General features: G+C 43.9%; 1 long non-coding RNA gene across 2 annotated transcripts; it reads left to right on the top strand.

Annotated features, from left to right (window-relative positions):
* The first annotated feature begins 22,938 nt into the window (after positions 1-22,938).
* LOC120621935 (uncharacterized) lies at positions 22,939-28,201 on the top strand. 2 transcript variants are annotated; one of them, XR_005658352.1, is made up of 3 exons: positions 22,939-23,267; positions 27,119-27,249; positions 27,566-28,201. It is a non-coding gene; the product is annotated as an uncharacterized LOC120621935 (long non-coding RNA). The 2 variants fall into 2 exon arrangements; XR_005658351.1 differs by lacking the exon at positions 22,939-23,267 and adding an exon at positions 26,946-26,994 and having other exon boundaries at positions 27,074-27,249.
* Positions 28,202-72,089: the final 43,888 nt, after the last annotated feature.

Genomic DNA, 72,089 nt, shown 5'->3' with positions numbered 1-72,089 from the left:
AAAAAAGAAAGATACAGATAGAATTTAGAGGAACTATGTCAAACAGAAGGAAAATTAAAGTGACGAAAGTGGGTGGAAACTCAGATCTTCAAGAAGAAATGACCGCCATCGGCAATGATAAATATCTTGGTATATATTAAAGAAAATTGTTTTCCTGTTAATCATTTTAGGATACACGAGACTGGTTAAGGCAAAATTATACCATTGTCATGTGGCATTTATAATATACTCAGATGTAATACATATAAAATATATCAAAATTAGTCTAATTAGACTGTAAAAAGTTAATGGTGTATATTTTAAACTCTAAAGCCATTAATAGACCACTAATAAATACTATGAACAGGTATAGCTAACGACCAGATACTTAAAATATAACTTACCAATATGGTATAAGGTGAAATAAAATCTGGGTATCATTTTATAAAGAAATTGTTTTTTATCAAAAATTTTCCCCTAATAAATGGGGTGAAGGGTTAAAGAAGTACAAATCAGTAGCTGATAGGAATGGGGAGCATGGCAGAGGGAATGCAGTCGGCATTAATATGATGGCTAAGTGGAGGGCCAGGGGAGGGAGGGAGCAATTGGGGGGATCGTTTTATGAACATTGTAGATGTCTAAACAATGCACTGTATACTTGAAACTAATTTAAATAAATAAATTTATGTTGGGGAAAAAAAAAAGTTTGGCAAGGAATATTGTCCCGAAAAAAAAAATTTTCCCCTAATATCAGACAGACTCTGATGATTTTACTGGTTAATTCTATAAAACATTTAAGGAAGAAATAACACTAATTTTAATTGAACTTAAAAAAAATACAGGGGCCAAACACTTCCCATATCACTTTATAATGCCCACTTAATCCTAATACCAAAACTTACAAAGACATTACAAATAATATAATTATAAATTGATATTCCTCAAAAACATTGATGTAAAATTCTTAACAAAGCACAAGCACATTAACTCCAGCAATTGTAAACAGCAATACCGTGAAATTATTGTTTCCAACCCTGACATCTCTCTCCAGGAGCAGAAGAGAAGAATCAACAATCTATGGGATATCCCAACTCCCATAGGACTTTAAATACTCATGTTAGAACTTGAACTTCCTAAGAGAAAAAGGAATTAACCTAGTCCTTCTGTGAGGACATTGAGGACCAACTTTTTTTTCATCAGTGTTCCTTCTCCCATCAATTCAGTTTTATCCTAAGCCTGGTTCCCTTTGCTATCACAGGATGCCTCCCAAGGGCAACACGTTCTCATTCTTGCAAACAGGACTGAGAGATCATTTCTTTCTGAGATTTTCTTTATGATCAAGGAAAATTTTTCCAAAATCCCTTAAAAAATATCCTCTTAGCGTTCATCGCTTGAGAGTATGACGCCTGCCCATCTATGAAAAACTCCTTGCCAATGGTGAATGCCACATAGTAACCAGCAGAGGCCTGAGTTCTCACATCCTTCTTTGGCAAGAGGAGTCAGAAGGACTGTGGTTGATTTAATGTAATCAAGGGCCCAACCCTGGAGCTGGAAAACCCCCAATAGCGAAGGGCTAGAAAAATTGTAAGAGACCCCAGCACTGTTCGCGGGGTACTGCTGCCTGTGCTCCAGGAAAGCTGCCAAGCTTTAGCGGGGCCTGCTAGATTTTTGATGTGTCCCTTCTGTATTCTATTCTGCAGTCCACTGATCTCTTGCAAGGATTATTTAGTGCCAACAAACTAAAAGCTAAAGCACTAGCCTGTGCCGCCCTTACGGGAAAGACAACGTAGCAGGTTGGGAAGGTGAATAAATGAGACCTTCTGGCTCAGAGTCGGAGGGAGAATTCCCAATCCACGAGACGCCTCGGAATCTGCGAGATTCCCCAAGAGGCTGGAAAAAACCCTGGCGACTTTTGTGCCCCAGGTGCTCTCGGCTAATATCAGGAGGATCCGGGTGTTTGGAAAGTTGGAGAGAGATTTCAGGGCAGTGACTGACTCGGCGAAATGACTTCTAAGGATGCGTGTTCAGCTTTATGCTCTCAGAAGCCAGGCTACATAGCGCTTTAAAAACTCTTACCTCTGTGGCCCGATTAGATGGGAAATACATTTTTTGTTTCAGATATTTATTTAAAAGTTTCATTTTCACTTAATAAATCCATAGCCATGGCATACATGGAAGGTTTCCCCAAGTGGTAATTTATGCTTATTGAAGAATTACTTTTGAAACTGCATGGGCTGCCTGTCACTGAGGGAAATTGTGGCCACTCAGTTTTTAGACTTATTGGCTGTTACAGATCTGGGAGTTGATATATATTTGAAATGTTTATGCCTTCTCTTTCTTGTTAATTATCGATCTAAACCTTTATGGAGTCTGAGACATTTGTGAACAAGGCTTTCATTAATCCCCGAGGCTGCTGAGGGGTCTGGGCAAAGGAATTCCCAACTTCAGATATGCAGGAAACTTGGGAACCAACAGGCTAATTTCCAGGGTCACACGGTGGGTCAGTGATGGCCCGGCTTACAGAGTTTATATATAGGAATACGAGACATCTAGTTTGCTCGCCAAGGATGACCCTTTAGCTGCACGTAGAGTACACAGTCCGGGCTGGCCCTAAAAAAAAGTGGGGTGTAGACACATCCCTTCACACCCCTCCTTCACATCGGGGACACCCTGTGCCCTGTTTAACCCCTGCCTGAGTGTACTCTACCTTCTAGTGGATTTATCCCCTTATTTTGAAGCAGACTTAATAGTACCCTATATTCCTCTTCTTCCCTTCCTTCCTTCCTTCCACCTACCCACCACGCTAAGGCAATGCAGGGTCTTAAAAATAGAAACACTGATAGAATCTCTCAAAAAGTAGTCACCAGAGCATTGAGTACGGGGAGTCCAGGGTGAGGTGGCTTCTCGACTCTCCTCCTTGGTGGGAGCCCTTGGAGGGTTTAAGGAGCAGCCGCAGGCCCCGCCACTAACGGGGCCGACAAGGGGCTGCAGCAGCCCACGTGAGGGTCCTACCTCCTCGGGCCCGTGGAAGGAAGAAAGGAGGAATGTGGTGCTTTGTTCTGTTTTCCCATTTTGTATTCCTAAGGGGCTTAAGAGGAGCCTCCAGCTCCTTGCCTTATCCCAATAATTTCCTAAGAGGATTCCTTGCTAAAGAGAAAAACTGGAACTTTTCTCCGTCTATATGCAAGACTGCCTTCACCTGTCAAGCCTTCCAGAAATAGTCTAGTGACTCTGAATTCAGGCTTTTGCCTCCGTGGCGCTTTCTTTACCTCATTTCCCTGGAGGTCATAACTGTGATGTAAACATGGTACAGTCTGATGGGAATAATGGGAGAGCAGACATCGGACCCTGGAAGCCTTCAATGCCAAGGTGAAGCGTCCGGCGTCCCTGGGGACTGTAGAGAGCTCTTCTCCGAAGTGCCTGCTTCACTCTTTGGAAGCGTAGAGAAGACTCGGCCTCCCTTCGTGATGGGCCAGAGCCACAGCGAGTCCTCCGGCCTACGCCTGTGCGAGAACTAGAGGGTTCTCAGCTCTGGACCAGGAACGCGCTCCCCGCTGGACACAGGACATCAGCGCTGGACAGGCCCCGAAAACTGTCCTCGCCCAAGCCCCTCATGTGTGAGAAGTGAGGATGCCGAGGCCTGCTGAGGAGATGCGAAGGCTTCAGTTCTTCAATCACATGCTCCTTATTACACATTCAAGAATGAGGGGCCCGATGGGGTGCTCGCCTCCAGGAGGCCTGTGGTTTTATGTGTGTGAGCAAACACATTTTGTTTAAATAGACCTTCCTCCTGCCCCCACCCCCAGCCCCGCCTCCGCCACCCCATCTTTATTCATTGCTAACAGATGCTGCAGAGGCTGCAGCCAGACAGAGCGGGAGCACATAGGCTCCCACGCAGGGAGACGCGGGGCACTGATGAGCTGCCACAGAGCGGGCTGCATGGGGGCCTTGGTTTTGAATTTTGATTCCCCCTCTCCTGGTCCCTCTCGCCCCCTACTAACCAGGCCTTCCGACAATTTCTGTTCTGTGTCCTTTGCATCTGAGAATGGCCAGATGAAAAGAGGCCCGTGCGAGCTGCTGCGGTTGGTGCCCCTCCGGACAACTGCACGGGCGCCCAGGGACCGGGCGATGGCTTCCCCCGACGCGTCAGCTAGGTACGGAAACCAGAGGGGCTGAGAGCCCTGGAGGGATCAGTTCCCTGACATCGAAAGTGTGCCCTGTCTCTGCAGCTCGAACCACCCGAAGCCGGAGAGAGAGCAGACCAAGGCCGAGAAGGAGGCTAAGGGGCACCGAGGAGACTCACGGAAGCGCCTCGTGGCCACGGCTCTCCTCCGACCCCTCAGCATCCATCCTGACATCCTGATGATGTTCTGCCCTTGTCCAATGTCACATGAAAGATCCCCTGCAGTAACAAGCCTGCTTAAATGTCCCGCTAGGTGATAAACACTCCCCTAGTCACTGCCTAACTCCTGACCACTCTCAGAGCCTAGAGTGAGGGACACGTCTCCTCTGAAGCCTACCCTGATCCTCAATCTGAAGTGGTCACCCTGCCTCTGAGCTCCATGGATGAGCATGATCCAGCGTGGATCCATTACACACTAAAAACCTTAATAGGCTTGGTGCCAGAGACCCGAGCTGGAATCCTGGCTCTGCTCTGCACACCAACCGTGTGACCCTTCCCATGTCCCACAGTCACATAAAAACGTGGTTTCTTTATCCAAAAACTGAAAATGCTGGTCTCATTCCTGGCATTTATGCCATCACCGTAACGGGATCAAATGAGGAACCAGGTGTCAAAGGACTGTTCTGGGGGTAGCGAGAGTGGCTGGGAGCTACCAGAAAAGCAGCCTTCTGAGGACGTCCATTTCAATTGCTTAATAATCTCCCCCCGAACGAATGAGTTTCATTAACCTCTTCTTGAGGTCCATTTCAGCACAGAGTGGGGTGGGGACAGGAAATGCCTTAGCCGTAAAATTGAAGAGATTGAGTCAATTTCTCCTCATCCACCCACTCCAAATGTACTGTCCCCTGACCTGATCTGGGTGCTCTCAAAACCTCAAGAGTCCCTGAACTCTCACGGTGGGCAGAGACTGCCGTTCTGGGACCTACACATGGTCTGCATGAACGTTCACAAAGTGCATGTGCCACGAAAGGACATAAAGGACATTTAAACGCACACGCCTAAGTAAAAGAAGTTGACAGGACAAGGCTACATACGGCGCGATTCCAACTCCGTGACATTCTAGAAAAGGCAGAAGTATGGAGACAACAGAGAGATCAAGGGTGGTCAGGGGTAGTGGGTGTGGGGACGAACATGCAGAGTGCCGAAGATTTTTATGGCAGTGAAAATACTCTGTATGACACCAAAATGATGGCGACACTTCGCGACACGTGTGTCCAAAGCCACAGACTATGCAACACCGAGCATGAACCGCAACGTGAACTATGGACTTTGGGTGACGATGTGTCAGTGCAGGTTCATCAGCTGTGATAAATGTACCATCTGGCGGGAAATGCGGATAACGGGGCAGGCAGTGCATGGGGTCAGGGGGTAATTGATGAATCTCCGGACCTTCCCCTCAGTTTTGCTGTGAACCTAGAGCTCTTCAAATAAACAGTAGGGTGCCTGTCCCTTCTCTGTGTTCCCACATCACCCATGCTGACCTCTGCCCCTGCACTTATTACATGGTATTGAAATCCTGCGTTTACTTTCCTGGCTTGCTCAACAAGTTATAAGCTGCTAGTTGTCAGGGATCCACTATGTGACCCGCGAGTGTAGTAAAGTGTCTGGCAGTTAGCAGGTGCTCAGCAGATATCTACACGATGAATGAAGGAACGCCGAACTCTTTAAGAAGCCAGGAAGTCACAACAGAGGTGTAGAGGGGCAACCGGACCATCGGAATCCAAGACACTTCAGGCCGAGAAAATAACCAGCAATAACGAAGTAAAAACATAGATAGATGTATCGGTGGAGAGAGAGAGAGAGAAATACATTAGATAATAGTAATAACATTGAGTGGAATATATGAGCCATTAAATATTCATTAAGCATTTTGCAGACATTATCTCATTTAATTCCCCTACCGTATGAAGTCGGCAGTATAACACAGCTGATTTGATGTCGAAAAATGAGAAGGAAATTCTCACGAGAGACACCCTAACAGGTCTCCCACTCCTGCCTGACAGATTTAGGCACCTGCCCTTCTGAAGAAAAGGAAGCAGGACAGAAGATGCCGCTCACTGCATGCCCACCACGTCCCAGGCAATGGGCCGGGTGCACTACACACACGTGCTCACTTAGGCTCACGGGAATCCTGAGGGGATTATATTATCGTCTATAAAAATTTAATAAATGAAGAAACCAAGACTTGGAAAGGAGATGAGATAAGGTTGAAATGAGCCCAGGCTACAGGTAGGTCCACAGAGCCTGGTATATAATTGGCACTCGATGAATATGTATTGAATTAAATGGAATGGAATTAAATTGAATATTCTCTATTCACAGAGTCGAATTCTATTTGAGGGTGCCTCATTCCAACAGCCCTGGCAGATTGCTGCCCTCGATCTCTCTGTAAAAGGCTGCAATGAGCCCCGGGAGCCTTTTGGAGAAGTGAGTGCAAGAAGTGGTACCTCTCACATTAATGCAAGTGTGTGGTGGCCATGGATTTGGGCTGAGGCTGTGGCCTTTGGGCCACGGAATCTCGTCAGCCTTGTAAAGGGAGATGCGTTTACGCAAAAGACTTGCCAGTTGGACTGCTCAGGGCTCTTTTCTCCCAGAACACCTCAGAAAGGCGATTCTGGTGGTAGCGAGAGTGGCTGGGAGCCAACTTGGAGCTGTGTGCCCGCCCCTCCCAGAACATTACTGGAATGGTATTTATTATACTTGACATAGCTGCCTATGGCACTTGAATGTCTAGGTCTCCAGCAGTGATCCAGAGAGGAACAGCGTAATCATTCTAAATAACCGAAAATAATTTGCGTTAAAAAAAAACGTACGTATTGGTTGTCTCCTACCAAGAAATATCTCTCAGTGAAGGCATGATCATTTTGGATTTCTGCAGCGAGCTTGAAAACTGGCACTTATAACATTTGCAGTCGGTGGCACCAAAAGTCCACGTAGTTTAATATTACCAGAATGAATATTTTAATTGGAACATGAGCTTGACATTCCAGGACATGAATCCTCCTGAGAACCCTGACGTCCCCTCATTTACCCAAGAAATCCAGTCATGGAGTTGGTTTATAATCAACAAGAAAGTCAACTGGAGTCCCCACCCTTCGGACTGTTTCTCTCACCTCTTGAATATGTCGAAATGTTGTAAATATCTGTTATTGCCATTCTTACGGCTCAGACTGGCTCAATAACCGGTCACTTCTCAAACCGCATAACAAATGCAGGGGAGGCGGACGCAGGAACAGGAGAGCTTAAGAACTGGAAAGTAACTGCAGTCGAAACAGTCCGCCCCTTTCGTTCCCGCAGGAAGTCCTTCCTTCGCTGCTACTGTTCCTCAGGCGCCAGCGGCGGCTTCTCCCTTAGAAGCAGGCAACAGCTTGCAGCAAGCTTTTGTTGACACAAATTCCATGTCGCCTAGTGCTCTTGTTTGTTTCACACATAATTCGCATTTTTCCATCCTACATGCATTTCTCATCGTCCATCCTAAAGCAATGTCCTGGCTTCCATCTGCGACTCCCCATTTGGGGTCAAAGTCCCTGCAGATAATTGGGCTAAGGGTGTTGATGGAACACTCAGTGGGATGGAGCTGACATATTAGGAACTAAATTCCTGTGATACAGAGATTAAAAATCATCGCGAATCAGACCCTAAACCAAACACGGAGATGAGCAATAGCTCAGGTTGCCAGCCCAGTCTTAAGGACACAACAAAGTGTCAAATTTGCTTCTTTTCCGTTCTTTATTCTAAAGTTTTCACAAAAATTAGTGTGGGGGACAGGAGGAAAGGGTCAGTTTGGGGTGAGTCTTAGACAGGGCCTCAAGCACAAAGAGCAGCAGGAGGGGACACATTGGGTATCACTGGTGAGACCAACGGCATTTGCAATATGAGTGACTTGTCACAACTCCTTAAACCTTCAAGGAAATGTCCTGAAAATGAAGGTCACTTTTCTCTCTCCCGGCTCCAGGATACTTGAAAAGAGTTTCAAAACGTGGCTTTCTTATTTAACAGCAAATGCCATGCATGGTAGGCACTGACTGCACAGAAGTTTAGAATGCCGAGACTGGGAACCTCAGAAGCCACTTATTCACACTTTCTACATAAGGCAGGACTCCGCTCTCCAGCACCCCCAAAAACATAGGCATCCCCTTAACAAGGCACTCACTGTGCCACAGGATGCCTATTTTCTTATTCAACACTCTTCTGTGACCAAATTCTTCCTTCCACTGAAACCAAGCACAAGATCCTCTGTCTTCCATTAACGAGTATAAATTCTGCCTTAGTGTAACAATGAGCAGATCCATTCCTTTAACCCCAGCTGGATTATGTGACAATTATCAGCATGGCTTTTGCACTCATTCTGTCCTGAATACAAGTCGTACCTCTGCCACTTACTCACTTTGGACAAGTTACTTAAGTTCTCCAACCCTCGATTCATTTAAAATATGAGCACAATAGCAGGACCCATCCCATAAGTCAGGTTTGTCTTTAGGAGGCATAACGGTGGCAGGACCACATGGAAGAGAAAGGGTGCTAAACCATGAATCGGGAGACTTGGTGCTTTGTCCTAGTTTTGCCATAGTGGGCCGTGTGACTCATGCAAGTCACTTAACCTTCCTGCAACTCATTCCTCCCTTTTCTAAAACCTCACTCATAACCCTTGCCCTGCCTATTAGCATCTAGGCACTGTTCTAGAGACCAATGCAAATGTGTGACTTGCACATCTGGGTACCTGTGGATCTATGGCACAGCCCCAGTGCAGGCCTAGGTAAACATTTAGAGCTCAATAAAAGCCTATAGACTAAATTGCATCTGTGATTTCTGAGCAAAAGATTAGGAATTGTGGGCTGAGAAGGGAAGAGACTCATTAGATTAGATTTACCATTTGGCAGGCTACCTGGGAGGGTAAAGTCCCTCAAAAGCAGAAGGTGTGTGGGCTGCAGGAGGAAGATCTGAGACATGGGGAAGAATTCAGGTTTCACCTGTCATAAAAGAACCGGAGGAGAGATGAACAAAGCAGATCCCTGGGCTCCAGAAGGTGACTTGTGGTTGGTTGTCTCTGTGGTGCTGATCAAAGGCGCTTCTAGGACAGGTGAGTAAAGCAGGGCCTGATGTGCTGAGGGGTCGTGGGCTCATTCGGGCTGGCCGAGGCGAGGGGCTAGAACCCAGCCAGGGAGGTTTCTCAGCCGAGGGAGTTTTCGAGGGAAACTCAAGCGCTACAGTGTTTAGAGAAAACAAGGCAGGAGAGGGGACAGTCGGAGGACAGAATGCAGGACTCTGCAGTCAGCTTCTGTGATCCTCTCTCATGCTCCCAGTCTTGCTCCCCTTTCAAAACCAATCTCAGATTTTTATCTTTCCCAGAAAGCCTTCCCTTGACTCTGGAACTCCAAGGAATCTACTCCCCCTTTCTAAAATTTCTATAAGAATTTTGGTCTGTATAAATTATCTAGTACTTAAGAGTATAAAAATATGACTTCTGGATAATTTGTCTAGTACTATCTTAAAATAAGGTTATTTGACATTTTACACGTAAAATATGCCATGTTCCCCCATTCGGCCACTTAACATCCCCCCAGAACGTACACCAAACATTGTACAAATGGATTTCCAGTTCGGCCCGTTCTTGTCCTTGAACTTCTGATCTTGCTCCTCCTCCACTCTCGGTCTTCCTCACGCGTCTGAAATAACAGCCATTCTTCCTTCTTATGGCCATGACCTTGCCCTTCTCTCTTGTTCCTCCTCAGTTTCCTCCTTGATAGTCTCCTCGCCCTCACACTGCTGCACGGAAAGCTTCTTCCAAGATGTCTCGGAAAGGGACCACGCATCTGCAATGAGATGACATACTCCCGAGGAAGGAATCGAGATCCAGCTCTGAGCTGCTTCTTCTTCACCTCCCATCCTGCCTATAGCAGAGCCGTCCACAAGCTAGTCACTTAATAAAGTAAGTTTAACTAGTTTCTAAAGAAATTGGCAAAACGGTCAGCGGAAGGAGCAGGGTGCGTGAGAACTGGCGCCGGAAATGAGCTGCGCACTGACTTCCCTCGGTCACAGCACAGCGGGTCATGCGCATCGAAGGTGCTCAGTATCTGTTGCATGAAATCTGGAGACTCACGGCAGAGGAATAAATGCGGAATCCCCCAAGCGGAAAAGTGCTCAGGGCAGGAGAGAAGACTGACTTTCCCACTGAGAGTGGGAAAGTATTAGGTTCGGCAGAGCCCGCTTCGACACTGGCCTCCACCCACAATGCAGTGCAGTTACTGCTCTCCTCTGGCCTCCGGGGGCCGCAGACCTACGAGACAGAAGCGGTCCCGGAGCTGCACCGTCCGCAGCGGGGCCGGAGGCTGCTAATGGGAGGCCAAGAGAAGTTCCCACGACAGACCAGCACTCCTACGCCACCTTTCCAGCTCCCCCTTGGCTACGTCCAGATATTCCCAGGGGAATGCTTCCAAAACGATGAACTCCAACCCCGTTAAAAAGTCGTTTTGCGTGAGCTCATTAGGTGTTGGTTTTGGAAGACCCCTATCCAAAGAGGTGGGTATTCACCAATTTATCACACTGGGGATTGGGATAGAGAGGACAGCCCGTGAAGACGAGAGGACAGACATCGCCACGGATAAACTTCACTCTCAAAAACGATAGCCATTCTGAGAAGCGGAGCGCTCTCCTTCCAATTAGCCATCCTTGTGCCTATATTCCCAACTGCAGTATGCCTTTTTTAAAATCTGCTCTTTCCCCGTTTGTCTGAAGGTAGCCCATAGGGACCTCGCATATAAATGCCAAGTTCATGTTTTTGTTTCTTGTCATAAGAATTCTTTATTAAGTGCTTTCTATGTGCCCGGCATAGTGCTAAATGCTTTCTCATATTTTACATAATATAGCCGTTATGTCAACGACCGTAAGATGACGACTGTTATCTCCATTTTACTATTGAGGAAATTTAAACACAGAATTTAAATTTAAAGTCACTAATCCAAGGTCACACAGCTAATAATACAGTTAGATTAGAATCCATATTGTCTGACGCTAAGACGAGCATTGTAGATTACATGCTGCAATCTACAGTTTATGCCACTCCGCAAGGCTCCCTTTTCCTGTATACCCCAAGCTCTCCATCCTGCTGTATTTTCCAAGCTCTCCATCTCTCAATCCCTTGGCTTGTTTGCATAGTTTAGCCTGCTCAGGCTCCTTGAGCAAGGGCATAATGATACTTACAAATTCCATGGAAAGGAAGACATGTAATTTTGTGCATTACATTTAATTCATAAATATTGCCAGAATTATTTTAGTGTTTAGTGTAAATGTGCGAGTTTGTTGTTTCCATTTTGTATTTTGCAGTTATCCATTTGTCCTAGCAACATTTCTAACATTATATTTTTTAGATACCTACAGTAGGATACTTTTCGTGTTTTCCATTTATTTTGCAACTCCTCCCACGGCAGCATGAACCCTACTATTTCCTTCTCAAACTGCGGTCTACAGGACAGGTTGCAGGCTCAACGATAGCAATCCACACGTATTAGGAGTTCAGTGGCATTTGGTTGTTTTGTTTGTTTGTTTGTTTGTTTGTTTGTTTGAGTTCTAACTAAGAAGCATTTGGGACTTAGTCAAAACGGAGCCATGGTTATAACCAACACTCACCATCTCAGAAAAACGCAGAGTAATCGGGGAGCAAAGACTAGAGATTATGCAGGTGGAATGTTCGCATTCTACTTCAATCAGTTTTGACATAAATCTGGGAATAAGTGGCTATTCCCTGGCCCAATCATCTGGCCTACAATCTAGTGGGTTTTGGATGTGTGCAGTCGGGGCTGAAAAAACCAAAGTGTCCAATAAAAACAAGAGCTTAAAATGGCAGACACTGACATAAAGTGGTGTGAAAACACGCTCGGTTCCAATAAAGACAGCTGAAAGAATTCTCCCTTTTGTAACGCTGAGGAAACGTGATGACATACTCGGTCTCACACTGAATTCATGAAAACAGAGATTTTTTTGCAGAGGGCGAAAACATATTATTTGGTGTCCTTTTCCAGCAACAAAAGCTAGCATTTCACAACAGGTGAACTTTGGAAACCAGAGAGGGCAGCGGGAGGGGTCAGTCTTCCCAAGAAGAGAGCTTTGGGTTCCTTTTCCGTGCTCACGCCAGAAACTTCCAAAGGTCAGTTTATTCTCCTGCATTGCTTCTGCCTGTTGTGAATTAAGTTTGAAATACCTTCTCCTGACACGTGGCATTTCACCTTGGTGCTCTTTCTCCATAGAAAAGTTTTGCCCATCTGTTTTGAGGAAACTTGGCATCGGAATCTGATTTTTGTTGGAAATTTTAGGACGGGGCTGGTCATCAAAGCCCATTAATCTCCACTAAACCTGGAGCTGGACACATGCATCAAATGCCCACTGCCCAGTGTGCAATCACAGTATATGCTGCAATCTACAGTTTATTCCACTCCACAAGGCTCCCCTTCCCTGCATGGCCCACGCTCTCCATCCCGCTGCTGGGATGCAGTCCCTTGGCTTGTTTGCATAGTTTAGCCTGCTCAGGCTCCTGTTTAGCATTTGTTTATCTTGGCATTTCAAAGCATTATGTCTATTTTTATTATACCCTTGACAGACCAAATCCTAGTGCCAGTAGACCACAATGAACAAACACTTAACATTTATAGAAGAAATTCAGAATATATTTTCCACGGAACCTAGAAGTTTCGTCACCTGGTGAAGTATTGCCCGCAGGACAGTGGGCTTCTACGACACTTATGTGACCTTCAGAAAGACTTGTAATATCTGAAAATCTGTCTCTGTCTCGGTCTCTTTCCCTCTCTCCACACACACACACACACACACACACACACACACACATCACACATGCACAACTAAACTCTTGTGTGCATATACAACTTAACTCTTAAAAGTAAATTTGTATAGATACCTGTTAACTTTCATAATGCAGCCACAAACCTAGATACCAAACTTTTTCGCATGGAAAACCAGATGTGATCTTTAAACAGTATAAAAGACTCAGAGTTCCAACCATTTCAACTCGTCCTATGCAAGATATAGCCTGAGCTGTCTCCTCCCAGCTCTTTACTGATAGACAATTTTTCCCTGGAGGCTAAAGGCTATGAGGGATGTTTACGCTCAACTGTACATGTATTTTCTCACCAAAACACCTTTCCTCCTGACAAATTCCAGCTGCGCTTTGAGGCTGGTCCCATTGCCCAGTTGTCAAACAGTCAAAAGTAGGTACTGCCATAGCTCCTATCAGGTATTCCTGTGCCCGAACAGAGCGTGAGATGACTCATGCTCCTAAGAGAATTAGTCTAGTTGAGAAGGAAAATCTTAATAAACCTAGAGCAGTCAATACACATTCTGTGTTCCACTGATATTTATAAGTTTAGTTAACATTTTCCAAATTTCTTTGATTATGGACTCTATAATAAAAACCCATGGAGGATATGAAGTTATGATCAGGTGGGGCCACAGAGGGATTGCTGGGATTCTAGTGTTGTGTTCTTTTATAATCTAGTTGGGAGGCACATGGGTATTTGCTTTCTAACAATTGGTAAAATTTACATGTGATCATCTGTTCCCAAGAGCTCAAAATCACCCACCGTGGCCTGAGACTGAGATCTAACCAACTTTATAACTGTCACCCAACACTGTCAGACTCATCTTCCCAAAATGCTGCTTCTTCCATACGACATCCTGCTAAAGAATTGAAATGTGCTCTCTTGCCCAGGATATTGAGTTCCACCTTCTCTGAAGGGCACTTTTAAAATGTGGCTTTAAATTTGCGATGGTTCATGCTATGTGACAACTTGGGTGTTTGGGGATGAGATTACATTTAAATCAGTGGACTTCGAGTCAGCAGATTACCCTCCATAATGGGGTTAAGCCTCATCCAATCATTTGAAGGCCTGAATAAACAGACCAGCCTCCCTGAGCTAGAAGACAGACTTTGGACTACATCTGCACCATCAGTTCTCTTGGGTCTCCTACTGCTGGTCCCTGTGAAGATTGTGGACCCATTAACCCCCATAATTGGATGAACCAATTCTCTCTCTCTCTCTCTCTCTCTCTCGCACGCACACACAAGACGCACGCTTGCGCACACACATACATCCACACATCCTATTCTATTTCTCTGGAGAACTCAGACTGATACATTCATTGTTACATAACAAGTTACACCCAAACTCAGAGACTGAAAACATGTATTCTCTCGCAGTTTCTGATGGTCAAACAGAAATCTGGGCTTGGTGTATCTGGGGTCTTCCGCTTCAGTCTCTGCTGGGCCATAATCAAGGCCTCTGCCGAGGGCACAGTCTTACCTGAAGGGCTGCTTGTGGAAGGAGCTGTGCATGGCTATTAGTAGAATTCTGTTGCTTGTGTGCTGTTGCAATGAGGAACTCAGTTATTCACTGGCCGTTGGCCAGAGGCCGCCCTCAATTCCAAGCCATTTGACCCTTTTACAGGGCAGGTCATGATATGGCACTGTACTTCATCAGAGAAAGCTCATAAGAGAACCAGAGAGAGAGGGCTAGCCAGAGGAAGTCACAGTCTTTTTTAAGTGAATCACAAAGGTGACATCCCATTATTTGGCCATACTCTGTCTGTTCGAAGCCAGTCGTTGGGTCCAGCCTCGAGGGGAGGGCATTGCACAAGGGCAGTAAGAGCAGGAGGCAGGGATCCCACGTCGGAAGGAGCCAGCTCCGCCCATCCCATCCAACCTGCTTTCTGTTCTTCCCACATGCACACTCAGCACGGCCTGGAGAACTCCTAACAGGTGCCCAGCATAGCTCGTGCCTGTGTCAGGCTGTTGTCCTACCTACAGGGTTTGTCCTTGTTTCTGCTTCCTAGCAAATTCTACCCACCACTCTGGATATGTGTTTCAAAAGTTGTCAGTTATCTCATACATGTAGACTCTTGGACGTCATATGTGTAGAGTTGTGCTATTTAATGCCAAGAGATGTGTAGGTTCAGTCTGAACGAGCCATCACTGGTGTCACTAGAAAAAAACGCACCTGTTTTACTAGACAATTGCTGCCCAGGAACATGGGCCATTTGCTTGGGAAGCATCCAGATCTGCTGGACCATCTGGGAACAGAGAAATGGCCATCCTTATCGAATTTCCATTTCTATAACCATGATGGTAGACACACAAGTCTAACTTAATTTGAAAGGAAACATTTTCAACCCTCAAGAGAATGACCGGTTTTAGATTCTGGGTTCTGTTTCGGGGAGGCATTTTTGTTTTCTTATTGCCTTCCTTCTATTCCATGGAGAGCAGTTCCATTTCAAAGAGAATGTTAGTCAAGGTTGGTTTTCTGCGTGGTAAGGGATTTGCATGCCACCTCATCACGAAGGCATTCATCTTTCTGAGTGAAGTAAAAAATAAAACGATACCAAGGTCTGCTCGCCAAAGAAAGCTTAAAAATCCAAACGAAGGGTCAGACATACATGATTGCCGTAATCCACAGGTTTCTCTCAATTCAATAGAGGGGAAGGGAGGTCAATTCTCCCATTCCCACTTATGGGCTTTTAAAATTAGTTCAGTGAATTATCAGTATAATAAGTGAATTTTATTGCTATTGGTCATAACATCCTCCTTGCTTTTGTTTTTCTCAGGTTTACCTGTTGGTCTACTGTTACTTTATTTTTCCAGATGAACAGTGGTTACAAAAAAAAAAAGCATTAGCAATCATTTTAAATACCGAGCTTAAACACCAGATTCCAAATAAAAATGAGAGTGGAATGGCACACGTATGCACACACGCTTACAGGTTTTCAACACGAAGGTATAATGGTATGTACGGAGGAGCGAGAAGGATTCATGAACGCCAAGAGAATTAAGAACTCTGCTGAGGTGGTTTCTTTGGCTCCAGCAAACTCTGAGATTAATTTTTTGGCAAGAAGTACATCTTCAGGGATGCTATGAAAACAATAAGCTATAAAAAGAACAAACTCTATCGCTCTAGAAAGCTTTCTCTGTCAAGTGGACTAATCTGGCACATAACAGGATTAAGAATGGAGGGGAATGCAGAGGTGAGGAAACCAGCCCCACCGATCAGTGTGGTGAAGAGCACTCTGTTAAGTCACCAGTGTAAACCAGGCTCCAAAATGACCATTTGCAGAATTGATAAGCAGTGATGCTTTTTGTTCATTCTCATTCTCATTCTCTCTCTCTCTCTCTCTCTCTCTCTCTCTCTCTTCTCTCTCTCTCTACTCTCTCCACCTTCTCCCCTTTCTTCCCCTTTCCCCCACCAACTTGCAAAAGGAAATCACTCAGATTTAGACCGGAGAAGACAACTGGATTAAAAAGAACAGTGGGGAAAAAAGTTGGTGACTGGCTATGATGTAAATAGACTTATCAAAAAATCATTTTGTCTTAGTTTTAAAGCTTTGATATTTCTAGTATATTGAATTTTTTATAACTTCACTGTGCAACCAAGAAGCAGTTCTGTATATAATCTCACCTTAATAATAGCTGCTAAGAAACAGTTCAATGAAAATTATGAATAAAAAGGTATGATTTCAAGTATGACACCACACAGAGCACTGCCCCTCTTGATGAAGTTTCACCAGTCCGTAGTGAATTTAAATAAGAACAATTAATTAGGCATATAAAATATCAGCGTAAGATAGTCGTTCCTTTAGTCTGAGATTATATTCCTCCTGTACTTTTTGGTGGTAAACCATCTTTTTTTTATATAGACAGAACAATGGAGATAGAGAATGAACAGTATTTGGTTTTAAATGTTCTTACTTATTACAAAAAAAAATCATCACTTTTTAAGTACTTATGTGCACTCCCATTTTATTTTATATTTTATTTGTTCATGAAATCCAAAAGTCTTACCATCACTGATTCGTGGAGCGCAAAGTGTTCTAAATAACAAGAGTTAGGCAGTATGGTAGAATGCAAAAATGGCTAAAATTTTCCATTCATCTGTGCATCCATGTCACCTTGACTTTGCACTTGACTTTGCAACTCCTCCTATAAAGGGACAGAGGCTATTTCCCCTCTCCTGTGAATCTGTTTGGTTTTGTGGCTTGGCAATACAATGCCATGGAAATAATGGTATGCCAGTTCCAAGTCTAGGCCTCAAGCGACCTTGATCACTTCTGTTCTGTTCCATGGCATCTGTGACCATCATGTGAATATGTCCAGGCTCTCCTGCAGGATAAGAGAAACCATGCTTCCACATACTCTCATCACTCCAACAACTGACAGCAGTTAAACTCCCAAAGCAGAATCACCCAGCACACATATGGGTGAGTCGAGCCCAAACTGCCAACCCACAGAGTCAAGAGTTAAATAAATGGCTGTTACTTTAAGCCTCTAAGTCTGGGAATGGTTAATTACACAGGAATACTTAACTGATACAGTCACATCTATAGGCATTGGATAGAAATTGGAACCGATATTAGAAAATCTTACCACTCATCTAAGATTTGAAACCAATCTTGGAATAATTCCTTAATATAAACTTTTATCTAAAAGGTAGCTTTGCAATCACCTTTTCTGATCTTATTTTAAAGTGGAAGAGATGTAGGTGCATAGCTGTCATGAGAATCACGCAAGCTCACACATCTAATTACTGGTAGAAATAAGCTAAAAACCTAGAACAGCAGAACGATTTCTCTACATGCCCTGAGTGCACCAAAATGCGCCTCGTTTACTTGTTTCATAGTGATTACGTGGTGGTTTTATGACAGTATGAGTCACACCATCAATTACCTCTGTCGAATAAATGAGACCGAAGGAGATTTTTTTGATGATCCAATGAAAGGAACAGAAACTGCTCTGAGCACATGCGAAGCCGATCCCATTTTAAGTTAGCAATATTTTCGATGCGTGTCCACGTGCTCGAGTGGTTAGGAGGCGCCTCTCTCCCGGACACATGTCCTAGTCCGGTCTGTCCTGGTTACTGGCCGTTGGACAAGTAAGACCCTCCCCCGCCCACCACTCCTGGCTCTTCAGATCCCTCATTTGTGAGGTGAGGGGGCCAACTCAGCTAATTTTACGGTCTTCCCCATTACAACTGGCATCTTAATCTGGTCGCTCAATGCTCAGAAACAGATAAATGCATTAAAACTCTCCGGAGACTGAAAACGCTGGTATCTACTTGAATAGAGTCTTGCCTGTTGCCTTTCCCAAATCCAAACAATAGAAAATTTGGTTCACAGGTGTTATTGTTATGGGTTATTGTAGGTTATTCTTATAAAAATAAGAGTTCTCCTATGTCTTTTTTTTCCTAACGTTGATTTTCTGCACATTAAGACTGTGCTTTTCTACGGTCATTAAATGTATTCTGTGACTTGAGTTAAAGTGTATTCAAGGATCGCATGAAAATAAAACCAGGCCCGTTGCAACCTCTATTGTGATATTTATCGCTGATGGCGCTCGCATGGCTGCAGAGCTGCATAAAACTCTGGAGGGGTTACCTGCCCTTAATGGCGTCCTTCCCTTTCACTCATCAGCCACTTCTTATTGCAAACAGCTGCCTGGAACCAAAAAAAAAAAAAAAACATTTTCTATTTCCAAGGGACATTGTTGGCTCTCAGAGTACTTTGCTCCTTTTATTTAACAAATGTTTAAGTTTAATCAAATTTCTAATTCCAAAAATGAGCCAATCTTGCATTTTGAATCACTAGCTCATGAGACCTGTGCATTTAAAATAGTATAAAAGGGATCAAGTTCAAGAGCCAAAAAAAAAAAAAAGAAGAAGAAGAAGAGTGAAGTGTGTGGTTCCTCCGGCTTCAGCTTACTCCTGCGATGTATCTGCCACCCGCTTGGACCAGCTGGCTTCTGCCCATGCAGTGATTCTACGGGGACAGCCCAACTCAGCATATAACGAAGGCTTCCTTGAGTTCTGATAGAACGCTTATTCTAAATAACCTAGTAAAACTGCATCAGCACCAAAGTAAGGGAGGAAAACAAGCGTCATATAAACTTTATTAGCACTCTTTATGATGAAATAAACTAGGCTTCCCCTTCTTTTGGAGGAGAAAATGATGAACGCAAAAAACATACCGTATTTTTACTTACTAACGTGCACTTGTAAAATGCATGGCATGCTGTTTTACAGGCAGTAGCATATAAAATACTTTTTCCAGATGTGGATTCATAATTCTCCAAAGACTATAATAGTTATCATAAGATTTATGGACGATAATTTATTAATCACATTTTTTTCCTTTTAGAGATCTGTTTAGTAAGATGAAAGAGAACTTTAAAATGTCATTTTAACCAAATGTAGATGGCATAATATCAAGTTACTCCTTTTGTTCAAATTATTTTTAATGACTTTATTTGTTTTATTGCCTCCACAAGTCAGTACCAACTTGGTGGTAATGATCTATTCAGGAAATCTCTTAAGATTTTTAAAGTAAAATAGCATGGAGCTATTTTAAAAATTAAATGAAGTGAACTGTGTGAGTTGATTAGCGTTCCTTTATTTGAGGGGCATGGGAGCTACTAAAGCTTATTTTTTTTATAAGATTTGGAGGAGACAAATCTTGTGAAAACTATAGCTCGCTGAACATTCATGCAGCTTCCTCAACAGAAATTTCGAAGCCCACGTGTGTCTGAAGTGCTACAAGTAACACATTGTTAAAGAAAACACACGTTTCAAACATGGGTTCCTTTAATCCGGCTTAGATTCTTAAAAATGCAGCTGTGCTAAATCCATTCTGAGTACCTGAGTCCTGTGATGAGTAAAAAAGTCCAAATGACCTTCTTTTTGTCATCACTTTAAGTAAGTTTTGTCTAAAGCTTAACAATGACAAAGGAAAGTAGCAATTCAGGGACTTATTAGACCTAAGACTGACGTCTTCGTACACGTCAGCCTCTCTTCTCCAATCCACTGCTCCTTGGCAGAGGTGTTTGCACTGGACGACGAGAAAACCTCATTATTGAATGAAGAGCACCTAGACTCGCCTTCCTTTTCCCACCCAGACTCTTAATACAGCTATCAGAGTTTCTTCATCTCTAATATAAGCATAATAATATTTACTTTGCAAAGTTATCGCAAGGGTCAAAATAAAACAATGCCTGCAAGGAATCGACAGCCTGGCACATAGTCGGTATTCAACAAGTAGGAACTATTATAATTCTCACGCGTGTAAGTGCGTGAGACGTTTGTTAGGAAACAGAAACATACTGAATAACTACCATGTGTGAGCTACTATGAAGTGGATGTGTAAGGGACGGCACAATAGACGAGAGGGGATCTAAGTCCCAAAGTGTTTATCACCTAAGAGAGCACTCTGATGCGAAGTGTTGAAACATTCGGCAGCATTTGAAATGGATGGCACATGAGGCTGATACCAGGGATAGATCTGGAGTGTAAGTGGCAGTTCCACACGACGGGGTGGCCAGTGACTCCTGAGAGTCAAGAAAAGGTTGAGAACAGATGAGCAGGATATGAATAAAGATTTCATGCAAGTTGGGCTTGAGTGAGTAGAAGGAGGTGAGGAGTCCAGGAGAGAGAAAGTCGGGAGCATCTGGCATTTGAATCGACCAGCTCATCTGTGCTGCTGAACAGCTTGAGGAGCGAGGCCATGATGCCAGAAGAATGGATCTGAGAAATGAAGAACTGGGCTCAGTTTCTGTGCAGAAACACAGGGCCTCTCCAGAACTCTCTAAAAGTCTGAGAGAAGGCCAGGATTAACATCAGTATCAGTCCCTAATGGAAAAGATGTTCTAGCTCCGATGAAGATGAGATGTAGCCCTGACCATGGCTGTTTTCCATGATCAAGGAAACCAGCTCTGGGGAGACAGCACAAAGCTGCCCGTCAAGAGCACAGCCCTGCAGCCCACGCTTCATGCATCCGTCGGTCCCATCAGGCTCTGCACTTCTGGCCGTTCTCTTTCTATCCATCCACTTGCCTCCGCAAGACTGTGAGCTTCTTGAGAACAAGGAATTATTTTTTCCCTGTTTCTCCATAATCATGGACAGAGTCAGTTGTCTGGGCAAGTCTGCTGCATGAGCTCTCTTGGCTGAAAGGCCAGTGGTAACGGCAATTGTCAAAATCAAGTGTTTATAAGATTCTCGTCTGTATAAAAAGTGCCACAAGGAATGAGGAAAAGAAGGAGGGTGGAAAGGACGCCCTAAAGTCTGCTTGGGAATGGAAGCATCCCCCTCACCCCACCTCCACCTCCTCAGTTAGTCTAAGAATGCAACCTGGAAATGCCCTCTCTAAAGACACTTTTAAACCAGTAGCCAACTGGTCATGGTGACCTACTCAGTATCAAACCAGACTCCATTTGAATCCTTTTTCTTCCAGAAGAGGGACCAGATAGGACCAGGTCATAAGCAAGAGACAAAGTGCCTTGAGCAGGAGTCCTGTGTCAAGAGTATGCAGACACCTGATCAATGCCTGTGCCTTACAGCTCCCCAAGTAGGAGACAAAGCAGCACCCTTGGACAAGGGGAAATACGTTCTACTGGGTCAGCTGTCCCCAACCTGAAAAGCAAATGAGTGCTCTGTCCACATGAAACAACAGACCCTCCTTTGCCAGGATGGGGAAGCTCTCTCCAGGTCTACTGTTTGATTCACCTGGTTAGTGTTCTACTCAACCGGAAGGCACCGTCCAAAGTCTGGGTGAGATACCCCAGAATGAACTCAGCATCTCTTCCAAGCCATGGCTACTCTTTTTTAAAATAAATGCCTCTTAGCTGAGACTGTGAACATAAGCCAGTGGTTGACACATGTGCACAACAACTGAGAAGCCATATGGGTAGCAGTAAAGTGAGCCTCATTGGATAAGTCAAAATACACCACCTCTGTAGTCAGTCCAACCCAGGACCAAATTTTATGGCCCAGGAAACATGCATTACAGAACTTCAGAGATAACAGAGAAAGCAAAGGGTGGGTAGATCTTCTCTGAGGGGGTGGCATGACAGTTTTCCAGAGTGAGATGGTCAAGAAAGAGACCCATGGGACAGATGGCTGTCTCCTTTTGCTAAGTTGGGGCCAGATCATGGTGGGCCTCGATGGCTGCCAGGGGAGTTTATACTACGCAGTGGGTGTAGTTAGTTATCGAATAAATCGTCATCATAAAGACTCACTTTCTTTTTTCCAGCCTCTATATCTGTTTCCTCAGAGAAACAAAAGCTCGCACATATATAATGATTTGTCTCAGGCAGTATTCTTAGTACTTTGCTTATAATAACTCGGTTATTGCTCAGAACCACCCCAAGAGTTATATACTATTTTTATCTTCACTGTTACCAGTTGAAGTGCTATGAAGTGGATAGACACCATGGCAGGGAAGCTGGAGTCTCAAAGGGTGTTTTGTCTTCTAATAAACAATTTTTTCCAGGGCCCAGAGTCTATTAAAAAAAAAAAAAAAAAAAGCTAAGTCTCAGCACATCTCTGTTGAAATCCAGCTAGTCTGTTAAGTTTGAGAAAATAAGCAGCATTTAACTCATTAGTCTGCAAATGACACCACTGTATGTTCTCTTCACCAGCTTAGTGAACAGAAGTCAGAGCAAAGGTGGAAGCTCAGGGCATAAATTTACCATCTGCAAAGAAATGTAATCAGATCCGAGGAGTTTCCACTTTGAAGTCTTCCTGAATCTGTGTGGGTTACAGGTCTGAACACATCACCAGCTTTGACAGGTGGCTTTATTTTTCATTTCAAAGAGGGAGAAAGAAAGACAAGGAAACCAAGGGAACACATGCACAGTGGATCTTTGAACGTTGCCCCCGAGTGCTCACAGAGGCACGGGTCCAAGTTCAGGTCACACGTTTAGAAGAGTGAAAGCAGTTGGGCTTCGGTGCCTCCCAGACTTTGTCCTGCCCGGTCGCGGCGCTGTGAACACTGCCTTTCTCCAGCTTGGCATGCCCACCCTTCTTCTCAGCTCTTAGACTGACTAGAAATGTGGCCAGTGCTTCGCCTAGTGCTCCTGGGGCCGAACATGTACCAGGTGATGGCAGCAGGCAAGAGAACACTCAACCAAAGAAGTAGCACTTGTCATCTCATCACAGAAGGACAGCATTGCTGAAGGCTGAAAGTCAGCTGCCCTTCCAAATCATTTAGCCCATAGCCTGCTAGTTCTCACGGAGCCTGTCTAACCGACATCTTTAATATCCAGAGCAAGGCAGGACATGGAGAGGTGAGCATGGCCAATCGCTCAGCCTAGGGATGTGGTCATTGGCATGTGGTTTAAATCCTTCCTACTTCCCAAAGGATTACCTGCTCTTTATTGGTGAAAATGCAGCAAAGCAGAGCCCAGGTGTCGCCCAGTGCAAATTCAGACAAGCGCAAGCGTGTCATAGCCTGCTGGGAGCCTCCTGCTTGAGATCCCGAGGAAGCCCCGGAAAGGTCCATGTTGTTGACAGTCACCACATGCCACAGCATAAGAACCCAGCAGCCAGCGGGCACAAGAGTCAGCCCTCCAGGAGGCAGTACTCTGGGTGGGGTAGGGACTTTGTTCAGGAGGAATGGGCCTGGTGTGTGAGATCAGAACAGGTGTTTGGTTTTGTGGGGAGGAGTAATTACATGCATCCTGGCAAGGTGACACTCAGATTGTCTTGCAGCCCAGATTTCTCTGGGCCAGTCCTCAGGTGAGGGACTCAGAGAGCGAGTCTTCACATAGCTGTGTGGCAGACCTCCCATATGAGACTGAGAGCACTAACCAGCATAACTCATGGGTGTCCTGGGCTGAGGGCCGGATGGCAAGATTTGCCTTTTTTATTTTTAAAAAATGATATTTATTTAACTTTTTTTTTCTTCTGATTACAAAAGTAATACATGTTCATTTCAGAAAGATTGGGAAAAAACGGAGAAGCATGAAGAGGAAGACAAAAGTCACCTGTAGTCCCACCAAGCTGGGCATAATGAACATTCGCTTACCTAAGTCTTCTTTTAAAACATTGTGAATATACTTTTTAAAAATAAAAGTAAATCCTGTTTTGTAATCTACCTTTTCCCTTAGCAATATTGCAAGAAACTTTCCTCCCACCCCATATATATTCTTCCACAATAAGAGTTTAGTGGCTGTCTAAAGTTTCCCTGTGTGCATGTGCCATAAAATTTACTCAGACTTCTTGCTGACCATTGTTTTGGTTCCACCTGTATTGATATTATAAACAACACTGAAGTGAACATCTTGTGTGTACAACTTTGTGTACACCTCTGACTATATCTCCAGGATAAAAAATTTTAATACAACCATTGGTACAAAGGGTTTTCATTTCTTATTTTTGAGATTTCTCTCATATATTCTAATTTTGAGATGACTGAAAATAAACATTCAAGACTGCTCAATTGATGCTCTTGGCTTCATGGCGACTTGAGGTGACTCTGTTTTCCATGCTCCAAAGGCAGCATTTCAGGTTGATCTTGGAACCCATTTGCTGTGGTGAATGTTTAATTAAGCAGGATATCATCACTCAGAGCAGTCCCTTATCAAATAATTGACTTTCATGAGTTCGTCCTTCACCTGATAGTAGTGCGAAGTGCTTCAGAGCACAAATGTGGGGGTCAGGAGGCCTGGTTTGGATCTCTGCTTCTCTTCTTGTTGTTTCATGACCTTGAGGAAATTACTTAATCTATCAGTTTCCTTTTAGGCTTATTGGTATTGCGATGCCTACCTGCTCACTACAACCATCTCCAACTCTGCCTAGAATTTATACTTAACGATGATTGCCTTACATTATAATGGAATTATCCAAGAAAAAATTACTGTATTGGAATTTTCTGGGTGTCAACAAGCGAGACAGCAATGAAGAGTCAAGGGGAGTTATAGAAAGTACCTTAGGAATCACCTAGCCTCCCTCTTCTGTGCAAATTTGCAATTAGGGAAGGCAAGGGAGGAAAGTGAGGCTCAGCTCTGTTCTCCACCTTCTGATATAAGTCCTTGTACTCCAGCTTTTTTCTCGCTGCCTCCCTCACCAGCATTATATAGCTCTCTGAAGCAACAGAGGGAAACAGGGAAAGTCAATCGCATTTCTTGCAGAACTGTACACATGAAAGAATTTCAGGTATTTGACCTGACAAAGGTCTTATGCTCATTTCAGAAAGATTGGGGAAAAATGGAGAGTATGAACTCTCCAAAACAGTGGGAGAGTATGAACTCTCCCCCAGGGCAAAAGGGATGCAGTCCAAGCCCTGTCATTGGCTAGAACTGGCATTTTGTAGACCCTTCCCTTGAACCAAGACAGGGATGCGGAAGGGAGCTGGGCATCACCAGTGAAAATGAGGACTAATTAAGCCTGGGGTTCTAGAGCTCTGTGAACACTCATAATTCCTCTGAAGAAAAATCCATGTCCTCTCTACCCAGAAACTGAAATATAAACTGTTGCAAATATATAACAGTTTTATTAAAAATCATCGTGATCCCCAAATAAAGACATGATATAAAGTGAAAACGGGAGTGGAATTATCAGACATGAGGGTAGATCTGGCACAACACTTGGGCTCCAATTTAAGCTTTAAGCACTCTGATTGCTAAAAACAAAGAGGAACCACATCGGTTTAATAAATCCAAAGATTTTAAATCTACCTTTAGAGACACATTTATTTCTAAACTTAATTTCAACGAAATAATTATGACATGGATCTCAATAACACACAACCCAAAGTCTTCAACTTCGATTCCTTTTGAGCATCAAAATTTATTCTGTGAAACTGAAAGAATGTCCCTCCAATGATCTAATTAACTATTTTTCAATGATAAGTAAAGATCCGGGGTGACCGCAACCCCTTCTTCCTGGTGAAGGAGAATTCTGTGACTCACCTTCATTAAGAATCCCCTTCCTAGGAAGCTGTGGCTGGGACATTACATTCACCCATTCATTCCTTCACAAAGTTTTTTCTAAGGGCCTGTTCAACACCAGAAGTCGGATTAAGCATTGACCAATAGGAACTGATAGATAACAGATGAGAGAAGAAGATACCACAGGCCAGAAAGGGGGAACTTGATGAGATGTAATCACTTTCACCTATGAGTCTCTTCATGCCTACAGGCAATTCTGAGTTGTGGACGTGAGTTCCTCTGACCTTTGTGCAATGCTGTTGCCTTCACAGCAGCCAGAAGCTTGTTAGGGCCAGGATCTACAGCATGACACACATTATCTCATTTAATCCCCAGTAGCAACCCTATGAGTCTGTTATTATTATTCTCTTTTACAGATAAGGAAACTGAGATGTTAGAGGTTAAACATTTGTAAGTGACAGAACTGGAATTAAAATTCAAGTCTGTTTGAGTCCATCACTTGGAATCTTTCTACACTTAACTAATGTATTATATTTAACTACTGCCTCTTACAAAGTGTAGAGCCAGATCCTTAGGTTTCTATATTCCATTTTCTAATATAATGTGCTTCATTTACTACAAAGAATGTTTTAGTTATGGTTATTATTAATGTCATTGTAATTAATGGAAAATATCATAAAGCTATTATTATTATTGTTACTGTTAAAACCAACACTTATTTGCATGTCATTTATAGCTTATAATGCACTTTTGCAAAGATCATATTATTTTTTCAACAACTCTATGAGGTAGGCATGTCTCTGTCTTCCAGATGGTAAACTGAACCTTGGAGAGTTTAAATGACTTGTACAAAGTCTGTCAACCAGTCAATATTAGGCTGACCCTGCACTAGTGCGACCCTGAGTGACATCTCCATAAATTATGTGACCTAGGTGCTCACTTGCTTCACTCTAGGCTTAGTTCTACCTAAATTCGATCCTCTTGGTTATGAAGTTATATCAATTTCCATCATCTTAGAAGATACGATGCTCCCAGTTCACTGGAAAGATCGATGCAGTGCATCGGCAATGAGTAAAGGAAGCTCTAACACAAGTGCAGCCGGAGTTCCAAGACCCTTTGCCAGGTACAGCTTCTTCTTGGGCCCTTAGACTGGGAGCTTCTTGAAAACAACCATTGCGAATCATTTATCTCTGTACCTGCAGCTGCGGCCTCGGGCTTGATGCACAGTGAATAGTAATATTTTCCAGATGAATGGATGAATCAATCAACAAACACTTCTGAGCATGGACTTCTTCAGTATCTTGCTATGCTGGTGCTTCCTCTTTGAACCTGGAGAAGAGGGAGGGAGAGCAGGGAGCTTTGCCGAGCCCCAGGCCAGGTAGGACGTGAGCGAAAGGGGCCACGCAGTGCACGCTCCCACGCCCAAACTCCGTGGGCCTGCCGCGTCTCCCCGCTTCTTGCTGACTCAGACCCCTGACCCCCAGACGCCTCCCTCTGCCCCCTTGGAGGTGACTGGGGAGAAGTTCCCGCAGTTACAGAAGGAGGCTGTTCACCTCCACTTCCTTGCGCCAGATTATTCTCAGGGAAAACTGGGCCTTTTCATCTGCAGTCCAGGGGCTGCCACCCTTTTGCAGAACATGAAGATCCAATTTTATATAAAGAAGGGCTTCTTTTATTTCTTCTTTCTATTTTAGGGAGAAAAAGTAGCAAGATTGATCCCAGTTTTTAACATGGATTGAAAATGGAGTTTTGCCAGTTTTCTATATTTTACCCCGCTGTGCTCTGCCGGCCAGGGTAGGAGAGGAACAAGCAGCCTGTGTTCCTGGATCATTTTTCTGAGAACAGGAAAATGTCAGTGATTTGGGTAATTGAATGTCTGGATTAAAATTTACCTATACCACATCTTTGAATAAAAAGGATTTTGATTAAATAATATCAGCAAAGCAAACAGGATGATAAAGTAGAATTTCTGTCTGATTTAATGAAATAACTATTTGCATTGATTGTATATATAAGTAATGTTAATTGTGATCCAATTCAATCTCCTTATTAAAAACATAACCCATAAGGCCCTCTACTAATCAGGAAACATTTATTCGTCCAGTTTGGGTATATAACTGGCTTCCTTGGTTTTTGTTACTTTTGTCGATTCAGATTTGAGTCTCCCTCTTGCCTGAGACTGTGCAGGTCCGTGAGTTTTCCCCAGGGTCTTACCTGGGAAAGTGTCTCTCAGGAAGGACTGAAGACAATTATTCTGCTGGAGACGTATTTTCAGGGCCAGCCCTGGCCTGGGAAGATGACAAGGCTTCCTGCTGCTCTGGGTGGAGGGCTAGGGACAAGACAGGCTGTAAAGGAAACGGAATATATACAGAGAGGTCTTGGGATGGAATTCTGAAAGCAGACGAAGCTCGACTTCAGTTTTGCAATCTTCGGTAGCATTGAGATCTTTCAGCATGCTTCTTTACGTGATAAAATGTTTAAAAGAGGTGAAGAAATTGGCCTGTGATGCAATAACTCCAACTGTGCCCAAATATCTTGTAAACAAGGAAAGATTTTGAGTGCAGAGTGACTCTGCTCTTGGGGCTTCCAGGGTAAGGCGGCGTTGAAGGAAGAAGGTGGCAAGGAACAGAGGGAGTCCGATGAGGGTCCCTTTCCTTCCTGGCCCGGAGAATCCTGCCAACCATTCGTGGGTGCCCTGACTCCCTTAGAAGATAAGCCTCAGAGCTGAAAGGATCTCCAGGTGTTACCTGGGCAACAGCATTGCAACTGGCTTAAATATAAATAAATACCTCCTTAAGAAGACATTCCAGTTCACTGATGAGAGCAACTGGCAGTTAGTGAGACTGGGAAGGTGAGAACTCAGGTTATCGGCCATTCACTGGAGGGAACTGTATAACTCCCCTCTGCTTTCCACAGGCTGGCCTCAATGCCTGCGGAGGAAACATCGCCCTAGGACATCAAAATCAATCACGCATTTCATGCATCGCGAGTGGAGTTGTACCAAACAACTAGCTTCTGAGGGCCTTGCGGACTCGCCTCTCCTCTCCTTCCCCACCCCTTACACGCACACGCACACACACACGCACACACACGAATCCCTAAGGAACTCACTGCGCTATTCATTCACTCCGCCAGAGGTTTCCTGTCACTTCCAACAGAATTGGATATTCCTAATCAAACCCTTGACTCTCGCGATGCCTTGCACGCAGCACTTCCTTAAGACTCTCTGGCTGGCTGAGTAATTTCAGTGTGGTAAATGAACGCACAGAAGCTACTCCTCCTTCTCTCTCATCCGCGTGTGCATCCCCATCCCCTACCCTGTCGGGACCCCTGGCTGTCCCAGTTGGTTGATTCGGAATGAGGACAGGTCCCTCTCAATCCCCTTGGTGTGAATAATAGTGTTGGGCTTATAGTCTCTAAGAAGCTTTTCTGATTCAACCCTATACATTTATGTGATATTAGACTTTTCAGTGAGTTCCTCGGGCAACAGTTTCATAATTTCATTTTTAACCTTTCAACGAAGATTTAAAATTAAGCCGTTCGGGTCTTAGTATTCCTCCTGGCTTCTTGTTTTCTTCTTGATGATCCCAGCTTTTTTCTGCCCCCCGGAAAAATGCAAAACAATTTGACCTACTAAGAACCACCTGCTTGCTACTCGCCACCACTCACGCCTGCTGTCACCCTTTGGGCAGCGAAGCCGCCCCCTCCCCTACCCCAGCCCTCTGCCCCTTGTCTTCTCCTGGCCTTCTCCTGGGCAGCCCCACGCTGACGCCTGCAAGATAAAAGCTCTTAGCACTTTGCCTCCCAAACCCCTGCTGCCCAAACCCCTCCAGACTGCCACCTTCATTTCAAAGGTTTATTGTTGCTATTTGTTTTTGTTTTTTAATTTTCTATTTGTAGGCCTCTCTTCCGTCCCGCTACACAAACTACCTACCCATCCCTTGCTTTCCCCGACATGCCCTGCGGGCCCCCTCCTCCTCCAGATCTTAGAAGATCCTCACGTCAGGTGACCACAGCTGCTTTCCCGCCGCCTTCTTCTTTCCACTTACCTACAACAGCAAGCAACCAAACGTGCAATTATAACTGCATCCTCCCTCCCCGATATAACTTCTTCCCAACTGAGAGCTAGAACGTCAGCTAGCAGGTCAGCTAAAACCCCATCAACCTAGCCAGGAAGGCCTGGTGTACTTCAAAGGGGAGGCATGCCTGCCCGGACACATCTGCCCTGTCCCTTCCCCAGGCCCCTGAAATGCTGCCACAGGCTCTCAAGGCCATCCGTGTTACCAAAGCCAGAGTGTTACGATTACATGCCCAGGCTTCCTAGATTATGACTCTCAGAGAACCGAAAATATATCTCGGTCACTTTGCAATCTCCGCACATTCAGGAGTGTCACAGAGCTATAACCGGCACATTTTGCTGAACGAATGAGTAGCCATGTGGGCCATGCTCCTCCCTCCATACACAGATTTCTTACCTCCTGCATCTCACAAGCCCTTCAGATTTATGCCCTGTGAGTGGTGACTGGCTTCTCGTCCTCCCCCACCCTCATTCTGTCCTCGCCGCCTCCTATAAAAATATTCGTGAACTACAAGTTACCTCTCTAGGATTTAAACCAGCAGTGTCAATTCTTTTGCCTTTCTTCACAAAACTTGCCTTTTCACCATTATCTTCCTTCTATTTTGGACTCTCTCCAAATAGCCCGCCTCCCTTCTGAGTTATAAAGCTGAGAAAGAGGTTAGGTTTATAAGGCCAAACCATTAGGTTTTATCTACTCAGATGGGAGCCTCTGAGAGTTTGGCTTCTTGCTCCCAGAGGGTATCACAAGTTTCAATGACCAAGAATGACAAAATGATGCCTAGAGCAGCCACTTCTATGCACTGGACAAAGTTGCAGTGGGATGTGATGAACATTGCTCGTCATTCGACGAGCGTATTCTAGGAGGTCTGTGACGCAGCGAGGACTGTGTCTTTACAATCAAGGTGGGAATTAACTGGCGAGAGCGTGATGATCCAGGATACTATTATGGTCTCTGCGCTTCCACTGGGAGGCTCGTCATCCTCTTCTGTTTTCCAAGGCCTTTTAAAAATTATTATTATTAAACACCTAGGATTGTGGGGTTCATGAGCTGCTTGATAGGAAGGCTTAAGCTCGAGTTGTCTGAGTTGCTTTTGGAAGAGGATCAAAACCAGGCTGAAGCTCCTTCCCGCTTGACTCACAAGGCCATTGTTATTGTATTTAGCTTCGGATAAACTTTCCTATGGAAGGTGATTGCTCACAGCAGTTCATTTTAAACGTGCGGGCTTAGATCTGGCTTCATGTGTGAGCGCGGGCCTGTCATCGTACATTCCAGGTCACTCTCCAAAATGAATTTGTCTTTCCTCAATGTTTCTCAGAGCTGGGGAGCAGACATTCCTCCGGCTCTGCATTAATCCAATTACTAAACACCTGCAGACATGCAATAACAGTTTGGGTGCCAAGAGCCTTAGAAATGGTTTTATAGCCGAATGTAATCGGCTGTCCTGCTATCAGGAGTCACGTTACACACCTGCCAAGATCCGAGTCGAAAAAATAACATTCGCGGTTCTCACTCCGGGCGGGAGTGTTCGGTGCACATTACAGAGACGAGGTGACCGGCGTTTTAGCTTGACGGCCACAGGGCCCATTAAACATTTTGAACTTCTCAGTAACTGTATTCAAAGTCATTTTAGTACTAAAATATTTATAAGAAAAGTGTGACAAAACAGGATTTTTTTTTCTTCCAGGGAGTGTTAGGCAAACTCCTCCCCTAGCAAAAATAATTCAGTGAGCAAGATGACTCAGGCTGACTCCTGCGATTCAGCGCAGTCAGGGGTGGTTTTTCAGGGGCTAATCTTCAAGATGCCCCGTGTCCACAAGGATGCCCGAAATGAGAAAATAATCCCATCTCACCTACTCATTCTACCTCATTGCAAAGCTTCTAGCTTATTTAGGTATTCAGAAACCAGAGATTTAGTTTCCCTAAAGATCCAGCGCTTGAGCCTAAAACCAGTGATGCTTAGAGGGCCATGCTGACTCCTTTCCCCAAACACAGCCACCTCTGAAAGAAATAAAAGGAGACTTGGAAATGAAAGAAAAGGAGACTTGAGAGTTTATCAGGACAACCCAAATCAGGCCTTGATGGAGAATTATTCTTTTCTTTTCTCTTTTGAACTTTTTCTCTTTTGGCTTTGATGAAATTCTATTGCTGCCTATGGTAGAAGATAAATAATTAGCAGAAATCCCTTAGTTCAGTGTTTTTCACGGGAAACAAAGTGCTCACAACGAGAGCTGCCCTGTTATGTAATTCCCACCAACCTGAGCTCGTAGAGGGTAGAGCCGGCGCCTGCGCATTTCTGCGCGCCCGGACCTTGTGGAGACCCGACCTGCAACACAAGCGCCCTCAGGAAATGCGAGCCGAACCGATGCCTGCCTGGGTGACCAGTCCTTTCCCTGATGCTCCACCCCGGGCTGAGCACTCCTCTAAGTAAGTGGGGGATGTCCTCGCCCTCTCCCTGGTCACTTCATCTGCATAAAGAAACATTAGTGACCAGGACGCGAGAGAGTAATAAGCATCCAGGAGAGGAAAGCAGAAAAGAGCGGTACCCTTTACGCTGCCTCCTTAGAGTTAACCACCCCGTCACCTCCAAACAGACCTCACTTTGAACCGAGATTTCCAAACTCCCTCAGACAGCCTGCTACTTTCCACATCAGAGCACTTAGAGTCGGTCCCCCTCGTTTGGCACTTCAGCAGCAATAAAATATGACACGTGATTGATCGCTGCATGTGTGTGAGTCTCGTCTCCCCAACCCGGGCACGGGCTCCCCAGGGGCAGGAAGTGGCGTTATGTTTCTCACCTCTCTCAGGTCCTGTCCCACGTAGCGCCAGCGGTCCAGGCGCTCGGCAAACAGAGAGGCCCCTTAGAGTTTACTCTCCTTGGATTTTCTTTCTAAAAAAATACCCAGCTGAGGGGCCTCATCTAACTTGGTTTCCAGCTATATTTTAAGCCCTTGCTAGTCAACGTGTGGTCCCTGGACCGGCAGCATTGGCATCGCCTGAAAGCTTGTTAAAAATAAAGAATCTTCAGCCCAGTGAATCAGCACCTGCATTTTAGGGAGATCCCCAGGGCATTCGAATGCATAGTAAAAGCTGGGGAGCCCAGTTAAGCTATGAGCCCCACCCCACCCCACCCCCAATGGAACCCGGCAGAGCCCTGAGAATCCGCTAGCTCTGGCAGAGCAGGTCTCAGAGCAGAGAGCAGAGTGGTCCATGGGATCACAAGCTGCATGGCTCAATCCAGCTTCCTATAATGGACAAGGATGCTGATGATCCAAAAGATCTGAGCCGCAAGAGGAGAGAGGCAAACGGCGGCATCGCCACCACAGTACTGCAGAGGATGACCCCGCATCCAGAGCCAGAGGCCAGGCGCCAGAAGCTGGCTCCAGAGGAGCATTCCGAGGCTGGGGCTAGCTCTGCCAGCCCCTCCCACGCAGCCCCGCGTTCCCAGCCCACATGTAACCTTCAGCCCCTGCCCAGAGCACTCAGCATGACAGTAATAATAGTAGTCACAAGAAAATGCAACCTCGATCATGCTAACAACTTTTGAAAAGGAAAATGCTGGGGATATGATTTCAATTAAAACTCACATTGTCTGACTTGTCTCTCGGCATAGCAAAAGCTCACCTCCTCTCGCCCTCTGAGCTCTTCCTTTCAAAACAAAGGTGGACAGGAGGAGCTGTGTCAACACCTGCTCCCACCTTGAGACGCAGAGGTCTGTGCGCCTGGCATCACTTTCCATGCCCAGGCCTGCTGAGCTACTACGGCAAAAAAAAAAAAAAAAAGGCCTTCATGCTAACCTCACTCCTAAATACACCTCAAGATTGTGGGCAGAGTCCGAGTCCATCCCAGTCTTTCTCCCACCCTGTCTCTTTCCCTTCTCCTCCCTCCATCTCGATTTATGAATAAACAATCCTGAACGTAAAAGAAAACTGTTCTTACACAAATGGAAAGAGCCTAGATTCCTTGCCAGGGCTTGTCTCACACAGACAGCCTCAATGATCTACCTCATACATGCTGAAGGTAGCTTTCTCTAAATCAATTCTGATCACCTAGCAGGTGAGTGCCAGATGGCCAGGTGGGAATGGGGAAACACAGGCCTAGTCTGAATCCTGGTGCATAATTTCCCCCAAGGAAACAGAACTGTGTCCTCCTGGAGCTCTCTAATGCTCCCTTTCAACAAGAGGCTAAATAGAATACAACAAACAGGGCCAGCATCAAAGCCACTTGGCTGTGTGTAAGAAAATCAGATTTATGCTTCCTGAGAAATTCATGAACCAATGCAGCAAATATTTGTTGAGTATCTGACCCTCTTTCTGAATCTTCTTCCAAACTTTTCTCACCCAAGTAATAATGCCTATTCATTCCTTATGATTAGCTCGAATGTTATTTACACCAAAACTTTCCCAAATCTTCCCAAATTTCCCAAATGCTCCCCCATTCTGCTGGGGCTACTTTCCTCCTTCGATTGGGCTTTTCAGGAAAAAACAAAATTAGCAACTGTTGCTTAGCTGGTATCTGCCAGTCACTATGAGGAGAATGAACTGTGGCTTTGAAATTCAAATGAAGCAATTTCTGTTATAAAGTCATATACACTTTCCTGATAAACCTCACCGTTTTGTAAAACCACACATTAAAAGCAGCAGGGCTTTGGGGGAAATAAGGTTAAGGGCAGACCACTCGAAACATACGAAATTTTAACCACAGCATGAACAAAAATAGTGACAATTAGTAATACAAATAATAGAGTAGTAAAATTGCCATCAGTATTTGCTCCTGGTGTCAAAGCAGTCCATCCTTTCCATGTTTAAGTTCTGTCATTTCTACCTTTGAGACATAAGTCCTGAAGGACATTTGCATCTAATACAGATTGGTTTCATCAAAATGAAATATATGATCCAAGGCATGAACCCTCTTCATCAGTTAATATTTTTTTAACACTAGGGGAAATCTATTTACAGCTTCTTTATTTTCACTCATAGCTTAAAACAAAAGAAAGTGTACTGGTACTTAAAGCCCTCATATCAGTTACTTTTTGCTCTAATGTAAAGCATTATATGGAATTTTCAGCTTTTTAATTATGGTCTTCATATATCACAAAGGCGGCTTTCTCTTTAGAACAAGCTTGCCCCTTCTTAAAAAACATTAAAATATTGAGTTAAAAATCACCATTATACTGATACTATTTTTCCTATTGAAAGAAACAAGTAGCAGAACAGATCGTTATAAACATTCCCAACTAATACAATGTGAATGTTTCAAATATGAATCGAGAGGCAGACAGAATAATGTCCCTTAAATAGCAAGAGACTTGACTTTGCAGATGTAATTAAGTTAAGGATCTCATAATAGGAAGACTATTTTGCATTACATAGGTGGGCCCAATGTAATCACAAGGGTCCTTATGAGAGAAAATGTAATGATAACATCAGATCTTAGATTGATGTGGGGCCACAAACCGAAGAATACTGGCAACCTCTACCAGCCGGAAAATTCAAAGAAATGGTTTCTTCTCTAGGGCCTCGATAGGAACACAGCCCTGCTGACCCATCTTAGACTTCCGACCTCCAGAACTGTAGGAGAATAAATGAGGGCTGTTTTAAGCCACCAAGTTAATGGTGATTTGTGACAGCAGCAACGGAAAACTAACGCAAATAGTAAAAGCACCACGGTCAGGTCAACATTAGACATTATTACTTCATCTATCTTATTTATCATCATCACCCCCCCCTCCAGTTGAAAAACTGGGGAATCATAAAAATTTTTACTGTGGTCCTACCACCTTAAGAGTTTTGCAAGTATTGTTTCATAGCAGATCCTCATGTACTCAAAGATGGAGGCAATGATGTGATAAATAATAATCAAAAATTTTTTGTTAAATGTTCGATGTAAATTAAATAAATTTGCTTTATAAAGCCCCAAATTAAATAATTCATCGAGGCAGTTCACTGAGTAATATTTAGACCAAAGGAATCCATCTAGCTCTTGACTTTGAGGTCTTAGAATCGATTATGTGATTCTAAGATATAACAGGGCCTGAACATGGGGTTACCCAATCTGAGAGAAGTACGTATGGCATCTGCGAAACCGTACTGTTACTGCCCAAGGAGACTTGCGGGGCAGGCATAAACTGGAGCCTCATCCCTGAACCGACCACACAGGGACACCCCATGCCTTGAGCCATCACCCAGAGGCCAGTGCCTCAACCTCACCCTACTCCAAGCTAAGCCCACATCTTCAGATGCAATTTTTTTCCAAGACCAGAAGCATGCACCTTACAGAAGTATGCAAAATGCAATGCACACCACAAAATGTCATTCTCAAACCAATTCCATCAACTTTCTACTGAACCTTTTTTTAATGAACAAAGAGAAAAGAGAAGAGAGACCTTTAGCACCACCTCGAGGAAGCTCCAAGGCCATTCTGACTGACCTCAGATTGCCCAGCATTCACAGACTGTGCTGCTCAGCGTGTTCTGGCATGAAGTTTCCTCTCCTGTCTTTCTACCACTCTTTCCAGTCAAAGTATCATATGCGTATTATCACCTTTCGGTGCGAGACAGAAAAGTCTCAGTGCCTCAATTTTCCTGTGCTTATTCAACACATTTCCAGATCAAAAATGGACTTGGTGAGATGTGGTAACCAACAGTCACTCGACAAACATAAAAAGCAGCCCTGAGGTTTTTATGCAAAGTCCAAATAGAAACAGAAACTTGGCTTATTTGATAGACCTGAGTCGTGGCCAGCGGAGCTCCAAATACGCATCCCTTCCCCATCTCACCTTGACATCCCCCACCACTGCTCCCCTCCTGATCCCTAATATTTTCAGATTAGTCTAAGAGGGAACTTCTATTCCTTCCTCAAAAGTAGGAAAAGTGAGTTCTTTTCTCCTGGGGCTCAGGAGCCACCAACCGTGCTACCAACTCAACGGGTCGCTCATTGTTGCAGGGGCCAGTTACAGCTCTCTGCTCAACACAGAGTGTGGCAGATTGTCTGAAAAGGTGGCGCCAAACATCCTCCCCCCACAACTTGTGCAACCTCACGCCACTCCTCCCACCAAGAGGCGGAGTCTGCTTCCTTTCCGCTAAATGCCCAGCTGCCCTGTGACTTGCTTTGACCAACAGAATGTGATGGAAGCCAGTTCTGGGCCAGGCCTTAGTAAGCCAGGCAGCTTCTGCTGTCTGTGTCTCAGAAGCCAGCCTCCATGCGAAGATGCTCAGGTTGACAACTGAAAGGTGAGTGACCACGTGGAAGAAAATGAACACATGGAGCAAAACCAAGGCTCCCATCCAAACCCACCTGGCATAGAAAGTGACATCTCACCACGCCCCACCCACACTGGGGAATCAGAGCAAATAAATGCAAGTGGTTGTTTAGCCAACACAGTTTGGGGAGACTTGTTACGCAGGATAGAAAACAAAAACAGAGAGTTTAGAGTGGGTGATGGCTAAGATATCTTTTTGTCCTCGAATCCTCGTGATCATCTGAAAGTGCCAAAGCAAAGATGCAATAAGTTGAGAGGACCTTATTTCTACCTCCTACCTCTCCACCCCAGAACCCACCCGGTCACGCCTGGGAGTTCAGAGGCTGAGCGGGCTTCTGCTCCACGACGCTTTGGCCCCTGGTACCTCACCAGGAAGAGGGAGCCAGGAGATGGGGTCCCCAAGCCCAGAGCCCCTGACAGTGAAAGGAAGGAAGAAATGAAACTATTACAGAAGAGTAAGGCAGATAACTGAAAGAGGACTGTGCTATAATAAGAATGAGGGCTGGATTCCATAAAATCCTCAGCTCGTAAGTTCAGGGCTGGAAGCAAGGTCCCCTGAAGCCGTCAGTGCAGTGGTCGTGAAAAGCCAGCACAGCTCACATCTCCAGTTTCTCCACCATTAATAGGACCCGGTCTCCACCTGCCGTCCCACCAGACAACAAGTGGGAAAACACAACCTGGCCCACTGATGTGGATGAACAGTGTGACTTAGAAGAGCCACCCAACGAGAGGAGGCAGAGGGTGCGACTGATCCATCTTAGATGCCTGTCATGGAGGAAAGAAAGGTGGGAGACTGAGTCAGGTGGGGAAAAATAAAAATAAAACGAGCCTCGACAAAAAGAGGCCATAAGAGTGTTCCAGAGAACACCACCCAACACACGTTTATAGTTTAGTGATTTCTGCGTTTAATGACGTCAGAGGTTGTTTCACAGGTCACCTGGCAGAGGTGGAAAGCCTGTGATTTGGGTAATAACCACACTGCTCGGGTGCTCCTCACGAGAGGGGTCCCCTGGGAGCAGCCGGCCTCAGTTCTGTGAGACGAGTGGGTGCACCCTGCTCCCTCCAATCTGAAACCAAGCCCTCAGTCCACACGTGCAATGTAGACCCCAGTTCTCGCTTCAACATAAACTGGCAGAGCAGAGGAAAGGCCCAGAGCTGTGCCCCTACCAGGAGACTTGGGCACCAGTCGGATTTGGTTTGCTACTTGACCTGGGGCGAATCCACAGGGATTCTTACCGTAGGTAGTTGGGTCTCTAAGACCTATTTCCCTCTTCTCCATCCCCTCCTCTGTAAGATGAGAGAGCTGGGCAGAACGATGGCATAAGAACCTTCCTAATTCCTTTCTTCTTTCCTTTTAGTTTTTTTAAAAACTAATCATTTAATTTGTTTCTTTCCTTTTAGTTTTTTTAAAAACTAACAAGAAGTTGCCTGCCGTAAGTCTCTAGGCTCCCCTGCCGGGGTATATTATTTCATATTGTCGTGAAAATTAAAACGGCACAGAATACAAAATGACTGTCTTCAGAGGCAAGGCCAGGATGGTCTGAGCAGCAAGGCTGGAAATTCACAGGGGGCCCCATGTAAAGACTGAATGCTTTATTAGTTATTTTTTATTAAAGCTTTTTAGTCAGACATTGTGCTCAGTATACTTTCTGTTTGGGGCCTGGGAGGTGTTCTTTACTGAATCACTCAATGTTACAAGTGTCCCAAAGACACTTGAAAAAAAGGAACCATATCTGAATGAACATAATATGGATCACTAATGTAGAAATGCAACCGTGTTATTTAACCAGACTCTTTGGTCCTTATTCATGTTTTCCTGTTTCGTTTTTCATTATTGCCTACTTCAACTATTAGACACTGATAGAGTTATTTTAAAATCTAGCACAATTGTCTTGCTGATGTTTTCTCAGATTTATAAGTATTAGCACTACCTATGTCTATATGCTGTGTTATTCACAACATGCATATTCATGATTGCACATTTTCAGTACGAATCTACTCTTTGGTCAATATAGAATAACCCCTTGGGACCACCTGCAAAATGTATTTTGCCTTAATTTCTACTTTATCTGACATCAGTGTCAGCTACCCGATTTCTTTTGGTTTGTTTCCCTGATACATTGTTGCTTATCATTTTAATCTTTTTTTCTTACTTTACCTCGACTGGTCTCTTATTAATATACAATTTAATTTAAACCAATCTGAGAGATTTTTCCCTTGAAATATAAATCTGTTAGGTCTGCTCTTATTTCTGCCATCCTACTTTATATTCTGTCTTTCTTTTTCTTGCCATCTCTTTCAACCAGGGAGTTTCTTCTATTATTTTATTATTATTATTATTATTATTATTATTATTATTATTATTTCTTCTATTATTTTTTTTTATTATTATTATTATTATCATTATCATTATCATTATTATTATTATTCCCGCTACATTTTTACCATTTTCCCCTTTAGCAATTCTCACTGGGCACAGCTCAGTCTCCAAGATCTATTTCCCACATCTTTTCATCAATCTCTTATCGGGTTTCTTTTGATTTTTACTTAGAGTTCTGAAAGACTTTTGCGAGCTCTTGTCTTCCCATTAATTGTATCTACAGTATCAAGCCAGCCACTCTGTTTCGAAAATTATCTTAAACTTTTGATACAGTACTTCCTCCAGATAAGGCACATAACTCACCTTCATTTGCTCCCTTTTACCGATGTCGTCCACAGCCCCTCTCCTTACTGAGTTTAAGAACCTTCACCGAATGCTTTCTCAAATGTTCTTGTTTTCTTATAGCAGGGCTATGTCAGAGCAAGCCGTTCTGAACTGTCAGGGACTTTGGCAGCAACCTCCCGACATGCAGAAAACTCTTGAATGTCTGCAGTGTTGTCCTGTCTCATCACCTCACAGAAATGTCCCGCTTTTCCTTGTGGCTAGTGCTCACCTCTCCACCTGAAGTATGCGTGGAGGACTTCCAGGGTCTCCTCCGACTTGCTCCTTAGTAAAGACTTCTTGGTTTAAAGTGGAAAGTGGCCAAAAATTTAGCTCGAACTAGATTAAGGAGGGTCGTGGGAAATGCAGCAGAATGAACGAGGCTAGAACAGAGGCTTCAGTGATGACTAGTCTCCAGAATCTTAGGGGGTCTCTTTATTCACAGTGTAGCACACAGTTAAGAGTCAGACAACCTTGGCTCGAATTCTTTTTCTCACTTATTAGCTCTGTGACCTTCTCTCGCTTCAGTTTCTATATCCATCAAATGGTTGGAAAACCAGCACCTACCTCGTAAATTTGTTGCGTGGATTAAAGGAGGCAACATAAGCATATTACGGTGTCTAGCACACAATAAGCCTGGCTATGTCACCTAATGCTGGCTCGCGTTCAGCTGGGATTGAAGTTGGGATTTGTAACAACTTGGTCTTCACCTCCTGGTAGAAACTTTAACAGAAGAAACTCCATACGGATTAAAGAAACCAAAATAGGAAAAAGCCCAACCTGACAATGGATGGCCTATTCAGAGAACTAGCATCCTGAACAGTTAAAGTCAGAAAGTAGAAAGAGTCACACCTGAGCAACAGGTCATGTCAGCACAGATGGGGAAGACAGGATCCCCTGGCCAGGTCTTGCATAAGTGTGACCACTTCCACCAAGAAACAAGTAAGCTTGGAGTCTTCCACTGCCATTGGGGACCAGCACTGCATCTCCACTGAGGGCCTCACTGCACTGCCCCACTCCACCTGGAGGATTCACGGGGCTCTGCCAGGATTCGCTCCCGTCTACTTGTCTTAATCAAGCCTCCTTGGTTTAAAGTAACAATAATCCAAATCACATTCTCAAGGGATAGTAAACAGCAAAAAGGGCAGAGATAGACTGGGAGCTTCATACACAGTGAGACCCAGGGACTCGCCATCCCGAGGCCTTCCACAGCATCTCTGTCTGCTCCCCTGTGTGCACCTGCTTTTCTCTTAGATGAACCCCCCAGGTGGCAGGAGCATTGTTGTGGAGACTTCCAACATCCTCTACTTTGTAACCTAAGAGTGGTAACTCTCGATAGAAAAAAATAAAAAATGGACGATCTGATTGACCTGCCTTGAGTTACCTGTTCACCCCCTGAATCAATCACCACAGCCAAGACAATGAGGTGCTCTTTGCCATCCCCCATCAGAATCACATGTGTGATGTAAGGGAGAAGCAGGACCCACAAAGAAAGGGATGCTGTTTTGAGAAAATAAACACGAAATGACAATAATACCTCCCTCATACACCATCTCAACTGGCAAATAACAGCACTGACATGTAAAATATTTACTAAGTAACACAGTTTGGGCTATCACAATGGCCACCAAAGCCAGATTCTGGAGACCTCCCTGTACCAAGCATTATCCTATTATTTGCTGAACTGTAGGGAGACTGAAGGATTCCCGAGGAGAGAACCATCTGGCTGGCAAGAACGGCATGAGAGCATTCAAGAGGCACCAGGAAGTAGCTGTCTACCAATCAATCTGAAAGTATTTAACATTGTCACAAATGGTTTGGTCATTCCACCATATACAGGCTACATTTGGTCCCATGGACATGGCCTCCAACAAAATTCCCCAGGTGCCTATCATGTGGATGATACCCTTCACTGCTCATCATGTCAATCAAGAGTTCTTTTCCATTTTTAACATATTCTGTTGATTATTTCAAGGTGAATTTGAGAAGGAATAGTTAAACATCAGTTCTTATGTTAACAGCTTGCCTAGAAATCTCTGGAATTTTTAAGATAACCTTTTTCACTAAAAACCAAACCTCCTAGAAGCCTGGAAAATCAGGAAACTGGTCTGGTCTCCGCAGCTGAATGTGTCTCTGCTCCCAGGATGCCCAGGGACACCAGAGACAAACATGAATTCAGCGTTGGAGAGTAAGTGTTCTTTGAATCATGAACCAGACAAGTGAGTCGCAAATATTTATTGTTCCTGCCTCCAAAATCTAGTAAAAACACAGATACGGGTCTTTTAAGGTTGTATTGTGTTTATTTTGTCATTGTTATTTCATTATTTTGCTTGAGATTTACCAAAACTAAAAAACAAAACTAAGTATTCCTCACAACCCACTAATTGTTCTACAGACAAACCTTTCTGTTCCTTCCTAATCTTAATTGGACTGAGCCCAACTGGACTAAAGCAGTGAGCTTTATCAGGCTGATTAAACCCTCCCGCCACACACATATGTTCCCTCCTCATTTCCCAAATGACCACATACTTTAAAGAAAAAAGACCACAACTTATATCTCTAAGATATTTCAACTTGTTTAAAAAATATAATATCCTTTCCTGGAGTCATTATTTTTCTGTTTCTCTGTCTCTTTCAGAGCTATCAGAATTCTCTGAATTTTTTCCCATAGAGACACTTTCAGCATGAATAAGCATTTTTCCCCCATTACGCTATAGACTGTAGAACCAGTCGATTTTTAAAGTAATAAAACGTTTTCTTTGTTAGCAAAACACTGAGGTGCTCGTAGGTTATTTCAGGCATATGTGAAATTCTTATTTAAGAATAGAGGAAATCCAGATGCTTTAGAAAGCATGTGGATTAAAATAGAAAAGAATATCACATCTTCTGAGGAAGCATCACCCACCTCTGCCTTTGTCCATGATGAGAACTGGCCATACTTTGTTAATAATGTTTGCTGGGCCTGTACCAAATTCATCTCTTCTGGAACTGTCAAAAGACCGGGTTCAAGGCCCTTCTCTCATAAACCTCAGAAGAAAGTTTTATTGCAGACCATACAATTCCAGAGAGTGTTCTCCAGGGTTTTGGAGGACAGATGCACACACCACAAGCCAGTCCCGCTAAGCCTAATGGGGTCAGCTGCCCACACAAATATCCAGAGAGCTCTAGGTATGACTCATGGAGCATTTGGAGCTCTTTGCTGATCTGGTTCCTTTCCCAACTGTATCTCATACTGCCACCCTCCATGCACCTGGACCCTGAAGACACCAAATGACTCTCCATTCTATACACACCAATATGCATGTTTCTTCTCAGGCTCTTTTGCCATCTGAAACTCCCTCCTCCTGCTTTACCTATTGAGACATTAACATAGAATCTGTTCAGCAAATGATATATAGCCAGGTGATCCATGACTGGCAACTGCTCTCTTCATCATCATCATTATCACCGCAACCACGCACTACCATGCTTACAATTATTATCCTCAAAGATATAATTCAAACGTAACCTCTTCTGAGAAGATATTTCTGATCACCTTTTCAGAATTAATTAAACCACCTCATCCTACTCAGTGTTTCTTTGTCTTAGCTCATCACTTATTTCATTTTACTTTGCATTATAGTCAGTCTATCGTTGTCATTGTTATTGTTGTCAGTCTATCGTTGTCATTGTTATTGTAGTCGTTTTTATAAATAAGCTCGCCCATCCATCCCTGAGAATAGGAATCATGTTTGATCTTTTCGAATACTTATCCCTATCAGGGTCATACTTTGTGCATTTCCTTAACAGGCACCTGGTGAACATGAGTTGAAATGGATTGCTTGTCAGTAAGATTATCTTATTTTGTTTGTGTTTAAATACTTGATCTGGGTTCTTGGTTTTGCTGTACTGAATCTCATATTCTGTAACTTAACATGTTTATTTTTTCAAATATTTAGTCCAGAAGTTGACTCTGTGATCGGTACTTTAATGTTTTCAATCAATAATATGATTTGGGTTCTCTGAAATGAGCTTCATGCTGTGCAAATGCGCTTTCTTCCTGGACCTCCATAGAAATAAAAGGCCAGGTTGCTCTCGATATTTTCGCAGGATATCCTCTGACCCCTAATTCAATTTAAGCGTACTGTAGGAAGCAGTGAAAGTTTTGTTTGGGTACCAAATCCCAAAACCTAACCCCTTAACGCTCAGACCTAAACTACACAGGACATTTCTAACAATAAATCAGGGGGCATAAGTGCATTTATGGCAGAGCCAAAGAAAAAGAAAAGACGGGGAATGACCAATAGGATCATTTTTATTATAATTTAAAGATAATCTGTCAGCATAGCAGAAATCTAGTCATTGGTTGCACAGTGTAATGATGTAATTCTTTACAAGAAAATTCAGTTGTCTCATCTTTATCATCAGCCACTTCAGCGAGGGCTTATATTCCCTGGAGTTAGAGGTACAGAGAACACACAGACCACATGTACCACTTCCTAACCATAAGATTCATTACTCAAGGTCCAGACATTAGTTCTTTGTTTTTATCCACTCTACCTCTATCCAATCCCCACGTGCAGATCTTACCTCTATGCAATTGACTCTTAAGTTTGTCATTTAAATCCAGCTTCTTCAAACTTAAGATCATTTACCAACTCAACACCTCCAACTGCATAATCCACAAGGACTCACAATCAAATGTCCAAAACCATTGTCCAAAACTTAGTCTTCAAAGTACCCCTCCACCATCAGGCTGACCCTATTAATGTCATGCTACGTCTCCCAAGATGGATGTCTCTGAGCTCCTTTTTGGGACATTTTTTTCTTCTTCGTGTCCAATTAACTGCTATAATTTATAATTCTTAGATTATGCTTCTCATTCAAATGATGCAGCAGTTCCCTAACTACCTCTTCAAATTACCACATTTATAGCAATTCTTAAAACATAGCTCTGGTCATATTATTCCTCTGTTCAAAAACTTCCCATGACTCCTCATTCTCTCAATCTAGAAACCAAGGTTGTCCAGTCATCCTGATATCCATTCTAATCTCCACTGGTACCACACACACTGACCACAGAAGCTTTATACTACAGTTGCATACAATCTCTAGAAAGGCACGTTTGCTTCATTTCTGCATCCCTCACAGCCTTGCACTCAGCACATAGTAGGTGTCATTAAATATTTATGAATTGAGTCTCATATGCCTATCTTGATTGCAAAGTCCTATGTATGGGGGGCTCAAATGAAACCTTCCTTTCTTCATATACTGTTTCGTATCTGATCCAGATGCCCCTAATTTGAATTTCTGATAATTCGGGAAGAAGGCAGGTTAGATTTTATCTTTGCAATAGATACTTGAAAAGTAAATTAATAGTGTAAATTAGCTAGTGTGGCATCTGTTTTATCTATTTAAAAATAAACATTTTAAGGCATTGAGGACTTTTTATACTCAATTAGTACATTTTTTAATATATATTTTCTTATATCTATGCAAGCCTGAATGCATCTTAAGTTTATCAAGATGCGTTTCTTGTTAAATATTTTATCATCAGACCAATCTCACTCCACTGACTCAAATCAGTGAGGCTTCACTGTGTGTATAACAATTACACAACTGCCGCTCTTCCTGGATCTCCTGCTTTTCACTGATAAATGCAAAGGGAGTCTCCGCCACGTAAAATCAAAATCGACCACTTTTTTCTACTTTATTTTTTTAATTAATTATTTTTTTTTAATTGAAGAAGTTATTTAATTTTTTCCCCATCTACCTCCCCCTCCCCCCCCCCCTCCTTCTGGTAACCACCAGCCTGTAGTCCATGTCCATGAGTCTCTGTTTGTTTGTCCTGCTCATTTATTGCTTTTAGGTTTATATCCCACATATAAGTGATATCATGTGGTTTTCAACTTTTTCTGTCTGGCTTATTTCACTTAGTATGATTATTTCAAGGTCCATCCATGTTGTTGCAAATAGCATTTCATCTCTTCTTATGGCTGAGTAGTATTCCATTGTATATATGTACCACAGCTTCTTTAGCCAGTCATCTATCGTAGGACACTTCAGTTGCTTCCATGTCCTGGCCACTATGAATAATGCTACTGTGAACATCGGTGTGCAAATATCTTTTCGGATATGAGTTTTCAAGTCTTTGGGATCCTTTTTCTACTTTAAATTCATGTCAATCAGTGTAAGACTGAGCTGTCCTCCTGGAGGCAAGAGCATCAGCTGCAGGATCTTGAGCCCTTATGCTTTGGACAACTGGTGTACCCTCCTGTGCTTTGTGGGTTCCTCATCAAAAAAAATATATATACATGGTCATTGGTGCTCTTGTGTCTAGGCTCCAGCACTGAGCAGTCATGTGAACCCAGAAGCATCTCCTTTTGTCCAAAGCATAAGGACTGATTATCTGAATTGCAAAGAATAAATTCTTACTCCCTGGTCACTGCCAAGTGGACTTAATTGGCTCTGGAACCAGCCTGGAATCAGATTTTACCTTTTTACTCCAATCTGCTGTCCACGCCTCCTCTGCTGACTGATGAGGTTTCTATTATCCCAACTGCCCCAGCAAACAGTACTCAATCACTGCTGCATCTAGCACAACATGGGAGTAATTTGGAGAATTTTAGGCTACAATGCGTACAGACATCACCCAACCGGGGGAAAATGCTGTGGTTGGACGCTTCATATGGCATTAATTAAAAACAACCTGCATTTTTATAATGCAGCTGTACCGTCCACTTACACTCCTCTATAGTTTCCAGTTAGCAAACACGAAAAACAGTTTCTGTCCCTTTGACTTCACAAAAACCACCCGTAATGCACTCCAAGGCACAGAATTCCAAAAGATCATTCTTAATTAATCTGTGCAGGGGAGACGTTTTCCCATGCAAGTTACCATGTGAATGATAACCCAGTGTTGCAATATCCCACTCCATTCGCCTTCGCACAAGTAAAGAACTTGAGACCAAAGGAAACCAGCAACTCCTTGGAAGACTGCCACCTACTATGGAGTTACTGCAGCCCAGAGGCTGCCCTTCAGGATATATCACATTAGAAAGGACTTCCCTGGGAAAGGGGAGATTCGAGACAAATTCAGTGTGGACTCATGTCTACATACACGGCTATTTAGGCAAAACCTTGACATGTTAATGTAACTCTCCAGGCCTTTGTTTTCTCATCTGTGCAATAGGAATAATCATTTCTACTCACTTTTCGAGTCTGTTTTAAAATAAATGGACGTCAGTAAATAGCAACTCAACATGCGATGCAAGTCAGGGGAAGCAAATGCAATGTCTTCTTTGCAAAAATGAGCACCTTACTGATCATTTCTGCCGCCAGCCCAGTCTCCTGTCTCCCGTCCTCGGACACACGCATGCAACATAAAATGACAGGTGAATGCCACCAGATACTTCCATAAAAAGAAGAAAAGAAAAATTAAAGTGATTGTTTTCTATGTACCCAACACATTCAGCAAATCTTAAGAAGGATAAAGTGGGTCAGACCATGGATAGCAAGCACATTGTGCTTTCTAAATCAAACCGTCAACATGGAAATAGTAGTATACTTGAACGAATACAATTCAACGTTGCCGAGAAAAAGAGACGTAGAGCTAAAAGGACATGTGCACACATAGTGGAAAATGGTTATTACTTGGTAGAAATTGGTTACAGTGAACATTAAGGACAGCCTTGGAAGGTAAAACAACTAGAAAATGGCAACCCAAATGCTGGGCATGGAAGAGTATGGAACTGCTCAATCTTTACGGTTTATGATAGGAGTTATCAGAGTTCACAGGATTATTGTAAGAATAGAGTTTCTGTTATTTTCAGTACTTTAATTATAGGGCCACCTCTTTCGCTCTCAGTCAGAAGCATCTCTGTGTCCCTGCCCTGACTGTCACTTTTGGTGGTTTCAGAATTAGCGATCTCATCTTTAAAATGATTTTTGACTGATAGAAATGCATGACCAACAAAGTTATATCTTGGGTGAATGTCTTAGAGGTTGATGGTGCATAGTAGTATTTGAACTCAAATGGTAAGAATTGTTAGGTTCCTCACAGGACACATGGTCCAAATCCCTCATTCCTAGCTGTCAGGTAGAGGCATTAAGCTTGGAGAGACCAAGCCAAGGTCAAAGCAAGTGAAGAAGGAAGGTGGTAGGAGTCCATTGAGTAAGGCTGTCCTCACATCATGCATGAACAGAAGGAATCACTGCTATTTTCCCAAGGACTGGCAGTCAGAAGGTCGAATGCCACTGTTACTCAGTTACATTGAGTAACTGATAATTTAATTGAAAATAAGTAGTTCAAAAATAAAATTGAAGAAAGTAAAAATCTTTATCACTAGTTTTCCTCTTCGTAGAAATTTTGGTTTCATGATATGAGCAATTACTCAAATTTTCAGTTTTTTAATACAGTATCATATATTTTATGGAATTCTTGGTTGAGATAAGGTTGTGCTACTTTTCCTTTTATTTTCAAAATATTTTTTAGGTATCTATTGCTCTTGTACTTGCTTACTATTGTTTCATATATATAGTCTTTGAATTTAGCTTCCATGTTCAAATGTGTCATCTAAAACAAATTTGTCAAAAATGAATGTTTGCAATCACCACTTCACATAATCAAAAGCAATGTGCCAATTTCATCATAAATTTCTGGCAATTGTATTCACTCCCTCAGTAATTTTGCCTTTTTCCTAAATTTAAGTTAATTTCTGTCAGTATTGCCTACTTCATATCATCATGGAGTTTATCACCTTTTCAACTGCACATTATTTTTATGCTTTAGAATCTCTCGTAGAACACACTGCAACATTATATTGCAATCACTTAATGATGTACTGGTGTTTTTTATTTTTTATTTTCTAAAACTCGAGACTATGAGGAAAGGCATAAAAAACCTCAGCAAAGGTTTAGGGACCAGCTATGCCTGGCTTGTAGATTCATTGGCATCAAAGGCATAAACAAATGCAGAGGAATGAGGTTGCAACTGGCAAGGTGTCCTCTGAGTGAAGGACAGACCAACAGCCGGGTGTCCTACAGATTCCCAATGCCACCAGCCCGGGCACAGAAATGTGCCTCAGACATTTGTGGAAGGGTCGGGAGCTGATAACTGAGCATCAATTCTGATATATATTGCACACTCTGAGATAACAGAGGTAAATTCCATATATTGTATGTTTAATGTAATAAAAATAGGCCTTTCTACACAAAAACCTGCTCGCAGATGTTTATAGCAGCTTTATTCATAATTGCCACAACTTGGAAGCAACTAACACGCTTCGGTAAGTGAATAAACAAACTGTGGTCCATCCAGACAATGGAATATTATTCAGCAATAAAAAGAAATGAGCTATCGAGCCATGAAAAGATCTGGAAGAAACTTAAATGCACATCACTAAGTGAACGAAGCCATATGAAAAGGCTACATACTGTGTGGTCCCAGTGATACGACATTCTGGGAAAGGCGAAACTATGGAGACATTAAAAAGATCAGTGTTCACCGGGGTTTAAGAGAGAGGATGGATGAATAGGTGGAGAACAGAATTTTTAGGACAGCGAGGTGACTCTGTACAGTACTTCAATGGTGGATATGTGTCATTACACATTTGTCCAAACCCACGGAATGAACACCACTGAGGGTGAACTCCGATGTAAACTATGGACTCTGGGTGATAATGGCCTGTCAGTGTAGGCTCATTAATTGTAACAAAAGTACCATCGTGCTGCAGAATGTCCATAATAGAGGAGACACGGGTGGGGACAGGAGTATACGGAAACTCTCTGGACCTTCCGTCCAATTATGCTGTGAACCTAAAACTACTTGAAAAAAGTAAAGTCCATTACAAAGAAAACCACCTTGATTATCTTCATTAATAGCAATAACAGATAACCCTTAGTGTTCACTCAGTGCCAGACACCACTCTGAGTCCTTTATAGGTATCAACTCATTTAATCCTCAAGGTAAGTACTGGCAGGACCCACAGATCACTGATGAAGACGCTAAGATGCAGAACAGCCCAGTGACTCGCACATGGCTACAGATTCCACATGCAGGGAGTCGGGCTCCAGACGTCAGTTTCTTCCATCGTCTCCGAGGCTTTACGCTGAACCTCACATCAGAATAGCAGCTGTAATGTGAAGAGGAAGGAGAGAATAATTCAAAACCTGGGTTGTGTAGACTCTTTCTAGAGCAAAGATGAGGAGACCCCCCAGTTGTGGCTGCCCTCTGGCCTGTGCTGAGGGGCCCCGAGCCCTCACCCCGCACGGCAGTGGCCATGGCAGGGGGCCTGTGCAAGCACGCTGCCCGCAGGGCCAGAACTCCCATCTCGCAGCCCACGGTGAACTCTGAGATGGATGTGCAGGTCCTCGCCCCGACAGAAGGTCCTAATTGAAGTCGTGGCGTGCACGGGAAGTTCATGGCGATTTCATGGCCACCTCTTCCGACTTGGGCAAAGGGCACGATTGTTTGTTTTCATGAGAATTGAGCTGGAGGAGCAGAAGGTGTTTCCAATGAAGGCCCACCTGCATCATGTTAAGGAACACACAGGAACCATGGCTTTGAACTTCAGTACTGATGACTATTTGTTTTTTGTGCAAGTAATGGAAGAGCAGCCTGTGAGTATCTACAGGGTCCATTGTAGGCTGGGGATCACTGCTGTCCCAACACAGCAGATCCATCAGGCTGGCTCGGGACTGACCTGGCCACACAGGAGGTTTGTCACTTCAGCACAGGAGGCTGCCTATCTCCAAAATCAAGGGCCCTGTGATTGCTTTCCTCAAAGTTACCACACGCCACGCAGCCCAGCTTTCCTCTCATCAAGAACATGTCTGAACTGGACACTCTCTCCTGCCTGCCTGACACCTCTTCTCCCTTCTCAAAGAAGTCCTCATCCTGCTTTGCTTCCTCCCAGGGCGGCCTCAGACACATGTCGGTGATATCTGAGGGATGTCCTAAGGAGCAGTTGTCCAAGATAGCATAGATCTCAAAGCCTCGTCTTAGCCAGAAGCACGCGGATCTAGAGGCAAAGCTTCTCAGCGCTCTCCCCAGCACCCCCACTGGTCTACACCTCTGAATCACATAGTAGGCTTCAAAATCTTCCTACGGCAAACAAGCAAACAAAACAAACTTACATCGCCTTAGGTCCGAGTCCTTTCCCTAGAACCCAGAGGACGGTCACGGATAACCCAAATGACACTGCGACAATATTAAGTGCTGGCTTCTACCTTATGTCTTCCTCTCGAACAGGTGTCTCCGGCTTAAACAGAAGACTGAGGCAGGCGACGCCTAACTCGACTGATGGCTATGCTAACGGTGGGATTCTTGGCACTGCGACCCCAGACTGGTGTTTGGCCACATGGCAGTCCCTTCCAGGGCCCTCTGGAGCTCCAGAGGATGCCCTTAATCACCCATGTTTGTGACTATCCACCCAAACTGCAGTGAAGGCGAGCTCCCCCTGAGACTATAGGCTGAGCTCCTGCAAATTTAAGGGACACTGCACCAAATCAGGACCGTGAGAGCCGCCTCATTCCCTGGACTGCTTCTGTGCAATTTAGCAAGTCACAGAGGGCAGAGCAGGTTTGAGTTCTAGGCCTTCCTAGTGACAGCTCCGCGGCCTTGGATGATTAATGCCTAAGCTTCAAGTGTCTGTGCACTAGTGTAAAACAGTGACACCAACAAAAATGTCTGCCTCCACAGTTCACTGGGAAGATCCAGTGAACTGCTGCGAAATGTTTTGCGAGCTGTAAGTACTGCACATGTAGGCATTTTGGGGCTGTTCGAATGTTAAACAAAACATATGAAAAACTCTTTTGAAGACGTAGCTTCATGAGTAAATATTCACTCACGATTTTATTTTTATCCCTTCCATCAGCACTATCGTCCTTATATTAATGACCAGCACTGCATTCTGTGTCATGGGAAAAATGTAACAAATGTGAGACACGGTTCCTGCGCTCCGTGCATTTACAGTCTGGTGGGGAGGCCAGGACACACACGTGAAGCAATGGCACAAGCAACGCGGGACAGACAGCCTCGTCGCTGGTACCGCATTTACAGATACGGGATTGGAAATAAATCGCGGTGACAGTCATTGCCCACCTGACCTCTTTCCCCAGCACAACTGTCCGGGACTCTTAGGCAGGACCCCACCACTGTCCCAACCCCTGCAACAGAGCCTCTCCCATTCCTGCACCCACGGGCCCTGCTCCCATGCCAGAGCCCCCTCCCACCTGGACCTGGGGCAGACGTGTGGGTTTTGAGTGATCGCGGATTGGGAAGTGGGACATGTTCCTCCAGAGGAGTGCTGAGCCCGGTGACGTTAACAGGGTCTGCCACTCCAAGCTGTTATAGGTGCCCCTGCCTGGCCTTCCAGAAGCCCTCTCTCACCACGCCAAGCACACACACTGTAACTCCCTGATATCAGAATCTGTATCCAGTTCATCTCTGTGTCTACAATACCTAGTGCAGGACCGGGCACAAAATATCCGTGGCAAAGAAAAATGAACGAATTAACTATATCATGGACTAACCGTGTTTGAGGAGGCTGGCCTGAGAGCAAAACCCCACGTGGAATTTTTGTTAAACTAAAAGAAAAGAGGGTTAAGTGGTACCAAACGGTAAACATATATGTGTGTATATGCGCTTGATTATAAATACACGAGCATGGAGAAAACTGAGAAAGAAGACATACTGGGTTATTAACATGGCAGCAAGGAATGAGGGGCAGAAAGGAGAGAGAGAGCCAAAGGTAAAAAAGAATTAAGAGGAAAAAATCGCTAGTATATAAGTAGAACCACATACCTGTGTTCATGTAACATAAGGGGAATGATAATTCTCTGGTAGAAGCTGAATAAGAAATCAGAGCTAACCCAAGTGAGGACATGAGATGCTCCCAGACACGCATGTGAAAGAATGAGAGCCAGGGCCAGGAACCCAAAGGGCACCTTCACAGCAGCAGTGCCTGGGGCGGCGTGCTCCCTAAAAAATCTGGGGACTCAGACTGTTGGCTCTGTAGGCTCCAGACTTTCCCACCGGCATGTCCAGCTCCAGCCAAGGACGGGTCCGGATAAAATGGTTCGCACAGCTACGCCTGCATCATATGTGCTGAACTAACATCGATAATTACATCAGGAAAAATGTGTTTACCTTGGTTTCCCACCATAGAAAATGGGTCCAGTATGATGTTGAACATACGCCTTTCATTCTTGCTTCTATTAGAAGGACAAATCATTTAACAGGTGGGACTCAGAATTCCACAGGTTTTTTTTTTCTTCTTTTCTTGAATTTTACCGTAGAGCATTAAACATTCCATTTTTGGTCAATGGAATCTGGAACCCTTCTTACAGACCTTTGGCAAACTATTTATTTTGCGAAAGCCGTCCTAATGCTCACACGAGCAGTGAGCTGGAAAGGCCTGGTGAGTCCAATCAGACTATATGCTTTCACATGTTATCAGCACAATATGTTGCTCCAGTTGAGAGACTGAATTCTCTAACTCCTCCAAGAATTGACCCGGACAGCAAAAAGAGAGGAAATCCATTCTACTTTAACAAGGCAATGGGTCCAGACTTCATACAATATCATCTCAGTCTCGAATTTTCATCATCACTGCCAAAAACATCAAACATAAACATTACGGAACTTTTCATTCAGTTTCTATTGTCCAAAGAATAGCCATCTTGTTCTAGGCCTGAGCAGCAAGAAAGGAACTCAAAGGAGCTGGGGAGGAGGTAGTCACGTGGAGCTTTAACTGTTTCTCACGGCCTGATTTCTAAGCCTCGCAATTATTAGTAAATGTTAATCAAGTTTTTGCAATTAAGGACAACTATGAATTTCCCCTTGTATCAGATGCTCCGCCTCTTAGAGACTCTCCAATCATATTCTTCAGCTTATCTTACTCACCTTCTGTCTTTTACCTATTTGTTCTTTGTAATCCTTTAATAGATTATTCAAAGAACGCTAATATTTATCTAAATATCAGCTGGAAAGTTCTCAATGATCTAAACAAATTGGAGTGCATTAGTTCAGTAACTCTAACCACCATAATGAACAAGCTCAAAAATACACAATGTGTGAAACACAACATGCATAAATGACTTGCTCACATAAAGTCCAAAACAGGTGGTAGAGATGGGTGGCGCACCTTCCACGTGGGACTCGCGGGCCCATGAGCTTTCTGTCATATGCTCATTTCTTTGCTAGGACCATGGAGTCCTCTGTGTTCAACCAGCAGACAGGGGATCAGAGGAATGGAAAAGCCAAATCCACTTATTGAAAACCTCAGCCCAGAACGACACCCATGATTCCCACTCACGATCCGTGGCCAGAACTTAATAACCCAACTACGAAGAAGGCTAAGGAATATTGTCTAGTTATGTGTTCTGAAAAAAGGGGAAACACTTTTAATAAAGAGCTAGCCACTGCCTGCCATAGACAGACAAATGGAATAATCCACACTTTAAATTCTATTTGCGCTATTATTACCATGGTAATTTAGAAATCAGTTTTGGCTCTGTGTGCATGTGATCCACATAGCTGGGCTATGATGACCTAGCTTCGGAATCAAGCACAGAGTTCCACACCTGACATACCTGTGGATAAACAGTCAGGGAGTCCTGAAACTTCAGTCCTGTCAAACTGAAGTCCAAAGTGACTCAGATACACTTACGGCAATTCAAATGGCGAGGCAGAGAGTTTGTCTAAGTAAAAATTGGAGGAGTGATACAAAAATTTGCCAAGCACTCTGCCTTCCCTGTAGACACTGGCCAGACTGGATGCTCCTGTGCTCCGAGCCTGCTCTTCAGACTCTCAGAGGCTCTGCGCGGACAGGTACAATACCTACTGTGTTCTAGCTTGTTACAGGTCACAGGCCTATCAATAACTCTCCTTTGATCTTCAAAAAAACTTTGTGTAATAATCAGAGCAGAGATTACTGTCATGTTTTTTTTGGTTTTTTTGTTTGTTTGTTTTTTTAATTACCAAGCTGGAAACTGAAAGCCCACGTGACCTAAAGGTAAATTAGTGGTGGGACTTAAACCCAAACCTCAAAGGCCACTCCTCTCACACAGCACTCATCGGTTCCCTGGAAAGACTGCGAGACTCGTGTTATCTCAACAGCTACGATTGGCTTCTTGTTTCCACACAGTTCACTTTCTTCGAATCATTCCTAGTGCTTTTATTTAACAAAAGAAAAATCTACCCCGCATGTTTGTGCCTGGAGCAGCACGGAATCCTGCCAAACGAAATGCATAAACACTAAGAGATTGCTACTCAAAATGTTGCGTAGGGGCCAGCAGCACTGGGAGCCCCAGTGAATCTGTTAGAAATGCAGATTCTTGGGCCCATTCCATGACTCGCTGAATCAGGTTCTCTGTTCAAAGAAGATCCCACATTCTACAGAGGCACAGTCAAGTTTGAACAACATTGCCCTAGGATGCCCTTTAGTATATTAACTAGAGTGTTAGTAGGGAAGAACGCGACATATATTAAAAGAGTTCTTGTAAATCAATAAGAAAAAGAAAAATAGGTAGAAAATAGACAGAATATAAAAACAGTTAATTCATAGAAGAAATTCCAATGAACAATAAACGTAAAATTCTCATCTCCAGTAATTTGGGAAATGCAAATTAAAACAACAGCATGTTACCATTTTTCACCAATCAGACTGGCAAAACTTTTAAAGTTTGATAAACTCCCAGTTGAAAACACGTTGGGAATAGGGCATTTTCTTATACTATGGAAGCTTAGATTGTTATAGCCTCTTTGGAAGGCAATTTTTCAACACCTGTTTTTTTAAGTTTCGAAAAATTTGACCACAAAATTCCATTTCTAGGAATCCAGTCTTTCAAAATACCTGTTAAAGTGTCAAAGACAAATGTAAAAGAATCTTTATTACTTCATTTTAGTTGTGAAATGTGAGGGGAATCTAAATATCCATCTATAAGGAAATAATTGAATAAATTAGTAGTATCCATACCAGGGAACTATGCAATAATTTAAAAGTTTAGTGTCATAAAAAAACATATCCATGACACATTTCTGAATGCATAAACCAGTTACAAAATAATATATACAGTGTGATCTCCATCAAATATTAAATTTCAAATTGGTTCATTTTATTTTGTGAAAATTTTACCACAATAAAATTTATTAAAATGACTGTGTGTATATGTTAGTGGATGTTATGGACATATTTTCAGACCTACAAAAATGGCCTGTAAGGAAACACAACAAGCCTTCGAAAGTGGTAGAAGAGAGGAGAGTATGAGAGGGAACTTTCTCTAGTGTTAGTACTTTTTCGTCAGCATGTCCACTTCTTGTATTTTAAAAAGCCCAAGTTAAAAATCTGAATGAAATAAACGGAGCCATTTGTAGTGAGCCTGAAGCAATGCGGAAACTTAATCCAGCTTGGCCTTATTAACTGCATTCGATGGCTGAGTTTAGCCCTTACGTATCTGGTGTGAGGGTCTACGTACATAAGGGTTGTCAGCATCACATACGCTATTGCCAGACTGGCCCTCTGTAAACACCTGTTTATGACTTTATATATAACTACTAAACATCCTGAAACATCAAACCCTATGCTAAAAACTTTATGGAAATTTGATACCAAAATGAAGACATAGTTCTGGTCCCAGCCTTATCACTCTTCTATTGAAAAGGCTTAAAGCATTCCGTACGAGATGATGTAACAACTCTAAATTTGTTAATCCAGCTTTAAAGACTCCTCTTCCTGCCTCACCCATTAAGCACTGGTTATCATTATTTCTCTTTATTTCCTGTCCACTCTGGTTAGACTGGCCTTAATGCTGTCCTACAGAGATCCCAGGCTTTTCTTCTACAATCTCTCTCTCCTGGAATCCCTATCTCCCTCATATGCCCGACAAGCCCCCTTCCCACCCCTCCATGAAGTTGCTGCTAAGCCCCAAAACCCTCATTCACCTCCCCTCCCCACGTCATGCCTTTATGTTGGACAGTCTCATCTCTATAAGGAGAAAGGAGGCCTCGTCTCTTTCTTTTCTACCCCTTCCATTGCCTTGTACAAAGCCAAGAATATTAACTGACAACTAACTGTGGATGATTTATGACTTTATGATTTTTAAATGTTGGACAAAAGAGAGAAAATTAATAGGAAATAAATGCTTTTCTAAAAGCCTGAAGAAGTAGGTATTTTTCCCATTTTATAAGTGTATAAACTGAGGTTTAGTGAGGTTAAGAAATCTGATGAGGCTCATACAGCTTGTAAATAATAGAACTAGTCTTCAAACCCACTTCTGAATGCCTCTAAAGCCCAGCCTTTGCTCTGTACTACGCTGCCTTCCTAACTTGTCACTTAGATGATCTCGTTGAATTCTCACGTTGCTGTCCCAAGAAATACTTGTTGATTGATTGATGACATTTTCAGTAGCGACGTGGTCCAGTTAAAAGGTTTCCTGCAGCTGAGTTTGATGAAAAGCCCCTGCTGTGTTCAGAGAGGTTTAACCTGCTTCAAACTCTGGCTTTCCCACAACATCATCAGTCTCAATCCCAAGATCTGTGCAATAGATGGCATGAGGTTTTATATACATGCAGAGCTTAAAAATAAATTCTGAGGTGATGGCGTGCAAATTCAAGCCCTGGCATCTAGGGCAAGGGGACAATGCTGGGGAGTCCGCGGTGACACTGCTTCCCAAAATTGTCCCCAGTAGTTGCTTGGCTACGTGTTTGTTGAATGAGCTTCTTTGATTTCTTCATCTCCTGCAAAGCAGACCATTGGCACATCAGCATAGAACACTGGAGTCCACAGGGGCCTGGGCACAGTGATAGCACAAGGCCATCATTGACTGGCCTTGTCAACGAATCTAGAGTCAACAAACGGGGTTCCAGGTACAGTTCTCCATCAACCAGCGGTGTGCTCTTGGGAAAAGTACTCAGTTTCTGAGTCTGTTTACTTGATATACTATGGGAATAACAGCACCTTTCCTGCCTACTCTTCAGGAGATTAAGAGAATTAGAGAGATTCTATTTATGGAAAAAAACTGCAAAGCACAAATCCCTGTCTGTATAACATATGGGGAAGAGTTACTGTCATTAGAAGAGGTGGCATGCTGCCGTGGACAAAGCACTGGGCAAAACATCGGGAGACCTGGGATCCACTCGCGGCTGAGCAGCCAAATCTCTTCACGTCATAACAGCCAGGGTGCTCTGGACTCACAGATCCCGTGGGTCGGAAAGACTTATTTCCAAGTTGGCTTCATTCGGAAACAACATCCTTACTAGCAGAAGGCTGCCGAGCAGAACCTGAAGAAGCTGGGCTGGATGTGGATGCGCCCCGGTCGCCCAGGTTAATTTCAGCTGCGACGTCCTGGGATTCTGGGACTCCAGACTTAGCAGTGACCATCAGTGACTCTCTAGGTCTTGGCGCCTGAAGCCTGTCTTTGCATCGCTTCTACTATTTTTCAATTCTGTCGTTATCTTTAAACCGCCCTGATTTAAGTGCATTTTAATCCTATAAGCCATCTCGAATCCCTTTTTGAACCATGTTATCTATAAAACACATCAATTAACAAGCGACTTGCTTTGATCTTAGTAAGTCACAGATTTCAGAGCTGGAAGAGAACTCAGAAATCAAAGGCAGCCTCACATGTTATCAATGGTAAGACAGAGACCCAGAGAGAGAAGAGAATGCGCCCTATATCACACATTTAGTTAGAGGCAGAGTCAGGATGAAAATCTCTGGGCTCCCAGCTTGCAGTCTGTTGCTGTCTTTATCACTTTATAATATAAGCCTGGGTATCTGTTTCTCCAGCTATAAAATGAAAATAATAATATTGTGGTCTTGCAACATTGTACATCAATGTTATGTAAGAAAAAAACTTTGCTATTATTATTGCATATGGGTTTCCCATACTTTAATAATAACTAATGTTCTTCTTAAAAACTCAAGGGAAGCTTCTCGGGAACTTAAGAACACTGAGTATCCTTTACTGGTACCACTGAACCAGCACACTTTGAACCGGGCAGCTCAGACCTGCGATTTTTACACTGCATGAAGCTGTCCAGTTAAGGGGCCAGTTAAAGCCTGTGTAGACCAGCTTCAGACTGCCTTGGAAGTCACACGCTTTTAAGTGGGGATTGGTGTGGCAGAGAGAATACTCTGTCAAAGAAAACTAAAAAATTTATTCCTGTTATTTTTGAAGCAGACAGAAATACTTGTGTCTATGCATTGGAGGGGCTTCAGAAAACAAACCGTACCTCATTGATGTAGCAGTGATAATACTACAAAAGAGAGGCACTATTGCTCCCTGATCAAGACCGCGGGAGTCAAAACACAGATTTAAATTCTAATGTGGCCACTGCCTAATCACTCTGTGATAATGAGCAAGTCACATGACCTCTTAGCTCAAGTGGCTCATTTATAAAATAGGAATAAATATAGTATCTACCTCACAGGGTGCTCATGAAAACCATATCAGTTAATAACGTAAATTGCTTACAACAATGACTAGTGGGTGGTAAGTAACCACGAATGTCAGCTCTGACTCCATTACTGCAGGTAAAGAATGCAGGTTTGGTGGCAGAGTCTGTAAATCTCACAGTAGTAGCCCGAGTCACTAGACGTGAATCTCAAGCCCTCGTGTTCTGGGTTCCTCACGCGGTTGACGGTTTAAGGGTTGAAAAATTTCCACTTTTCCACACCGATTTCTAAACTATATGACAGGACCTTCTGTTCTTTGAATGTTCAGAGAAGGGTCCAGGCGAAGAAGAGCGTCGAGAACCGGTGAGGACAGTAAGAGTTACCGGTTTGGCTGTTTGTACTCGAGGAAGCCGCACCTGCCTGCACAAACCTCTCGCCGGGAAGAACATGAGCACAGACAGTACGACAGAACCTTTTGGCCACAGCCAGTCTGCTTCTCGGTCACATGGACCCCCTACCCTCACACCATTGTATCCCTGGCTCTGCCCACAACCTCATGGTGGACCCGGCCCTCTGGGGTCCTCGGTTTCTCCACCTGTGAAAAGAGAAGGTGAAGAAGGTGCTCTAAATCATCTCTGTGTTTCTTCCAGCTTAACTTTTCTCTGTTATTCTACTTGCTACTCTTTCCCCGGTGCGAAGAATTCTTGACCAATCGCTAGAGAAACTTACATGTAGCAACTGAGAGATACTGAGCAGTTCTCGCAAAACGCCTGGTAATTACGTCAAAATTTACCTAACAAAGTGACAGGTGCCCAAAGCACCTTTCACAATATGTGGGAAATGGAATCTTTAAAATTCACAGTTGGTCCCTTGGAGCTGGTCAGGCTGGTCTGGCCAGGCCTTGGGCGGGTTTAGAAACATTCCAGCCAGACTTCCTCCCCAGCTCTCCACTCTCGTAATTATGTGTCACAAAAATTGCTCACAGTTCCTCAGTTAGAAGATCGAGGTTCTGTCTCTGTAGGTCTCTACAGATTACCAAAGACGGGCCCAACCAAGTGCAAACAAAGCAGGACTCAAGACCCAGCCGGCCGGCAGTTACTCATCAGAACGTCACAGACCTGGCCAGAGCTGGTGTACACAGAGAAGTTAAAAAGCTCCTCGAAGTGGGGGCGAGACCTTTTAAAGCAGCCCAGAAGACTCAACATTACTTTTGTAAATAATTCAGAGTGGCTGTGGAGGGAAGCACCTCATTTAAAGAAAACCCAAAGTAAAATCCACCAGCACCAAATATAGATCTTAACAATACAAGACGTTTGGTGCATGTTTGTGGAATGAATACATTTATTGATTTAGAAATTTAGGCTCTTCACTTCCCAAAGGAACTCACTGCCACGTTCTGTTGAAGGACCTTCTGGGTACATTCGTGTTTGTGTTCTGTGCAGGTTCTTCTGTTTGCCACCTCCCCTGATAGTCTTTGGCCCCTCCCTCTGCTCTGTGCCCTGGAGTTGCCAATTTGATTTGGTCATTGGGAGGCACAAGCAGGAAAGCAAAGAGCCAGGAGAGAGAGAGGTGGGACCTTCAATGGGACCCTCATTGGAGTCCCATCCTCACCCCGTCTTATTTCTGGCTTTCGCTCCTTTCCACGTTAGCCCTTGCTGCTGTGCTGCGGCCCACATACCGGGTTCCCAGGTTCCACCAGGGCACAGTAACCCTCCTGGTCCCTCGCCGTGCCCCTCAGGCCTATGGGCTTCCCGTGGTCGGTGTCCCCAGGTGCACGGCCCCCAGCCCCTGTGGTTCCTTGTAACCCATCTCTGCTGTGAATGTAATCTCTTCATTAAACTCGCTACTGGGACTGATCCACAAGCCATCGGGTTTTTGGCCATGTGAAAGGCTGAGGTAGAGTCAACAGGCTCCACTAGCCGCCTTTAAGAGTCATTAGAACCACAGAAAATGTATCTCTACCATTTAAGTAAAACTTTTGTAGGTATATGGTTGTTTCAAAAGGTTGGTGTAGTCCGAATTTGGTGCTCCCCAAACAAGTACATGCAACCAACTTTCTAAGAGTAATGAAGACACCAAATGTTACCTCTCTTATCCTATTCCTACTTGGCAATTTAGAAAGAGTCAGAGGACATAAATGGCTCTGTGGGTTCTTCAGAAAATTCTTGGAGGAAACATAAAAGATGACAGTGGCAGCTACCGTGAACGATGGCGGAAATGAGCTTACTTGGGATGCATTTTATAAAGACACATTAAACCAACACATCGTGGTACTTTACAGTGTGAACGAGTAACCGAGGGTCTCAAAACTTAGAACATGCCAGGGGCTCAGAGCAGCAGACATCTACCCTACCACCCCGATTGTAAAGCCTGGGTCCGTGGCGGACACGTGGAGGCCATACATCCCTTCTTTCTACTCCTGAAGTGTTCTAAGTTGACCACTGCCTCCTTCTGCCTCTCTTCTCTGCAGAAGCTTCAGAGGCATAGACCTTCATTCTGTCATTTGCAAACACATGGGGGACATGTCTAGTTTCCCAGCCTCAGAGGACTTTGCAGCAGAGAAGGTGAAATCTTCCCTCGCCATCCGCAGTAGACTTGGGGAGCGGGCCACATTTCAGGGCCTCTCTGAGGCGGAGTCTTTGAAGCCGTCTGCTGATAATTCTCTCCTCACATGAGAACCATCCTTTTCCGTTTATTCATTCACTGAAAAAATATTGATTTTGCCGACTTTATGCGAACTGCATGTATAAACACTGACGGCACGGTGATTAAAAAGACATTTAATGTACGTTAAAAGTTAAACTTTAAAGGAAAAAAAATAATTTCAGATAGTGAGAACTACTCTGAAGACAAGAAAGGAGAGGAATGGGCTAGAGAGTGACCGAGGGCTGGAGAACAAAGCTGGTCAGGAGAGATGTCGCTGAGAAGAAATTTGTCACACCCGAAGGGATACCCCTCATCCCACGATGCGAATCTTGTCGGCACACCCCCCACTTCTCACCCAGCCCAGGCCTCCCACACACACCACGTGCTACGGTCACACCTAGTCACACAGCTTCGTGCGCCCGCGGGTGGTCTCCAAACCCCCACCCCTGTGTCCGGCAGCATCGTCCCTTTCGATTGCCCACCCACGGTTCCCTGAGCAGTGGCCCCTCAGCTTCCACCCTCAGGCCAAATATCTCTCGCATAAGTTTGTCCTGATCCGTCACCTCTGCCTCCACTGTACTCCCCTCTCGGCTTTGACTGAACCCTACACATGTAGACACTTAATAAACCACTTTGATCAGTCAGTCACATCTCTCGCATTGTATTAGCATTATTGCTTCGATCGCTATCTTATCAGGCCACGAATCCCACTTCACGCGTCTGGCATCGCTCGCTGCGCTTGACCCACAATGCAATGCTACACGACAAACCGTGAACCTCACAAAAGTTTTGACGGTATTTATCCCGACTTTATGAAAGAGGAAACGGAGGCTCAGAGAGGTGAACTCGCTTATAGAAGGTCACCCAGCTAGTAAATGGTTGAAGCTGGGGTTTAAAATTAGGTTTTCCAAAGCCACATCCTACCAGTAGAGGGTTAGCATCCAGCTAATTAGGGTAGGAGAAGGAAATCGGGGCCTAAAAATCCAGATTCACTGGCAGCCCCTGCACAGGTGTCATTTTGAGCATCCACAGATCTCTGTGTGAGCCCTTCCCCGCTGGCCAGAAACTGAAGCTTATCTGTGGTATTTAAAGGTCTAAGGAATTGGGCAAAGTTTCATGATGGGGATGGAAAATGTCTGCTTCTGTCAAATTTCAAGATCTTGCAGTAGTTGTCTGATTTTTTTAAAAAATGTCCTTCATTCTAAAAATATTCTCCCCACTCCCCCTCCAAGAAATTCCGTTTTGTCATTTACATGGTGGAAGAAAACCCTGAAGGAATCAAAAAGTGTCAATTCAGGGTGAGCAGACCAGAGTGGCCCCTGGCCTGGATCCCTGAGAATTCTCTGAGCCGTAGAGGCTGCACCCCCTGAAGCAGCTGGCGTGTATTTTAAAAGCCATTCTTCTGCCATGGCAGGGAAGTCAGCCTTCAGGTGAATGCTCTCCCTAGAAAATCCAGGTGCCTATGGGGATTTCAGGTGAGAATACCAGCCCCCTCGATGTCCCATCCTCACCTGTCCACAAAGGAAGGCAGAACCCACCTATCTTATTTCATATCTTTACAGCCCTCAGACCCAGTTTCCCCCTGAAATCTTCCTCAACAAGCGCTGTGTCCACCGATCCATCCCATCTCTTGCCACTTGCATTGCTGTTCTCTTTTCCAGACTGTTCCATCGGAGAGCAAGCCCATGCCTCAACACCCACGCACTGTGGAGACACAACATTTCACATACTGCTCTGTATGTATATCAAGCCACTGTAGTGAGGGCTGGAAAGTGTTCATCATCCACTGCAGTGTCGAGAAAGCCCGGCCCACGCTAAGTCGAGGCCTAGTCCATTGCTGTGAACCACCCCTCCAGCCTCTTTCTCCAGGGCGCCCAGCCATGGACTGTAGAACTGTATTGATGAGGGACCCACGCCACACCTTCTCATCTGTCTTCCATCCTCCTCCCCAGTGCCAATCCACTTGCATGATTTTGCAAATCTCTAATATGTGGATCTATTCGTTCTTTCTACCTACCTCAATTCAGTGCAGCCATTAGACCACAACTCTCTTGTCTCCTATCATCCTGGAAAAATTGAACCTTCAGCGACTGCTCCGTCACCAAGAAAGACCAAATAAACATGTTTCATCTTTAAACTACTGCTTTTTTATCCATTTTATGGAAGATCTTGGCAAGAAGCAGGTTTGGCAGAGTAATGGCATTTTCTCAACGCAAGGCCATGGCAAAACCTGTGAGATCTTAAGAAAAATGATGCCTGAGGACCTGTCCACAACCATGAGTGACATTAAGAAAAGCGGACAGCAGAGGCCTGCTTCTTGGGTGGACAGCAGAGGCCTGCTTCCTTTCTCTCCTGCATATAAAGGGGCGTAATTCACACAGAACACCGGGGGCAAGAGAACTAAACATTGGCCAGCACCACATTCTGCAGAAGAGTGACCCAGATGGCAGTAAGGACACTAGAGCTCCTTATCCCAGGAAAAAAATTAAGGCAAAGTTAGGCCCTGGGGCCTAGGTTCCATTTCGGTAGGTATTACTCGGCAATGCTTCCAAGGTTCACGCCACAGAAAACTCTGGCAACGAAACTGAGAAAGTCCTTGTATAAAGTATGTCGAATTATTCCTATGGGAGAGGCGATTGGAGAAAGCAAGTCCTCACACCCATTCCATGTTTACTGATGATCATATAATTTACCTGTGGTAGCTGACATTATATAGCACCACAGGCAAAGAAGAAGCTCCCTTTCTTTCCTGTGAAGGTGGTTGATGTCTAACTGGAAATCAGAAATGCAACTAAGTGCACTGGCCCTACACTCCCACCAACTGAGTTAATCTCCCCCAGATCCATAGACGACTCTACTGCAGAACGAAGTGGAACCAGACCCGGTTGGTTTGATCCTGCCAAAACAACGGTATGATAAGTTCCGTTGCCAATGGCACAATCTGCAGGATTATAGTAAAATAAAAATCGGTGCCTCTAGGTCCTAGACATAACCACAGTACTTTTATAGATCCAAATTATGAAAGCTATGAGAGTGAACATCTTGTTCATGTTGATTTTGGCAACTTCCAAAGATGCTGTGTGTATCTTCCTGCCACCCACTAAATCTCCCACCCTCGCCACTTCATCAGTGACTCCAAACATATAAAGAAAATCTGCATAAGAAAAATCCCCGCTCCTCATAAAACCAAGATCTCTATACACAGGAATGTTTTAGCGAAAAAAAAAAAAAGCACTTTCAAATGAAAGTTTTAAAAAACATTTAAACAAGGATTGTCTCGTTGTTCGAGTATCAAATACAGAATAAATGTGCATCATACTGAATAATTTTCAAGCTCTGTGTTCCTTATATAACAGCGAAAGAGATCCAACTCCAATGTAAGCATCTTGAGGGACCAGGGTTTGATTAACTGTGTAGCCCCAGAAACTATCAGAGTTCCTGGAACATGGAAGACAATAAATGTTGAAACACTAAATGTCAGACTTAATCACGTCAGGGGCCATATAATAAATCCTGCGTACCGATTTTTGAATATAATTAATCCCCACACCCCATTCTCTCCCTCCCTATCTCAATACTCATACACACACACGCGCATGCACACAAACACGCAATCAGCTTTTCTAGGCTATTACATGCAAAGAAAGGAAATAAAAAAATATAGCATTATATCTATTATATCTGGAAATTACAATTGAGAAAGGTCAGGAAAGACTCAAGGTTCTCCCTCTGGCATTCATTAGTCCTGAGAGGTTACATGCCTGGGAGAGTACACAGTGCTACGTAGCATCCTTCACACACAACTCAAAACTTCAAATAAACTTTAAAAATTGGGAATTGGAAACACACGTTCAATTCTCTGCTTTTGCTCTACCTGTTTTTTGTTTGTCTGTTTGTTGTTGTTGTTATTTACCATATTAAAACATAAAATAAACCTGCTTAAATCTCACATCTTTCCATAGAGAAAGCATCGCAAAAGGCAAGACAACTTCAGGAGAAATCCTACTTACCCACAGACACCACACGCTCAAACCCGAAGCCCTAACTCTTGATACAGATTTCTCAAACTGATTGGTGGACACTGGCTTGTTGAAGACAAGACCTGGGATCCTTTTTATATACATGGCTTATCGCTTTTAAGAGTTCTTGGCGACAATAAAGACCTTGAATTCCTTTGCAAACAGCAAAAACTTATTTCTTCTTTGTGAGGTACCAACAGTTCATACCAAAGGCTACAGCGAGATAGTCTCGGTCTGTGCCAATGAACAACGAATGCCTCCTCCCGCACTGACATAAAGAAAGTCAGGCATTAGTAAAACTACAGTTTCTCTTTTAAAGATAAAGACACATGTGGTTTGAATGCGGCTGATCTTGGAAATCACTGCTAATGGATTGCCTCGATGACCAAAAATGCCAATCAATATCCACTAAAGATTCAGCAAATTTATTTTAAAGGCTAGAAACATGATTTATACATACATTCAGATTTTCTGATTTACCCAGCATTAAGAATAATGTCCAGCATTTCTAAAGGATGTTAGAGTTTGCAAAGCTTTTTTCCTTCCCCAACTCCTTTTTAAACCCACTGCATCCATCCTGCAAGGCAGACAAGGTGGGCTCTGATGTGATTTGTCTCTACCTCAGATGGAAGGGTAACAGGAACTAAGATGGGCTTCTCCCTAATGACACATTATAAAATGAGCTGCTCGTCCACCAATGCAGGACTTGCAAAGAAAAGGTTTCAGAAACCATATTTGCAATCCTCAGTCCAACATCCACTCTGAAAAACCCTGAGGTTGAAGAGATTTGGAAGAAAGGGTTTCTTGCATTAGCAGCACCTGTACCCACGCTCGAGGAAAGCAGGTGCATCCCTCTTACCTGTGGGAGTCTTCGGGATCACAGGTTGGGGAGCTTAATCTGAGCTCTAAAGGCACAGAGACTGGTGCTGGTTCCAAACCTGGAGAAACTAGAAGGGAGAGGCAGTGATGGGCTGGCCACCCTGAGCAGGGGGCTGAGGGGCGGCTGCCCTGGACATGGCTTCGGTTTGGGGTTTCCCTTGGGTTCCATGTGGACCCTGTAGAAGGATATTAGAATATGTCGTGTTATGAAAAATTCCACCCAAGAGATCCTCGTGGGAGCTGGGCAGCAGGATAACCCAAGAAAGGCAGGGCACTGACATCTGGAGTAGTAAGTAGCCAATTGGAACGGGTATCGACCGTGTTAAGAGAACAGCAGTTTATCGCCGGTCTGAGAGCATCAAACTCCCATCAAAGCCCGAGGGAGACAATACTAGATCATGGTAGCCCCATCGAGCGGCACCTTTTTCACTCCCTAACTCTCCCCAAAAGCACTTTTCACCCACGGAAGATCCAGAACAGACTAGGGGCAGGTATTGGGGAGGAAGATTCGCACAAAATGGGAAAAAGAGGAGACCACCATAGCCCCGCATCGCCAATTGCGGGCTTCCCTGCCTGAGGCATTACTGAGTTGGGAGAAGGGAGAAGCTTCAATATAAGATGGAATTCAAAGCATCAAAAATTCACTGATTGCACATAGCGGCACAGCCTCTGGGATGCTGAATCTGGGAGTCTTAGGCGGGAGCTGGGCTGCCACACGACTTCATTATGGAGAACCAATCTGAGATGAACAGATAATCATCCCAGCTTTGCTCTTCCAAGCCCTTCCTATTATGGAAAAAGACACACGAGGTACATGGTGTCATGGAACGCTTCCGGGCCAGGACCCTCCTCAGAGGCTAGCCTGACCTCAGCCACACTCCCTTCTCCCAGATGAAGAGGTCAGGTCTGGATCCGTCTGTAAGTGACCAGTGACCAGCTACTCAAAGCTCAGTGTGATGAAAGTCTCTCAACCTCACAGGCATGTATGAGTTTAGAAGATGGAGACAGGAAACTTGAACGGTGTGCTTGCTTCCCCAAGGGATGCAGCTTAGAATGATCTGGAAAGTTAGCACCTTTCAGACTAAGCCAAGAAAGTCGAGATGGCCTCACAATTGCCTTCGTTTGACACTCTGACCCGACTGTCCCTGAATTTTATAATTTCACAGCAGCTGTCACTGGTTTGTTTGAACTCAACCACTATAGATTATATATATATAGGGCATTGAAAAAAAATCACCTACGGGAGTCAGATCCCCTCGTTCAAACTTGGGTCCTAGCAGTAACACGCGTATTACTTTGTGGGCAAGTCCCTTTTGCTCCACCTCTGTCCATCAGTGTCCTATACATAAAATCAGAGCACTACATGAGGTGACCTCTAAGACGACCAATGCTCTAACACATTATACTGTGTACAGAGTCTGGAAAAATTCAAATGTGACTAAATTATGTAGAATTGATTAGCCCTTGGATTTGCATAGCATTTTGTAATCTTCGCAAAATTCAATCGCATCCATGACCTCATTGGTTTCTATCTCCATCAATGATTCTAAGGCATCAGTATCACTAGCCTTACTAAACAAATGAGAAACCAGACTCAGAGAAGTTAAATAAATTACTCCAGGTCACGTGAACAGCAGGAGAGCTTGGACCAGGAGCTGGGCTTCTTAATTCCCAGCTTGACCCTCTTTCCTTGCCCCACAAATTCTGGTGCTCGTCCTTAGTAGTGACACAGGCAGCTCCTGGGAACCAGTTACTAATGTCAGGTAACCAGCATTACACTGGTTTTTCTCAAAGTCCCAGCAGCTGGTCTGCTTAAGTGGGCTCTTCCCAGAGGGTCTTGTGAACCTCCAATAACCTTCTTTCTAAGTTTCTTTCAGTAACTCCGACCATGTGGAGAGAAAACAAATCCATACACAGAGGAATTTAAGGTGTTATTTTAACTTTGTGTAGCATGCATAAAAAGTTGCCCTTTAACTTGAATTTTTAATCCAAGTTGGGAAAAAGAAAAGTTTTTGGCACATGTTCTCCAGGTGAATGCTCCTGAAGTTTAAATTCAGGACCCCCAAAAATTGTCAGAGTAACCCCTTTCTCTATCCCGTCCCCTCTCCCATAAATCCCAGGTCCCCTCCCTCTCACTACTGTGTCTCACCAGGCACCTGTGAAGTTCCCGATCTCCTTCAGGCAGTAGAAACTTAAAGCAAGAACTTTGCTCCAACACTCAGAATTTCCTCCTGACTTGTTCTCTTCGTCTTGTTCACTGAAAGAAGAGAATTATTACTGCATTGTTTAAAGAGAAATAAAAATCAAGACCATATTGTCATTACAAGAGCATAGAACATTCTCATTACATGAAGTCCACAACACACACACACACACACACACACACACACACACACACACACAAATGGCCATAAATTATTCTCTAGTTATTCAAAATGTCAGAATGTTAATTTGCATTCAATATCTGCTGATAAAATTAGAGCAAGTTTTAAAGATTTCTACTAAAAATGATTAAATATAAAAAAGTTTTGTTTCATTAAGAAATAATCAATATATAGAGGGAAAAAATCACTTATAGAGAAGAGTTCGTTCCTTGACCATGCGTATGTCCTTATGTTTCTTTTCTCACATATATAAATTAAACTCTGATTTTTGTTCATTCAGCTTTTACACGGAGAGTCCTACCTCTTCCATTAGACATAAAGTAACTGGTAATAACAGAGAGTAGAGAATTATACAGAAGCATTAAAAAGATCATGTTTCCTAAACTGTTATTAAGAAAAACTCTTTTGAGGATCCCAAAATGTGTTGTCACAATCAGGTCTATTGGCTTTCTGCTCAGAATTTAATGCCATGTTACCTAGTCCTATAATCCTGAATTTGGGGGGCAGGGGGGTAGGGGGAGTCAGCAAAGCTACCTAGAAACAAATGCAGGTCTTCTGGAAACTTTAACTACCACCCCAAGTAACTCTTGGATGGCCTGCGAATGGTACTGATAATACTTGATAATTCTATCACTATTCAGTTCCCCAAATCTGCCACTGTAGTAAGAGGGAGTGTCACTGGCAAGTAAGTGGTCCCCCACAGGGCTGAGGGTGTGCCCTGCTCAGTGTCAACCTTTTCAGCTGAGTGCACAATCTAGTGTAACAGTGGGTTGCTGGGAGCAGGGACACTGGACGCCAAAGCTCTCCTAGTCCTATCGGTAACTTCATTTCCCAAATGCTCTTAATTAAACAGCTTTTATTGAAGTAATCAGCATGAGCTCCTTAGCTTTGTTTTTGCAATGGGTATCGTGTTTATGGAGCCACATAGGAGAGACTTTGATACTGAATACCTCCTCGGATGTGTTAACGTTGGCAGGGTCTCTGGATTCTGAAGATGCCGGGCTGCCTCAGCACAGCCTCCCGTCCAACCCCCCAGCTCATCAGCCACCCCCCAAACCACAAAGCAGCAGTTCTCCTGTAAGACTCACTTACGATATTTCTCCTGTAAGTCCCAGGGAATGGTGTGCAATTGAAACAGGGTGAAATACGATCTCAAAGTGTCTGTCGGACCAGAAGTTTTCAAAGAAAACATTTCTTAAATCTTGTGTTCACTGCTGTTGCAGCAGGCCAATTAGATTGGATGGGACTTGGGGGGGAGCTGTCGCCAGTCACTGCAGCAGGAATAGCAAACAAGACTTAAAGCAAATAAACGAGCCCCAAACTGGCAATGCAGGGGCCCCTGGCCAATGACCTCCTTCATTCCCCAGGTGGGATGGCCAGCCCACCCTCTGGGACCGAGGGCCAAACTGCAGGTTAATCAGATGAGACATTAGTTAGCAGCCTCGATTACTAGAAAGTAATTAATCAGGGAAAGTCTCCAAACAGGAGGAGAATAAATAAACAAGCAGGCACATGCACTCTCATTCTGGCACTAGATAGGGCTGCCATCCAGGTGTCCTGCTGGGGTAGAGCCCATCTGTCTTATTCAGTTCCTCTTGAGAAATGTGGTGACATTTCTCACATCTGCCTAGAAAATGCAAACCCAAGAGGGCTCTGAATGTGAAGAAGAGGAGGGACCTTAGAAAAACTATTTAAGGATCCAAGGGTGGGGGGGTTGCGGAGAGCTTTGCCCTACCCTGAACATACTTCTGCCCCGTATGTAAACTCTGCCTCGTTTTGACACTGCAAAAAGGTTCTGTGCGGGTCTCCAACCTCCCGTCCACAACCTGGGGCCAAGGTGGTGGGCTCGTGTTTGTGTACAAGGGGCTCATTGGTTCACCAGCCCTTTGAGACTATCCAGCGTCGGAGACTCTCCGTACAAGCTACGAAGGATTCAGACCATCTGAAATTACTGGTTTCTTCTTCAACATCAACTTGGGAAAGATTGGGAAGGACGGGTAGAAAATGTAGCTGATACAAGTGGAAAGTATCAACTACTGGTCCAGCTTAACCTGACATCACATCAAATAGGGGCATTTGTCTGTGTTGTCTTTTTCCTTCTGGAACAAAAAAATGTCAGCGACTAGAGAATGTGTGTAATGTAAACATGGCTGTGTTAGCTCAGCGTCAGGGGAAGCACACCCAAACGTAAGTCAGCACAAGACATTCTCTGCTCAGAGGACAAGCGCAATGATTTTAACCTAATGACCCGCTCTTAAACAGCTCTACAGCAAATCACAATTAAATAAATACCACTTAATAGCAGAGATTTGTTTTACAGCCAGATTATTTGTGGGGAAGGAGAGAGAAGGTTGGATGAGTCACTTAATCTTTAATTATAAAATTAAGGTAGTTTCCAAATATTGTTATGAAATTAACCTCAAGCTAAATTTACAAAATGCCACAAAAATGAGTTATAGGCATTCTAGAACAAAACAGAAAGGCGGGGGAAGAGAGGTGTGGCAGGAGACCAGAAATTGAGGTTGCTTTATTCTTTTGTCTTAAACTAAAGTTGAGTCTAGTGGCCTTCCTTTGACCCAATAATTAGAAATATCTGACCAGAGCTGCACAAAATCACCGCATATATATCAGAGAATGAGTGAAAAATGTAGCCACACATGTCACTGTAGCAAACTACAGGACTGGGGGTCAGGAGGACTGAAGTCAAGGCCTGGATCCGCCGACCTCTGGGGCACCACTGAGGAGGAACCGGCTGGGATGAAGGTGGAGAGTTATCACAGCATACAGCTACTCCGAGAAGTCACGAAAGCACTTGCAGAACCAGTGACCTGCTCAGGCTTCCCCAAAGAAGACGCACAGGCGAACCGCCATCCC

Source organism: Pteropus medius, unplaced genomic scaffold (assembly GCF_902729225.1).
Source record: "Pteropus medius unplaced genomic scaffold, Ma_sr-lr_union100, whole genome shotgun sequence".
In the NCBI taxonomy this organism is placed as follows: domain Eukaryota; kingdom Metazoa; phylum Chordata; class Mammalia; order Chiroptera; family Pteropodidae; genus Pteropus; species Pteropus medius.
This window is presented reverse-complemented; position numbering and strand designations above follow the sequence as displayed.